The 72,089-nt window shown below is 37.9% G+C and overlaps 3 protein-coding genes across 7 annotated transcripts; 1 reads left to right on the top strand and 2 right to left on the bottom strand.

Moving 5' to 3' along the window:
* Nucleotides 1–29,528: 29,528 nt before the first annotated feature.
* On the bottom strand, nt 29,529–42,858 carry LOC104086966 (ABC transporter B family member 25). Of its 5 annotated transcripts, XM_070192078.1 has the most exons (18): nt 42,650–42,856; nt 42,463–42,548; nt 35,111–35,182; nt 34,985–35,020; nt 34,815–34,889; nt 34,407–34,531; nt 33,650–33,749; nt 33,304–33,475; nt 33,103–33,221; nt 32,904–33,014; nt 32,665–32,809; nt 31,896–32,028; nt 31,677–31,752; nt 31,299–31,364; nt 31,103–31,210; nt 30,789–30,896; nt 30,494–30,691; nt 29,529–30,093 (listed from the first exon to the last, which is right to left on the bottom strand). In XM_070192078.1, the coding sequence occupies exons 2-18, from the start codon at nt 42,544–42,546 to the stop codon at nt 29,896–29,898; spliced, it is 1,926 nt and encodes a 641-aa protein (XP_070048179.1). In that variant the 5' UTR covers nt 42,547–42,548; nt 42,650–42,856; the 3' UTR covers nt 29,529–29,895. The 5 variants fall into 5 exon arrangements, 4 of the variants coding, with proteins under 4 accessions (XP_070048179.1, XP_070048178.1, XP_070048180.1 ...); XM_070192077.1 differs by having other exon boundaries at nt 42,463–42,856; XR_011412989.1 differs by having other exon boundaries at nt 29,959–30,093; nt 30,494–30,663; nt 42,463–42,858.
* An 8,106-nt stretch (nt 42,859–50,964) lies between these two features.
* On the top strand, nt 50,965–51,387 carry LOC138903070 (uncharacterized). Its single transcript, XM_070190984.1, has one exon. It carries the CDS (start codon nt 50,965–50,967, stop codon nt 51,385–51,387), a length of 423 nt encoding a protein of 140 aa, XP_070047085.1.
* Nucleotides 51,388–55,169: 3,782 nt separating this feature from the next.
* On the bottom strand, nt 55,170–57,670 carry LOC104091913 (subtilisin-like protease SBT3). Its single transcript, XM_009597354.4, has one exon. It carries the CDS (start codon nt 57,532–57,534, stop codon nt 55,243–55,245), a length of 2,292 nt encoding a protein of 763 aa, XP_009595649.1. The 5' UTR covers nt 57,535–57,670; the 3' UTR covers nt 55,170–55,242.
* Nucleotides 57,671–72,089: the final 14,419 nt, after the last annotated feature.

Below are 72,089 nucleotides of genomic sequence, written 5' to 3'. Positions count from 1 at the left end.
TCCGGATCCATGATAACGTTGAAGTCACCAACTATACACCATGGACCACTGATGATTGAATACGTATCTTCAAGAGTACTGCATAACTCTTTCCTCTCCAGAGTTGTACATTTAGCATAGACCATTGTTATGTTGAGCTCCATATCCAGTAAATCATGATTTAGTTTAATCGTAATTTGTTGTTCCTCATTGGCAAGGATAACTGTTTTATAATTCTATTTCCACAAATACCAAATTTTCCCATTGGTGTTAGCTTGACAGTGCTGAAAGCCCAAGTACCTCATGTATCCTTCAATCTTATTCTTGTTAATAAACGGTTCCATGATGGATACAAAGTCTTTGTTGTTGATATGACAAAGATTTTTCAATCTAGGCAAGGCCTTCTTAGACCTCACTCCCCTTATATTCCATATTATTGCACTAATCATGGAATATGTGAGAGAGTGGATCAACTTTGACTCCTTCCCCTGGAGGAAGAATGCATTTTTTCTTTAGTTTTTCTAATTTTTCTATTTCTACTTCTGCCTCTTTTAATAAGAGAGATTCCCTGTTTGTTGGATATCTCTTTTAAGTGAGCTTCAGCCGGGTCATCAGGTTGTTTGTTAAAAGTTTCTGCACTGTTGATTGAAAGAGACATACTAGCATTCACAACTTCTTCCTCAACAGTCTTGCTATTGTCTTGCATTCTCTTCTCATCAAGGTTGTATCCGCCAAGGTCCACCACAACTTGAATTCCAGGATGCTTTTTGATTTCTGATGGAAATGACTCTGACTGTGTATTAGATACCCCTTGATTGATATTATTCTTTGGATCCCTCATGTTGACACTCCCCGAGTCTTGACTAGAAACCATAGTGTTGGTTCCAACCTTTTCTTCTTCAAGTTGTTGATCTCCTTATTTCTTGTTGTAATTGATATCCTCAGCTTCATTAGAATTGCTTTCATCCACCTTCTCTATGGTATCAAAACTGACCTTAGAGGCCGTTTTCTGATTATTCTCAATATTTATCCTTTTGTTGTTCCCAATCACCCCTAATTCCTTAAGACCATCTTCAATGACAGTATTTAAAGCAATTGGTTTACCTCCAGTAACAGTCTTGGACATGTTCTTCTTGTTCTTTTTCAACAAGGCTTGAACATCACAGAGCTTTTCTCTTTTGGCATCATTTTCTTCTTTTTCTTTATATCATTTTTCTTAGTCTTATCAGGTACACGGTCTTCTTTTTCCTTCTGATCACCAATGTTGTTTGGAGCTTGTGTCTTGTTGTTTTCATGTGAACAATCCTTCCTCATCTCATCCTTTTGTCCATTATCCTCTTTGTTTACAATCATCTTTCCTTCTATAATTTTGTTCTGTTTCTTTTTTCTATTTCTTTTTGTGTTTGGAACTTGTCAATTCTCCTTTTCATTGACTTCATCTTTTTTGAATTCCAGCTTGTTGTTGATCTCCTCACTTTGTTTCCCTTTACTTGATTCCCCTGTTTCATTATTTTTTCCTTGCTCTCCTCTTGTTTCATTTTTTCAACTACCCAGCACTTAATAATGGAATGTCCTAATTTTCTGCAGTGTTTATAGTATTTAGGGACATTTTCTCATTCAATCTTTTGAACATAACCAATTAGTGGAATGCTCTCATCTTCAGCTCCCATATAGACCGAAGTATGTAGTGGTTTAAGCAGATTGACTTCCACTCGAACCTTGGCCATACTTGGTCTTGTTTTGGTTCTTGTAGCAATATCCAACTCCAAAGGTGTTCCTGCCGGTCCAATGACTTGTTTGTCATAGTGCCAAGTATGCATGTGGAATGGAAGTTCAGGTAACAGTTCCCAAACAGTAGCAATCGGCAAATCCTCATCTGGTTTAAAATCCGAAGTCCATTTTTGTATCCACATTTGAGTGCCTCCGATTTCCAGCACCCTCTTGAACCTTATCAAATAGAAATCTTCATCATTTGTAAAATCCAAGAATACATTGTAGTTGCCATAGACCCCAATTTTGACTGTACCTTTTAGAGCAATTTTCTCAGAGAATTGAGCCCTAATTTTATCAATTTGGAGACTGATTTTCAGAAATCTTCCAACCAGAGTTCGTTTGCATTCTTCCGCCATCATACCATAGTAGTCTTTTGCTTTGAAATTTACAGCTAGTATCCCAATGTGGGTGGTTCTTCTTGCAATTACCGCTTCTTGTTCTAGTCGACTTGGGGTCGGAGTAGAGTTTTTTGTTGTTGCCACAGTGGCTGCGTATAGCTTTTTTGTTTGTACTGTTCCATGGGTGAGTTTCGCCGTATTAGGAGGATCATGTTGATGATCCAGACACGTCGAATGGCCACCGCCTGGGGCCTCCATGGGGTGGCGCGTGCCGTTCAAAGGTTCTGTGAAAATATATCCGTTGGGAGTGTTTACTTTTGCTAAGAGAGAGACTAGGGCCTTTAGAGTTTTGGTATAATGTAGGAGTTCTAAATTGTTCTTGGCTCATTGTTTTCCTTATCACTACAGATTAAGATGGCGACATCTAACGGTAATATATGGAATGGGAGTACGTGTTTTTATAACCTAAGAAGGAGACCTATCAGAAAATGTCAAATGCTGATTAATTTATTATCTGAACGACAAAACTCAATTCATATAATAACTATAGCTTGAAACAGAAATTAAAGCTATATTAACAAAGAGTTACAACTCTAGTCTATGAACTTTGCCGCTGTACTTGAACATTCAATTTGGGTGTTTTTAAAGTTTTGTATATTTATGCAACGAGTTTCAGTTTTATATACTAGTAATAGTGTACGAAATTGTTACACAACTAATGTAGTACTTTAAGCGGTTGTAGTAGGTTATATACCATAATTTTTAAAATTTTGTGATTTACATTAACAATTACTAGTATTTATATGTGGTTAACTTTTAAATAACTTTTATATTGATTTGGAACATCTTCCCCCTCCACACTCCCTCAAACCCATCATATCTCTCTTTTGTTATCACTTTTCTCTCTCCAACTCCAAGCACTAAAAATGTAAGTATAAAATATTAATACTAAAATTTATCTAAAACGACATGAATAAAGAGACATGTTCTCTGCAAGAAACGGTTCGATTGGATTGGATAAAAAGATACCAGGATAGAAAGATTTTTTGTTGGGTTGATCTCTTCAGAAATTTTACTTTGCATTATCACAGTTGCACCACCTTATCTTATCTCCCCGACAAACTATTTTTAAGACTCCCTTATTCTATAAAAAAAAAGTATTTATTATACATGCGTTCCATTATATAGGATATTTGAAATTGAAAATAATTTCCACATTTTCTACCATTTTCTTGACCCTTCTTTTATTCTTGGGTCTCGCTCTAAAAAATATTTTATGCTAGTAATATAATTTTTGAAAAAGGGCTAAAACTATCCCTGAATTATCAGAATTGGTACAAAATTGTCCTCCATCCACCCATTGAGCCAAATTTGCCCCTACTAATAAATTTTTGGCTCAAACCTACCCTTAAAACTAATAGTCCAAAACTAATTTAAAAATATTATAATTTTAATGACGTGTCTCATTCTTATTGGACGAATTTAAACCCCATTCCAAATCTATCAAACCCACCCTTATTGTCACGACCCAAAACCACGTGACCGACACACTACCTGACCCTAGCGAACCAAACCATATGATGCACCCAAACCATATGCATGAAAACCAATTTAATTGTGGAAGCTCTTTGAAAATCATGTATATTTTCAAGTTAAATGATAAAATATTTTTCCAATTCAAAATCACACATGACGCCTTTCATGATAATAATGAGATCAAACGTAACAAAAATCTTTTTATATATGTTGTGTATTATACCGTCACTACAACTTATCACAACTATCTATGGAGCCTCTATACCAAGAATAGAACTCAATATTTGGGCCAATGCCCGACTAACATAAAATAAAAAGACAACATGATAGCTACCGCGAAATAGAAGTGGGTCCTCACCATATACTTTGGGAAGAGAGTCATCCTAGCCATGTCTACATGCCACATATATATCATACCCCTCATCCTGAAACATGCAAAGTAAGCGGAGCCCTAAAGAGGGGCCCTTGAGGGCTGAGTACACCCCCATGGTACTCAATAAGTGTCATAGACTCTCTCTAACTCAAGTTCTTGGGACAAGATTTTACAAAAACTATGCAACTAATATTTAATATAAAGTGATAAAAAATTATATAAATCATGCTTTTTATCATTTCAAATGAAAAGATAAGTGAAGTATAAACCATGATATAAATTCTTCGAACTTTTATATCAATCCAAGATTTTTAATAAAATCATACAAAATCATTTCAATTTCATTAAGTCATCGAAATCACTTTCGGCTTCTTGGGCCTAAACATAAAAATAAAAAATAATAAAAATAAAAAGTCCTCTTTGAGCCCGTTTAAATTGGCTGAACTTTTTAATGCTAGAGCTAATTTTATAAATAAGCATTTAGTGTTTGAATAGAAGTGATGGAGCTGAAAAAATGCAGTTGAGATGTTTGATAAAAAAGTAGTTGAAAAGTAATTTTTCTATTAAAATGACTAAAATATCCTTAAAACTGTTAGTTACTACAGAGGAATTGATTATTCCAAGATTTCTAATTCGCATTTATTCATATACAAAATAACTTACTCTATATTCAATTTACATTCAGTTCTATGTCGATTGCAAGAATTTTTTTTTACCAATAAATATGAATTATTTATTTGAAGTGAATATGTTCTAGCTGTTATTTGGTTTTAAAAATCTAACTAATTTTTAAACAAAGTTGCTCAGATTATTACGTGCTCTCTGCTATAAGTATGCATATGTGTTAATGCTAACTGATATTTCACATACACAACAGTGCACTAACTGGTGGCTTTCCAAAAAATTTTATTTCCCACCATGCCAACATATGGAAACCATATAAAATGATCTTACAAATGAGAGAATCTACATTCATTATAAATTTTTTACTAAAGTGGGTCATCTATTTACCTACGGAGCTTAATTATGCATACAAGCTGCTTGAGAATACTCATTTCGATTTCTTGAATTATTCAGCAACTCTGGATACTTCACGAAGTTCAAATCATGAGAAGAAAGTAATGTCATAAAAATTCCAAAAACAAAGACAGAGAAGTGATGTAGAGATTGAGGAAAGGAAAAGGAAAGAAGAGAGGAAACCAAATAGGAGTAGCAGAGAGGAATTAAAAAAGAATACGGACGAGTCTATGGATTGTGTTAGTAAGCGGTATTGTTGGAGCTAGGAGATATTATAAGGATAAAAAAGTAAATTTATTGATCAAAGTAAAATGGTTTTTAAACCAAAAAGCAATAAGTTGGGGTTACCCAACTTATTACTTTTGACTTGTTTTGGACCTTTTGGCTTAAAATCCAAGTGCTTTTAAGCACTTTTTTACTTTACTAAACACTCAAATAAGCTAAAAAGTGCTTAAAAACTAGTTTGACAAGCTTTTAAGTTAATACAAACACCCTCTTTATCTTTCACCAGGAGTACTATACCGGCACCGACATAATAAATAACTACTAGGTGATCGACCTAACAACAAGTATTTGACCCTACTTGTCTGGGCGACTTCCCGTATTATCGTACGAATTGACTTAACCTCATTACTTTAAGTAATGATCATTTGCCCTCTCAATGGGGGGCCTTATCCCACAAATCTCGGCTTAACCTTGAAATGTGTCCCTACGCCGACACGTGTATTTCCATGGTAACGAACTCAACGTTCGAACCAATCTCGGTGGTCTCTAGTAGTAACTCCCAAAATATTTGAATATCAAAAATATATTCATATCCTAATAGCCTCAAATGATTTATTTTAATCAAATCATAATTTTCATAGCCAATCCAAACTATTTGGACAAAATAAAATAAAGAACCTTTTTCATGTTAATTCCTTTAGCAATTTAACATTAAACTTTTAAAGAATATAACAAGTGTTACTCCATTGTTCAAATTTCAAAACATACACCTTTCATGAAGCCGTATCTTTAGTACTCAAATAGTTTATACTATTTTCAACACATAAGTTTTAATAAAACTTATAACGTTTTCCTTATAAGTGTCATCTCGCAAACAAGTTATGAGAACGGGCAACTTCTAAATAACCAATGTGATGCTCACTTTGCTTGAGTAACGAGGTTCTTCATCGGTGCTCCAACTCAAAATGCTTATAAGCATTTGAAGGACTTTGTGGATACATGTTCGGGGAGAAAGCAAATTAATATTTCCAAGGATGCATTGAGGCTAAAGTTTTTTCCCTTCTCTCTACGGGAGAAAGCTATAGATTGGTTGGAACTATTGCCGAACCATTCAATTCACACTTGGGATGAGTTGGCGGAAAAGTTTATTGCTAAGTTTTCTCTCCCGGGCACATGACTATACTTCGAGAAGAGATCTTGGCATTCAAGCAAGAGCCTAATGAACCACTACACGAAATATGGGAGCGTTATAGAACAATGGTTAAGGAATGTTCCAACAACTATATGATGGAAAACACGATTCAACAAACCTTCTATCGTGGGATTAACACAACCAACCAATGTGTAGTGAATCAACTAGCCGGTAAAAACTTTATGACTACTCCTTATGCGGAGGTATGTGAAATCTTGGATGAGATGGCGGAAACATCGTCGACTTGTCAATCCCAAGCCAATGTTCCACAAGGTGATTCGAATATGATCCACCTTCACAAAGAATTGCAAGACCATGGGCAAGCGATTGCTGAATTGACCACTACCATAACTCAACTAGAAAAGGCCCAACTAGATCAAGTGCAAGCTCCTAAGCAAGTCAATGCTATGGAGGGAGTGAACATGATGGTGAACAAGAGGAGGATCAAGGGTCCACAAGTACAAACTCGAGTGGAGAACTATGTGCAATATGATGGTGGTTTTGAGCAAGATGATTCCTATAATGAACAAAAGGAGGAAGTGCAATATGTGAAAATATTTCAGGGCAAAGAAACAGCTTCCAAGGCCCAAGCCAACAACAATGGCAACCACAAAACAATCATGGCAATTGGAGTTGGAATTGTCATAACAATAACAATAAAAAAAATTGGAATGGAAACAACCAAGGCAATTAGGGAGGCAACAATCAAGGTAGATGGAGTAACAATCAAGGCAACCGGGGTCGGGTTTTCAAAGGCCCCCGATGTACTAACAATCGAGCAACCCACCTCCTTATCCTTCCCATGGTTTAATTTCTTCAAACAATAAGATGCGGCATATTGAAAGTATGTTCAAGAAAATAATGGAAAAGAATGCCGATTTGGATGCTTAATTTTCCTCACACAACACATCAATCCGCAACCTAGAAGTTCAAATGGGAAAAATCTCTCAAGCTCTAAATTATCATCCTAAGGGGGCACTACCAAGTGACACGGTGATAAATTTAAATGATGGTAACAATACGGGGCATGACATGGCATTTATCACAAGAAGTGGAAAAGGCAGGAATGCTCCCACCTCAAGTGAAAGGCAACTTATTGATGATGATCAAGTGATGAAAGAAGAAGAGATCCCGAACAATGTTGTTCAACCTAATGAGGAACTTTGGATTGATATTGATGATAGTGTGGAAGAGACTCAAGAGGAGATGAACCCGTCCAGGGAATACATTATTGACATACCAGAGCCGGTAGTGCAAAAGGCTAAGGCATCATTAGCCAAACCTCCACCTCCATACCATCAAAGACTTGCCAAGAAAAATGGTGAGAATAAATTCAAGAAGTTCATTCAAATGATGAAGAGTCTTTCAATCAATTGGTCGAAGCTTTGGAAAAAATACCCGGTTATGCAAAGTTTATGAAGGATCTTGTGACAAAGAAGCGGTCAATGAGCTTTGAGACCATCAAAGTCACTCATCAAGTGAGTCCAATTATTCATTCAATGTCTCCTAAGTTGGAGGATCTCGGTGCTTTCACGATTCCTTGTACAATTGAAAGTGCCGAGTTTGCTAAAGCTCTTTGTGATCTTAGGGCAAGTATCAATTTAATGCCCTATTCTGTTTTCCAGACTTTGGGAACTGGGTAACCAAGACCCACCTCTATGAGATTGAAAATGGTCTATCGTACCATAAAAAGGCCTGTTGGGTGTGATTGAAGATGTTTTGGTTCGTGTTGATAAATTCATTCTTCCGGCAAATTTTGTCATTTTAGATTGTGAAGTTAATTATAAAGTGCCAATTATTCTTGAGAGACCTTTCCTTGCTACGGGTAAGGCTCTTTGTGGTGTTGAAGTCGGAGAACTCACTTTCCGGGTTGGTGATGAAAAAGTGGTACTGCATGTGTGTCAGTCCATGCGACAACCAAATAGCAATGAAGTGTGTTCTTTTGTAGATTTGGTGACCGATGTAATTGTTGATGATACAAGTGCTACAATCAATATTGGTGATATGTAGGAGGCCGTTTTTCTCAACTTTGATGATGACGAGATGGATGGCTTCATGGAATGTGTGAACTCTTTGCAAAGAATGGGATCGTACAACTATGCACCCCGAAAATTGTACTTGGATCTTGAAAATAGGACGACTCCTCATACAAAGCCTTCGATTGAATATCCACCTACCTTGGAGTTGAAGCCATTGCCTCCATATCTTCAGTATGAATTTCTTGGGTCTTGTTCTACTTTATCGATTATTCTTTCCTCTTGTTTGACTAACGTGCAAGTAGATTCCACATTGGCGATGCTACAAAAGAGGAAGAAGGCTATTGGGTGGATCTTGGAGGATATTCTGAGTATAAGCCCCGCCTTTTGCATACATAAGATCAAGTTGGAGGATGGCGCAAAACCATCTATTGAACATCAAAGGAGACTTAGTGAGGTTATGCAAGAAGTTGTCAAGAAGGAGATTATCAAGTGGTTGGATGTCGGGGTTGTCTACCCCATCTTCGATAGTTCATGGACTTCTCCGGTTCAATGTGTCCCAATGAAGGGGGCATGATGGTGATCACCAATGACAAGAATGAGTTGATTCCTACAAGAAGGGTGACTGGTTGGAGAGTGTGTATGGATTATCGCAAGCTCGACAAAGTCATAAGAAGGATCACTTTTCACTTTCTTTCTTAGATCAAATGCTCAATAGATTGGCCAGTCGTGCTTTCTATTCTTTTCTTGATGGGTACTCGGGCTACAACCAAATTCTCATTGCTCCGGAAGATCAGGACAAAACAACCTTCATATGTCCCTATGGTACTTTTGCCCTTAAGAAGATGCCATTTGGTTTGTGCAATGCACTGACGGCTTTTCAAATGTGTATGATGGCTATTTCACGGGCACGGTGGGGGACTACCTTGAAGTTTTCATGGATGACTTCTCAGTGGTTGGAGATTTCTTTTGATGATTGTCTTGCAAATTTGGACAAAGTGTAGGCTAGATGTGAATTAACCAATTTGGTGCTCAATTGGGAGAAATGTCATTTCATGGTCGAGGAAGGTATTGTATTTGGCCACAAAATCGCAAGGAATGGAATTGAAGTTAACAAGGCAAAGATTGAGGTAATTTCTAAGCTTCCACCCCTAACCTCGGTGAAGGGTGTGCAGAGTTTCTTAGGCCATGCGGGTTTTTACCGGCACTTCATCAAAGATTTCTCTAATGTGGTGAACCCGTTGTGCAAGCTTCTTGAGAAGGATGCCAAATTTAATTTCAATGATGATTGCATGAGAGCTTTTGAATTGTTGAAGTTCAAGTTGACAACTACTCTCATCATCACCGCTCCAAATTGGAGTGTGCCTTCTGAACTCATGTGTGATGCAAGTGACGTAGTGGTTAGGGCTGTTTTGGAGAAACGTATCAACAATATTTTCCATCTGTTTTACTATGCTAGCAAGACCATGAATACTGCCCAAGTCAACTGCACCGTTAGGGAGAAAGAGCTCCTTGCTATTGTATTTGCAATTGAGAAGTTTTTCCTGTACTTGATGGGTGCAAAATTTATTATCCATACGGATCATGATGTACTTAGTTATCTTATGAGAAAAAAGGACTCCAAAGATCTTTTGATGAGATGGGTGCTCTTGTTACAAGAATTTGATATTGACATCCAAGATAAGAAAGGTAGTGAAAACCAAATGGCGGACCACTTGTCTCCTTTGGAGGAGGAGGAGAGGCAGCATGATGGCCTTGAAATCAATGACTCCTTCCCCGATGAGCATCTCCTAGCAATTTCAATGAAAGAGGTGCCATGGTTCATGGACTTAGCAAATTTTCTTGTGTGTGGAATCATTCTGGATGAGTTCTCTTCAAGCCAAAGGAAGAAGCTCAAAAGGTGGTTGTCAAGATTATTATTGGGATGAACCATACCTTTTTCGGATTTATATGGATGGGGTGATTAGGAGATGTGTACCGGAAGAAGATAAAGGTGATATTCTTGGGGCTTGTCATTCTTCACCATATGGTGGTCATCATGGTGGAGCGAGAACGGCGACCAAAGTGCTTAGTTGTGGTTTATGTTGGCCTAATCTTTACAAATATGCTAGTGAGTTAGTGAAAAGATATGATGAATGTCAACGAGCCAGTAGAATCTGACGAGCGCAAAACACACACTTAAATTAAGGTCGCTAATCAAAGATAGTATAGTATAATATCATATCCACAGGGTTTGTATTTAAATAGTATTCTCAGAGTTTTTATCTTGATTGCTATCTAGGTGGATCAACAGTTGAGATTTATATGATTAATAATTAAAATTAACTAAGAATCTAAAGCTATTGACTAGTGATTATCGAGACAAGAAATAAGAAAATAAGGTTATCAGTGGGAGAAGGTAGGGTTTTGATAGGATAGGTGCATGATAATTGTTCGAGATCTAATGCTAAATAATTAACTTATAATGTTCGAGTGAGCTCGATTTCACTAAATTATTGGTTCAAACATTCAGCAGAAACTCCTCTCTCGATTAAGGCTTAACCTTACGAGACGAACTAAATTAAGCACTGTGAAGATATGCAAGAATGCGTAGTGGATTGGTCTTTAGGAAAACCTCTTTTGATTATTCTCCTAACTAGGTTTAATCAATGATTCAACTAGCCTCTTTCAATTACTTAGAAGAATCTATGAACTCAACCAACAATATAATGCAAAGATATCAGAAGTTATGCCTCTCTCGATTACATGAACTGGTGAATATAGATGCAACAATTAAATATTGCAAAATGATTCAATACATAAAACTAGATTATAATCCATAAACAATCATCAATATACCAAATCCATCAAACCCTAAAGGGAACTACTTAATAGACATGGAGAAATTTATCACAAATATAATTAAAGTATAGAAAAATATAGATTCGATCCAAACTTGGGTCTTGAGTGAGGAAGGAATGATGAAATCATTGTGTTTGTATTATTCCAACTCCTCCTTATCTTCCTTAGGTCGAATGTATGTCAAAAGTCCTCTCAAAAACGTGTTTCTAGTGTATTTATACCAAGTAGGAATGAACTCGGACGAAACTACCCTCTTTGAGCCGAAGTGGGAAAACCTACAAACTTTTAATATGCTACGCAGGGTGCATAGCATTAGTGCAATTTGCTCAGTTGTAAACTCTCTGAACTTATCTTGTTTGACAAAATTTTGTACTGATGCTACACACTATGCCACGCACAATGCCTAGCATTAGTGTATTTTTCTATCAGACCCAAAAACTCCAAGTCTCTGAACTTCCCAAACTTCTGACGAAATTTTGTACTAAAGAGATGCTTAATGTCACCCCTTATGCGACACACTAGTACTCTTTTGCTCTAGCCCTTGCTCTTTCTTCCAACTTTCGTATGCAACGCCGGTCCACGAGCCCCAGATGCGATCCCGGTTTAAATTCCTTGGGCTTCTACTCACACTTCAAAGCTCTAACTATTAGATTTAGCTCCAGAACATCTTCTTAACTCGGCGTCATCTCCTACAAAGCATAAAGCACACAATCGGTGCAAAATACTACCAATTAAAGCTCAAACATAAGTAAAGTGCAGTGAATTAGAGTGCAATAAGCGACTAAAATACGGGATTATCCCATACCATCAACACCCCACACTTAAACCATTGCTCGTCCTCGAGCAATCAACTACACTTCACGTTGACACGACTTTTTTACACAACTCTCCTAAATCATCATACCAAGAATATTTAGAACAGACTAAGCACCCTAACATAACATCCTTTCCTCAAGAGTTGACTCAAAAGCACCACGTATTTTTCCTAACCTACTCACTTACTCTAACACAGAGGTCAACGATATTACCTTTCCTTCGTGAATCAAGAAAACACACAATCAGTACAAAATACTAACAATTAAAGCTCAAATGCAATTAAAGTACAGTGAATTAGAGTGCAATAAGCGGCTAAAATAGGGGATTATCCCTTATCATCAAAATCTCAAAGAAAAATGAAATGCCTCTCATAACCATTTTGGAGATTGATATTTTCGATGTGTGGGGCAATAAATTCATGGGCCCTTTTGTGAGTTCTTGTGAAAACACCTACATCTTGGTCTTGGTGGATTATGTGTCCTAATGGGTTGAGGCCGTCGCTTTACCCAACAATAAGGCGAGAAGTGTAGTGACTTTCTTGAAGAAGAATATTTTCATAAGGTTTGGTACTCCACGTGCAATTATAAGCAATGGGGGCTAACATTTTTGCAACAGGGCTTTGGACACTTTACTTGGCAAGTATGGTATTTCTCACAAATTCACGACTCCATATCACCCACAAGCTAGTAAGGAAGTGGAAGTCTCCAACTGGGAAATAAAGAGTATCTTGTCCAAAACGGTGAATGCTAATCGAACGGATTGGTCCAAGAAGCTTGATGATGGATTATGGGCTTATCATACGGCTTATAAAACACCTATCGGAATATCACAATACCGATTGGTGTTCAGAAAAGCTTGTCATCTTTCGGTGGAACTAGAGTACAAGGCAATGTGGGCTCTAAAGAAGTTGAATCTTGAATGGGATATAGCCGCTAACTTGAGGGTTGCACAGTTTAATGAATTGGATGAGTTCTGGTACCATGCTTATGCGAGTTCATCCTTGTACAAAGAAAAGATGAAATATCTTCATGACAAATACATTTGGAACAAATAGTTCAAGGTAGGCGATCTTGTTTTGTTGTTCAACTCAAGGTTGAGGATGTTTTTCGGGAAGCTAAAATCCAAGTAGAGTGGTCCTTTTGAAATTGTGGGTGTGATACCTTTTGGTGCATTCGACTTGAAGAAAAAAACAATGAAGTATTCCGAGTCAATGGTCACCGGGTGAAGCACTACTTGGAAAACTTTGGAGATAGCCACGTGGTAGCAGTCATTCACTTCATTTGAGGGTTTTCTGCGTCGTGCCGTGACGTTAAATCAGGCACTTCTTGGGAGGCTACCCATGTTTCTTTTCCTTTTTCTTTTGTAGTTAGGTGTTATTTATATTCTAACTTGATTTGAAGTGTGCTATAGGGGATGAGTGTGACTTACAAGAAAGGTGGACAAACATATGGCTGAGTGTTCAAAATTGTGCGGACTGCACAATTTTATGTGCCATAGTAGAAGAGCATTGTAGACACACATTTTTTTTGCGGACCGCACATTTGAAATGTCAAAAATATCAACTCTATGAAGTTTAAGCTTATCAATGCGGAGGTCGATCTGCGACCGCACCTGAAAATGTGCAGACCGCAGATGGAGTTCTGAGATAAGGCCCCAGGTGAAAGAGTGTGTAGCGCACATGAAACTGTGTGGCCTCACTCACCTCTTTTCCCTTCTCAAAGTAGTTGGTATAAATAGAACAGTAGGGCTCACTGAACATTTTTCCCTCTCTGAACAAAACATTATTTCTCTGTTGAATGTTTTGGAGATTTTTCACTGTCCTCACATACAACCACCTTGATTATTAACCCATTGCACTCACTCTATCTGGTATGCTTCAATTTCATGTTAAGTTTTGTTTTAGTTAAATTTTTAGATTTTTAGTTCTTTTTTAGGCCATTTGTTGTTAGATTTCAATTATGTGTCCATGTGGGGTAGATCTGAACTGGGTAAACTTGATACATGCTCTAATGGAGTTGGGTTAGTGTAATTTCATATTTTTACTATGTTGGCATGACTAGTTGTGCACTAAATTAAAAAACCTAAGTAGACAAATATAGGTTTGTTCGTAACTTTTTAAAATTTGCGGCCGCACTTGAAATTATGTGGTCCGCAGATCAACAAAATTGGCAACTTAGTGATGAAGGGATCTGCGGCCGCAAGTTAAATTATGTTAATCATAGATTTTCCTTTGCGGCCGTAGATTGGCCATTTCTTTATCATCAGAGAGTTAACATTTTTGGTACTCAAAAGTGTGACCGCAAGCTAAAATCTGCGGACCGCAAGTTCCTTCTGCGGCCACACAATAAGAATCTGCGAACCGCAGACCCCTTCTCCTACAGACATGTATTAACTTCATAACCCTACTATGTCCAAGTGTTTCTCCCTTACCTATATAAGTGCTGAATGTGTTGAACAATGAATTACAACTAACAATCTTCTCTGCTTTGATACAGATAATGGTTCGATCAAGGGGCCAAGGCAGCACTTCAAAGGGTAGAGTTGAATCTTCTTGGAGTCTAGGTAGAGGTACCTTGCCCCTTGGCCAGCCTAAGACAATCAGGAAGTAAGCCACTGCCGGTAGAGGGAGAGGTGTAGACCTCTCCGAGTCTAGTTCCTATGTCTCGTCTAGGGAGATGTTAGAGGGAAACTCCGCCTCTGTTCAGGAGGAGTAGACAGCCACAGAGTCGAGGCCATAGGGGAGATACCAGCTCATAGATGAGCCTTCTTCATCTCACAGCACCTCCGAGGGGTCGGAGAGTGCTAGCCAGGCTTCTGAGCCATCAGCTACACCAGTCCCTAAGGCACAGGTTATGCATGATATCCCCGATGATGGTAGAGGGGGAGATTCTACAACTACAGGTATGGAGATCTACTTGTCAGCTTGGCCACCTTCACTAGTTTCGTATATAGTAGCCAGTGAGGTCATCGACTCTTGAGCGCCAGTTCTTATTGAAAGATTTGGTGACATACAACCCCACAATATTGAGACACTTCAGGGAACCAAAGGGTTGGATGTGGTTCACTAAGAGAGTGGAGGACGCCAAAGAATACCTCGTCCTAGAGTTCTATGCCAATGTTGCTCATATAAAGAAAGGGACGAAGGTGACCAAAGTGCGCAACCTCAAGGTGAGGTTTGATCAGCATGCGCTAAATACGTACTTGGGCTTCGAGGATGTTGAGCCAAAGAGTATCTGGAGAACTGCGCACTGAAGGACGAAGTCCGACCTTAGCTGGCTTAGATTTTAGCACCACCAAGGCCATCGCCACCATGGATTACCGTTAGGGTTCTCATTCAGTGAAGCACTTTGAATTTTGAGGCAAAGGGGTGGCATACATTTATTTGTAGCAGATTAGATCCATGCAACGACGAGACTCACCTTCCTATTCCTCGGGCAGTTCTTGTGGATTCATCATGGTCGGGTTCCAAATCAATGTGGGTTCTGTGATGTCGGCTAATATTTTAGTGATTGCATGGAAGGATAGATCAGCCTACCCTTATACCAACACTATGATAGAGTACCTTACCAATGCAAAGGTAGAGCCTAGAGATTTTGATACCAAGGTGAAGCCGAAGAAGCCATTCGACTGGTATTCACTAATGGATGCGAGAAACCCTATGATGATCTGATAGGTAATCTTGTGTTTTAACCTAATTATGTGCTTTGAAGCCTTAAATACCTCATTTTAGCTTCCTCGATTTGTGTGCACAGTTCGGGAATTTTTCCAAAAAACTTTTATGTTAAAAAATTGAGAAAATATGAAAATTTTGCCTTAAAATCTATTTGAGTTGATTTCGATCAACATTTTGAGAAAACAGATTCGGATTCATGTTTTGACGGTCTCTGTGGGACTGTATCATGATTTGAGACTTGGGTGTATGCCCGGAATCAAATTCAGAAGTCCCTAGCCCGAGTTATCGCACTTTGTTAGAATTTGAAAGTTAAAAGATTAATGACTTTGAAATGTTTGACCAATATTTGACTTTTTGGATATCGGATCTATATTTTGGTTCCGAAACTTGGTATAGGTCCAATACTATATTTATGGCTTATGTGTCAAATTTGGTGAGAAACGGAGTTGGTTTGACATGATTCGGACGTCCGGTTATGAAAATAGAAGTTTCAAAGTTTTCTTGAAAATTTTATTTGATTTGGTGTTCAATTCGTAGTTCTAGGTATTAGTTTGGCAATTTGATCATGCGAGAAAGTTCGTATGATGATTTTAGACTTGTGTGCATGTTTGGTTTGGAGCCCCGAGGGCTCGGGTGAGTTTCGGATAGGCTACGGAGTAGATTGGACTTAGAAAATACAGCTGGTTTTGCAATTTCTGGTGACTGGTGTCTGATCTCACAATTGCGAGATCAGTGTTCGCATTTGCGAACATTCCCCAATCCTGATAGGCTCGTATTTGCGAGCAAATTCTTCGCATTTGCGAAGAGTGCCTAGGTCAGCATGAGTTCGCATTTGCGATCAAGAGGTCGCAATTGCGGGGAGGCCAGAGTTCGCATTTGCGAAGTGGGGGCTGGGGCAGGCTTGGTCGCATTTGCGATCAATTTGGTCGCAAATGCAGAAGATCAATGTTCGCAATTGCGAATAAGTCATCGTAATTGCGATGAAAGCATAGATGTTAAGGTCTTTGTATTTGCGATTGTTTCTTCGCATTTGCGGGGGTTCGCAATTGCAAACCCCAGGTCGCAAATGCGACATCTGCAACTGATCAAAATGGGACTTAGACAGGATTTTGGTTCATTCTCTCAAATTTTCAAAACAAGAAACCCTAGAGGCGATTTTGCAAACAACTTTTCTTCCCCAAATCATTGGTAAGTGATTCTAAACTAGTTTCTTTTGATCTTTCACTACATTTCCTAAGATTACAACCACAAATCTTGTGTTTTCATGGTGGAAGTTGGGGGTTTTGGGTAGAATTAGGGATTTTTGTAAAATGGGAATTTATACCTCAAATTGAGGTCGGATTCCAAAACAAATTAAATAACCGGGCTCGTGAGTGAATGGGTGTTCAAATTGAGGCTTTTTGGGGCGATTTTCCAATTTCTTGCTTTAGGTTTGATTTCATTAATTAGATTAGTTTCTTATAGTTGTATTTATGGTATGTAATTGATTTTGGCTAGATTTGGGCCATTCAGAGTCGGATATTCGTGGAAAAGGCATTGTTACCGATTGATTGAGCTTAGTTTGAGATAAGTGGCTTGCCTAACCTTGTGTGGGAGAAATCCTCTTAGGATTTGGTACTGATGTGATATGTGAGTGTCGTGTACGTGAGGTGACGAGTACGTGCACAGGCTATTTATTGTAAAACCCGATTTATTTTACTGAGTAGCAACCTGTTTTTTTCCTTTAATTTGAGTCATACCATTTAAATGAGTATTTTCATTCTAAATTGAGTTATTTCAATATGTGTAGTTATCCTGTTTAGTCTAATATCGCATGTCTATGTGCTTTAACTACTTATTTGAACTTTGTGAAGCATGCCTAGTTGATTTCTTGCTTTTCCTTATTCTTTATCAGTATAACTGTAGAAATCTTGCCGTTAATTATTGTATTTATCGGTTTGAGCTGTGTGTTTTACTTTTGAAACTACGAGGTGGCTCCTAGGGAGTTCCCCCTGAACATTTTCTTTTGAGACTACGAGGCGGTTCCTCGGGAGTTCTCCCTGCACATTTATTTTTGAGACTACGAGGCGGTACCTCGAGAGTTTTCCCTGCATATTAACTTTTGAGACTACGAGGCGGTACCTCGAGAGTTCTCCCTGTATATTTACTTTTGAGACTACGAGGCGGTACCTCGGGAGTTCTCCCTGTATATTTATTTTGGGACTGCGAGACGGTATCTCGGGAGATCCCTTACTGCTTAACCCTGTGTGTTGTACTGTTGCCTTGCTGTGTTTCCTTTTGTTAAACTCTAGTCTCTTATTATACTGTATATTCTCCTGCCTTATTTATTATTTACCAGTGGGCCTGACCTGACCTCGTCACTACTCGACCGAGGTTAGGCTTGGCACTTACTGGGTACCGTTGTGGTATACTCATGCTACTCTTCTGCACATATTTTCGTGTGCAGATCCAGGTTCATCATACCAGCCTCACTATTAGTTGTGCATTTGCTGTTGTTCCGGAGACTTCAAGGTACATATGCTTGCGTCCGCAGACCTCGGAGTCCCCCCCTTTTTCCCCCTATGTCATTTACCTTCCACACTTCTTTTATTGGACTCTGGTGTATAGAGATACTAGTTTCCTTCTGTAGCTTATGTCTTATGATGTTCCGATTTTTGGGAAGACTGTGTATTTGTAGAGTATTGGTTATTGTACATGCCAAGTGGCATTGTTACTAGTTATCCAGTTATCCACTACTGTTAGTTGCCAAGTTTTACTTTCATTTTGTTATTTTCCGCAATTTGTTAGGATTACCTAGTCGTAGAGACTAGGTGCCGTCACGACATTATACGGAGGCAGTTTGGGTCGTGACAAACCCAAAGAAGAAAGTCCAGCATTCTACCACCACAGGCCAGTCTGATGAGCCAATAGTGGTAGCTTCTAAGGCAGCTGATCTTCCAACCACCTCTATTGAGCCTTCTACCAGTGCCGCTGTTATGCCTCCGCCATCATCCTCATCTCCTACTACAGTCCCTAGAGTTGCTCTAAAGCCAGTGTTCGTGCCCACAGTTCCCCTATCTACTATATGAGTCTCCCAGACATTGGCGAGTCTCAACAACTAGATGCAGATAGCTACTTCTAAGATGTCTGACTTGGCTAATACTGTTGTAGTGCAGTCCACTTCTCAGGCACCACAGGCTCCTTCTTACATTGATGAGATGTTGAAGAAGATTTTGGAGAACCAGAAGACGGTCATGGACACTTTGGTACAACACGGGTCAGTTATTGAGGAGCTAGGAAAGGAAGTAAAGAAGATGAGGAAGTCCCAGGTAAGCAAGAATTCAGTGGACAAGATCCGGAGGGAGGTGACTAGACTTGCTATAGCTGTAGACCTTCCTTTTTATATGTTGTTTGACCCACACCAATCCGTCTCAAATCCTTTAGCAATATCTACACAGGTAGAACCAGCTGGCCAGTCTGACGAGCCAAACCTTACTGCTAACACTGCTGAGACAGTGCGTGCGATGTTTGACAACCCAGCCACGCCTAGATTTGATGATGATGAGATACAACTGGCTGACCCTAAGGGAGATGATATTGTTGGGGACACTGAGATGTCCAAGGATCCTTAGGGAGATTTCTTCACCCTCTCTTCTTTTAATCTTATTTTGCTAAGCATTGAGGAAAATGCTTACTTTTATTCGGGATGGGGTGGAGTTTGTTTGATACATTGGTACACTTTGGATATATTTGGTCTGTAATAATTTGATGATACTCTTTCTTTTCTTATTTGTATTTATCTATCTTCTCTCTCTTGTCTTATGTATATTTATCTATCTTTAGTAGTTATTGCTATTAGCTTCTTTATTTTTTCCATATTAGTTCTTTAAGTAGCTTCTTTTTATGCTTTAGTAGATAACAAGCCTTTGGTTATCTTAACACCATGATTCTTTTCAAAGGTAGTTTTTGTGTGAATCGGGTGACTCGTCCCAACGATGGATGGCATGGCAACCTTCTTAAGGGAATGAGTCTGTTTTTGTGTTTAGGTTATAATAGTAATAGTAATAATGAATAAAAAGACCTAATCAAGTCATTCTTGAAGAGTTAATCATGTTTCATTTGGTACCAACACACTTAACTACATGCTTATGGTTAGAGACAAGGTCTTTGAAAGAAATAGCTCTAGTTAGTGAATTTTTGACTCTTGAGTTGACTTTGCTGATCATAGAGTGGTTTATCTGACCATAGTGATCTTTAAACTTGAATGTGGTTGTTGTAGGCTCTTGACTCTATCCTCTTTTACAATCTAGTTGCATGAGCGGTAAGATGAATTGTTGCTACTCCAAGAATCTATGCGAATGGTCTAGAACTTGCCACGAATGTGTTTCAAGGCGAAATCCTAAGTTTTGCTTGGTTTGAGAAGTGATTGTAGGCTTTCCTTAGCCCGTTTGAGCTTTCTATTGCCAACCAATTTCGTTATCTCTAGTCAACCCCATTTGAGCCTTCAGCCTTTCTCATTGGATAACCATGTTATAAGCCTTTACCCATTTTTTCATGACCCTCTCTTGGCACCCAGACTTTCCTTAACTCTCTTCTGAAATAAGTGGCTTAAAGCATAAATTCGGGGGAGATATGAAGAATTTGAAAAAGGTATCAAGGCACAGAAAGAGAAAAGAAATTATCTCTATGAAAAGAGAAGGTAAGATAAGAAAAGGACAAAAAGAAAAATACAAAAGAAAAAGTGAATAAGTGGAAGGGTTGATGGATTCAAAAAGCGGTAATGATCCCTAACATGAAAAATCAAAAAGGGAGAAAAAGAATTAAGTGAACAAGAAGGAGTGATGTCAAGTCTCTCTAGCCCTCAATGAAAAGAAAATGCCTCTAAGAATCGGTAATTGTGAGCCGAGAAATGAAAATGTGGAGTGCTTAAGGAAAGGTGTAACCACTTACCCATATGGTATCCTACCCTAATCCAAAAGCCTTCATTACAACCCGAAAGAAGTCCTACTTGATTTCGAACTGAGTGAGCTTACATTAGTGGTGATCTACATGAGGGGCAAGCCTATGGTACTTGAAGCCGCACTTGTGACATTCTCTTGTGAGAGATGAGTGAACCTTTCATGAATCTTAAGATTGAGTGCTAACCTTTTAAGTGAGCTTGGCAAATGGAAAGTAGAGGAGGAAGAGATTGGAGTCCACCATTACCTACATGATATAACAAGAGTCGTTGATGAGTAAAGACAATTCTTGAAGCTCAAATGTCACATTAGAACTATATGTGCATGAATATTTGACTTGTCACCTTGTTGATAATGCATACATGAGTAGTGTGGGTACTTGTTGGCTCCAACTGATGTAAGAATGGCTCACCATTGACTCTCTGAAATAACCTTTAACTCTGAGGAGGTGGAAACTAATTTATTTGCTTGAGGACAAGCAAAGACTTAAGTTTGGGAGAGTTGATAAGTGTGGATTTTGACCACTTATTAACACCGTTTTGCTTTTGTTTTAGTCCAAAAGTATTGATTTATGTTCCCAAAACTAATGAAAGTGTGCAAATTGTAGGAATGTTGGAAGTTTGGGCTCTCATGATGAAATTCGGCTCAAAAAGGAGTGTTCCGACTCACAAGGCAAGAAGGGGCGCAGAACTTAAGAAGTGCGGTCCGCAGAAGGATTTCTGCGACCGCAGAACAAGTGAAGAAGCCCAGTAGAGTTTTAGCCGATGTGCGTACCGCACATGATTTGGGCGGCAGCAGAATAAGGTTTGCAACGATAAAGAATTCAAAGTTCAGAGAGTATGCAAATGACCAAAACTTGAAGCCTTGCCTGAAGTGCGGACCGCACAAGAATTGTTCGGCCGCAAAAGTTGCATTGCAGGAACAGACCAAATTGTGCGTCTGCAGAATTTAATTCCTTGCAAGCTTGAGCAATCTGCGGACCGCACATAGAATTGTGAGGCCGCAGAACCTCCCAAGGGGCATTTTTGTCAGCAAATTTTGGGGCACTATAAATAGACGAGAATCACATTTTAGGTCAAGTTTCGAAGTTTGAGTTGTTGTAACAGTTGTATTTTGGTATGTTAGGAAGTTTGTGACTATTTTAGGATTTAAACATCATATTTTATCATTTTAATCTTAGATTATGAGTTTAATTAGTGTTTCTTCTTTGTTTCTTCATTTCTCACTATGAGTAGCTAGATTCTTACTAGGGTTGTGACCCAACCCTAGTGTGTAAACCTTATGGGTATTTAATTTATTGCTTGTTTATGATTCAGTGTTGACTATTTAGCCTAGTTTATGCTTTAATTTTAGAATTAATGGTTGCAAACTTTGATTCATGCCTATTTGACTTGGTCTTTGCTTAAGAAAGAGGGAACTAGTTTAGGATAACTTGGCTAGCTAGGAATTGGTCTAATTAAGGGATTGATTAGCCTAATTAAAGGATTCAAACTACAGATAGTGAGAACCCGACTTAAGCTCATATCAACTATTTAGCTTGATACCTATTTGGGCTTGAGAAATTCAAATTGGGCAAAATTACTCTATGACCGAGAGGTATTGAATGGGTAAGGTAGAGTTGAGAGCTATAATACACCCCAATCAACAAAATAAGTATTAACATATTTAACCCATTAGGCGAACACCTAGATTAAGGTCACATCCCTTGGCTTTTTAACTATTTAGAAAAATACTAAAAACAATCATTCGCTTTATAGTTTCTTCACTTAGCTTATAATTGTTAGAGTAAAATTAGAATTAGAAATCAAAATAATTTGTTTGGAAGTGCAATCTAGTTGTTCTATTTGCATTCGTCAACTGTATACCCCTAACACCCATACTAAACTCTGTGTGGAAATCGACCCGACTCTTATTGGGTATTATTCTTCCAATGACCGTTTTCACTCACTATTAAGTACGGATTGAACATGGATCAACTACGCAGGTTGCGTAGTCTGTTGCATAGCCTACGTAGGTTGCATAGCCTGTTTCGTAGTTGCACTACCACCTTATGGTAAAAAGTCCATAACTCATTGCACAAATATCCAAATGACAAACGGTTTGAATCATTAGAAATCAGGCACATAGAACTTTCATTTGATAAGTTATACACCATATAATTCTTTATATCTTAAGATTTATGTTCTTTTGAAGTTAAGTCTTGTGCCAACTCACTTGAAACTTTACTCCATCATATAATTTCCAACTTGGCTTAGCCTTAGGGCATCTTAGACCATAAACCATTCTTAATGCACTCCATACATATATTATCATGATCAATTGATATCCTTCATATTATTAGTCCTGTTCATACATGAATTAATATAATTAGCACCCGTCAATCTTTTTAATACTCTTAAAACACTTCGAGATTTTTCAGGGTGTTACACCTATAACCTGACCTGTTAGATCAACCCGACCCAAAACTGGTGTAGCTAATTATTGGTTTCATCTTGCTAATTGGTTTTAGATTCCATGTCTATTTGTAGGAAACCTGCTGCGTCAACCTTCAATTTCATGATATTTTACTTCTTTGCTTATTTGTTACTTTGTTTATCTGTTTTACTTTGTTGAAACGTAGGAAATGAATCTAGTTTAATTAAATTTTGTTAGGTACTCAAACAGAGCATAATTGTTGCAAACTCAAATAGGTTACTTTATTTGGTGTCTTAATTAAACCTTCATTCCCTGGCACGACACAAACGAGAGGTTGAGCTTACTGGCTTAATTGTCACTCTTTAGCAAATAAGTTCAATGAGGCGGTGAAGATGTTCATTCATACTCATCAGATGGTTGAGGTTTGCTATATCTTGGCTTGGCAGCTTACGACGGTCTAATGAGATATGGGAGCTATTTAGATTTATGAGTCTCACAAAGGCTTCTTAAGCTGATGACCGAGAAAAGGCTAATTTGTGCTTCCCATATATCTGTTTGCGAAACAGAAAAGAAGCAGAAGAAGAAGAAGATTCAGACATTTGAAGCTAAAAGTAGATGGAGGAAATCTAAGAACTATAATTTTTCGAGTTGGGAGAGGGAAGAATATGAAGAACTCTAATTAATAAAGGAAGAAGATGAAGCAGCAGCGTTGTATTTTAAGATGAGAGCGCGAGTTATGTTTTAGGGTCGCATTGATCCAATGGGTCAGGTTATACGGGATAGATTTAGAGTGGGGTTTTAATTCGTCCAATAAGAATGAGACATGTCATTAAAATTTATAACATTTTTAAATTAGTTTTTAGGGTGTTAGTTTTAAGGATAGGTTTACAAATTTGGCTCAATAGGTGAACGGAGAATAATTTTTTACCAATTCCGATAGTTTTGATCCTTTTCCGTCTAGTTCATGATAGTTTTGATCCTTTTCCGTATAAGTTAACGTGTTGTAACAAATTATTTATCTTTCTTTTCAAGTTAGTTGTTCCATGTATTTAGTTGCAATTATCTTAAGAGTATTTAATAGTGTAAATATATGCTTTCAAAAGTCAGAAGTGGTCCTACTGTCTTTCTTTTCCACATGATTTTCATCGGTACAATTGATGAGCTGGGGATTGCATCATTGACAAATTGAGCAATCAAACAATCACAAGCATCATGCCAATTGTTTGCCTCCTAACCCTTTCTGCTCTTACTTTCACAAACTACATTTTCTTGGAAAACTCTTGTTCTGTTTGGAGCTAGCTGCTGGTGCAAGGCGTAAATGCGTAATGTGAACATAATTTTTCACCAACTGGACTTTCTTTGCATGGAAGTTTCTGAAGCCCAAGCAAAGCTCGTGGTTTCCTTTTTTTAGTCCATGCACCTACTTTTCAATTTCCTTTGTGGCCCATGAAGTGTACCACTGTCACAAACTCTTTTTTTATTTCTCGCCTTGTGTTCGGTATTTGTGCGTAGAGCTCCAACTAATTTGGATTTATTTTTAAATCCAACGACTTGGGCCTTCACCTCCCGCTTTGGTGGGATTTTGGCATTGACCCCTAACTTGTTTATTATAAAACTAAGTAAATGTACAATAGGAGGGGGACATAAAACCAAAACCTTGCGATAAATTACATAATTGGAAATCTACAAATAAGATATATCTAGTACATATAGAAGATCCAACAATGGAGCCAACAACAACAACAACCCAGTAAAATCTCATTAATGGGGTCTGAAGAGGGTAGTGTGTACGCAGACCTTACCCCTACCCCGAAGGAGTAGAGAGGTTGTTTCCGAAAGACCCTCGGCTCAATAAAATAAAAAGACAAAATGACAAAAAGGATACAATATTAATATCACAACAACAATCATATGATAAATAGGAACACCATGAAATCCAGAAGAAAGATGCAAAGCAAAGGGAGACAATATTAGTAAATATTAGTATCACCACAACAATCATAAGAAAAATAGGAACACCACAAAATCTAGAAGAAAGATGCAAAGCAAAAGCAATAGCTAGTAAATAGGACATGTACTGAAAAGCGTAATAGTAAGCCACAATATTGCCACTAGTTATCTTAGACAAAAATCCTACATGGCTAGTCCCACAATGGTACGAAGTAAGGTACAACTCAACTACCTCCTAACCTATAACCCTAATACTCGACCTCCACATCTTCCTATCAAGTGTCATGTCCTCAGAAATCTGGAGCCTCGTCATATCCTACCTGATCACCTCTCCCCAATACTTCTTAGGCCGCCATCTACCTCTTCTCGTGCCATCCACAACCAGCTGCTCACACCTCCATACCGGAGCATCTGGGCTTCTCCTCTGAACATGTCCGAGCCATCTAAGCCTCGCTTCCCGCATCTTGTCATCAATGGAAGCCACATGCACCTTCTCCCGGATATCATCATTCCTAATCTTATCTATCCTAGTGTGCCCGCACATCCACCGCAACATCCTCATTTCTGCTACTTTCATCTTCTGAATATGTGAGTTCTTAACGGGCCAACACTCAGCCCTATACATCATGGCCGGTCTAACCACCGCTTTATAAAACTTACCTTTGAGTATCGGTGGCACTCTCTTGTCACACAGGACTCCAGATTCTAACCTCCACTTCATCCATCCTACCCCAATACGGTGTGTGACATCCTCATCGATCTCCCCTCCCCCCTGGATAACCGAACCAAGGTACTTGAAGCTGCCTCTGCTCGGAATGACCTGCGAATCAAGCCTCACATCCACGCCCTCTTCCCCTAGCTCAACGCTGAACTTACACTCCAAGTATTCCGTCTTCGTCCTGCTCAGCTTGAAACCCTTAGACTCAAGAGCCTGTCTCCAAACCTCCAGCCTCTCGTTAACACCGGCTCGCGACTCATCAATCAGAACTATGTCATCGACGAATAGCATGTACCATAGCACATCCTCTTGAATATGGTGTGTTAACGCATCCATCACCAGGGCGAATAAGAACGGACTGAGCGCAGAACCTTGGTGTAACCCCATTACAACCGAAAAATGCTCAGAGTCACCTCCTACTGTCCTAACCCGAGTCTTAGCCCCATCATACATGTCCTTAATCGCTATAATGTAGGGAACCGACACACCTTTTGCCTCCAGGCATCTCCAGAGAATTTCTCTAGGAACCTTGTCATACGCTTTCTCTAGGTTAATAAACACCATGTGCAGATCTTTCTTCCTCTCTCTGTATAGTTCCACCAACCTTCTAACAAGGTGTATAGCTTCTGTAGTCGAATGACCCGGCATGAACTCGAACTGGTTGTCGGATACAGACACTGTCATCCTCACCTCGCTTCAACCACCCTCTCCCACACTTTCATGGTATGACTCAGTAATTTGATACCCCTATAATTGTTACAACTCTGGATATCATATTTGTTCTTATACAATGGAACCACCGTACTCTACCTCCACTGATCCGGCATCCTCTTTCACTTAAAAATAATATTAAACAATCTAGTCAACCACTCCAAACCTGCTCTCCCCACACACTTCCAAAATTTCACCGGAATCTCGTCTGGTCCGGTCGCTCTGCCCCTACTCATCTTACGCATAGCTCCCACGACCTCCTCAACCTCGATACGCCTGCAGTACCCAAAGTCACGGTGACTCTCGGAATGCTCCCATTCGCCTAGCACAATATCCCGATCCCCTTCTTCATTCAGAACTTTATGAAAGTAAATCTGCCATCTCCTCTTAATCTGGGCATCTTCCATCAATACTCTATCATCTTCGTCCTTGATGCATCTCACTTGGTCCAAATCCCGATCCTTCCTCTCTCTCAACTTGGCCAGCCGGAATAACTTCTTCTCCCCACCTTTTTTTCCCAATTCCTCGTACATATGACCATAAGCCATATGACCATAAGCCATAGGTCAATGGAGCCATATGACCATATATCCGTTATATGTGCTTATATGTCCAAAAAGAAAATAAAACTCTATTCGCCTTATTGAGGACAAAAAAGCACTTTAAAAGCATACAAATATAGTTAGCTACCTTACAGCAAAAAGTATACTATCATCTCGCAACAAAATGGTTCTTGACAACTTTATGTCTTAGATTAGACAATTGTATCATGTCTAGTTTATAATATCCGAAGGCCTGCTTAGGGGGATTAATGTCATTGAAGATCATAGTCTCATGTATCTCATGGCTCCATTTAGCGAGTATGTCTGCCACACATTATTAGATTCTCTGTAGCAATGCCTGATAATAATATTGTGAGTTTGTATGAGATGTTGTGCCTCTTTTATGATACCGTCGATATGCCAGGGTGGTTTCAAAGTATTGTTCAACACATCGATAACAAATTTGGAGTCACATTCAAGCATAATTCTATCATATCCATTTGAGTGGCATCATTACAGACCTAACAAAGCAACCTTAGCTTCTGCCATATTACTAGTACCACGCCCTAAACTTTGTGAGAAGGCCATAATCATATTGTCTCTATGAACTCTTAATATATCTCCAGCACCAACTAATTTGGATTCACGCCACGTGTAAGACCTATTAATAGAGAAGAGTTCACGACTATGATTTTTTTCTATTTCTAAAGCTCAAACTCGAGAACTTTTATAAAGGTGGAGGAACCTTATCTATTACACCACTACCCTTGATGGTGGTTGTCACAAACTTTATTATAAGGACATGTACTATATAAAGGATAGGATCCTCATAGGCAGATTCGGGGATTTTACGTTAATGTGTAAAAAATCAACTGTTTTTATTTTTTTTATTGCTAAGAACAAGCATCCATAAGCTAACAGATTATTAAGCTATAAAGTTATAAACAATCATAAGTGTAATGACTAGTTTAAATCTCATACACTTTTTCACAACAACTTCCACTAGTTTTCATGCCTCACAAAAATCTTAAAGTAGCAAGACACTAGTATATAAGCAAACTTAAATCACTTAGAGCCCGTTTGGATGAGATGATTGTAAATAGTTGTTGATAAGCTTGAAGTGCTGATAAGCATTTTAGGTGCTGAAACTGATTTTTTAAATAAGCATTTACGTGTTTGGATGTGTGCTGAAACTGATAATAAGTAATTAATGTGTTTGGTAGAAAAGTACTGATAAGTTGTTCTTTTGTTAAAATGACAAAATATCCTTAAAAACGTTAGAAAAGATTATAAATTAAAAAGATTCTTTGTAAAGAAAAGGATGAACATTGAATATGGAATGAAAAGAAAGTTAGAAAATTTATTTTGGGAAAAATATTTTGTGAATTAAAAAATATTATTAAGGATAAACTAGTAAAAATCTTGGTCAAACTAAAAGTGCTTATAAGTTGAAAAGCCATAAGTTGGGAGTGACCAACTTATGACTTATGATTGATTTTAACTTATAAGCACTTGACTTATAAGCACTTTGGGTATTTACCAAACGCGCAGATAAGCCAAAAGGTGCTTATAAGCCAATTTGACCCGCTTATAAGTTTAGCCAAACACCCTCTTAGATATATCCTTGATGTTTTATGAAGTTAAAACATTACCCTCATTCTACAACTACTCAATGACTTATGCCTTACTCCCAAAGTTTAGGAAGAATAATTATAAACATCGCTAGCATGTTTTTTTATGTACAATTAAATATAATTTAATTATTGTGGTTATGGGTACAGTTAGCGTGTCATAACTATGACACATAAATCCAAATTCAAACGTGCGTTTACGCGACTTAACTAATTAACTTCAAATAATAATAAAGTGTCATTAATCATGGGTACGTCTGTGTGGCATGATTTTTGACACAAACATAACAAGGGTACATTAGTGTGACTTCTTCAAGATAAATTTCATAATTCCTTAAATAAGCAAATAAAAGCAGTTTTAAAAGCAAACATGCATAAAATCCTTAAAACATACAATATTCAAATTAATTAAGCTACTTGTAAATTGTTAAGTGATCATGTTAAAACCGGAGAATTCGGATAGTGCCTTGCACCTTCTCCCCAGTTAACATAATTCCTTACTCGGTCTTATGTATTTGCACACTATAATTGGAGTCAAAACTTTCTTTGATTAGAAATTAAATAAGTGGTTACTTGGAACACCAAAATCGAATAATTCCAAGTAGCGACTCCTAAGTTAATAAAATCAATCATTTTCAAATAATGTTACTTTAACTGGAAAAAATTCATATCCACAATCCCCACCGGGAAAAAAGGTGTAACATTATGAACAATTATATGTAATTGACTTTTAAATAAGTGTGTAAAGTACTTTTACATTATAAAGGCTCTTGATCGCTTATCTTCTAGAGTCAAAATGTTATCAAGGCTACGAGAAGGGAATTAATAGTCGATCTCAAACGCTGATCAGAAGTATAGGGTGAAAATGTCGTCTCTTTCCAAAAATTGAGCTTCCAAAATTTACTCTTTCTTCCTTCTTCTATTGTCATGTGTGTTTCTTCAGCATTGGCCAGCTTAACTATTCTCAAGCTTCGCCTTAATTAGCTATTACTGCTAACTATTAGTTACAACAGTATATATCACATTCAATGATCTCTCAAATGAGAAACGAATAAAAGGGTAACTGATTTTATATGTTTAGATGTACACTCATCCCAACAATTTTAAGGTATACTCTTATAGGCAAAACGACATGAACACACAATCCAAATAGCCTGTAGATCTTGAATTTGCCAGACGTGTGCACGATTTATTCATATGTTGTGTTTTCTCTGATCCCTATTGTAGTTCTACTAACGAGGCGAAGTAAACTTCAGCTTGTTGGTGCTTGTAATTGGCGCCGAACAAGAGCAGTGTAAATTCCATCCATGACCAGAAGCTGGTGATGGCTTCCACTTTCCACAATCTGACCATCAGAAACAACTGCTACTATGTCTGCACTTTTCACAGTAGAAAGCCTATGTGCTATTACAAGCACTGTCCTGCCTCTCATAAGAGAATCCATAGCATCCTATTAGCATTGACACATCAAATTAACAGAGATTTTCTATAAAGTGGAAAGTAAGAAAATCAACCAGCATACTTGGAAGCTTAATCCCTCTATCTTAGTTTGACTGCGCGCACGAAGTTTTAAGAAGGTAAGGAAGACTCATGTATCTTGTGGTGTTAAACTAAGGAATTTATAACATTCCAAAAAAACCCTTTTAATTCTGTAGTCTTAAGCATGCCATGTCGTTCCTATAATGGAGTGTCATTAACGGAAAAATGGGAAGGCATGACTAGAAACTTACTAAATATAGAAAAATGTCACTCTTCTGTAAATAGAGTAAAAAGGAAAGTAAGACTCCATATATTGAAACGGAGGGATATAATATGGAAATATGAGCATATATAAGGTCGAAAGTTCATACTTGTACAAGGTATTCGCTCTCAGCATCTAGAGCACTAGTGGCTTCATCAAGAAGTAGAACTCTAGGGTCCATCAACAGGGCCCTGGCAATTGCAATTCTCTGCTTCTGCCCTCCTGATAACCTTAGTCCACGCTCTCCGACAACAGTTTGATATTTATCCGGAAAGGATTCTACAAAGTCATGAGCATTAGCCATTTTCTGCACCATTCATATTTGACAAAGAATTACGTTTTTGGGTAAAAAGGAGAGTGAAAATGTAAAAAGTCTTGAATCTTGGGACACAGATTGAATTTACCGCCACATTTTCTATGTCAGCACTGCTTGCTTTGCCATCAAACCCATATGCAATGTTCTCTTGTATTGAACAGTTGAAAAGAACAGGTTCCTGGCTCACTATACTAATCTAAATTAACGTAAAAGTTAGGATTTGGATATTTTAGAAATTTGGAGAACACTTCAAATGGTTAGTTAGTAGTAATATTGTTGAAACAGTGAAGCCTTTTGACAGAAAGCTCATATATGGTATGCACAACACCATTTGAATTGTTAAATGAGAGCCTTCTAAAAGATATGGAGATGCTTAATCATAGATGATGGATCATATTTTACCTTTTTGTGTAGATGTTCATGTGATATTTCCACCAAAGGAACCCCATTGAGCAGTATATTCCCCTTAAGTGGATCATAGAACCTCTCTATCAAGTTAGCAGTTGTTGTCTGCAACCAATTCATGAGAGCATTAGCATAAAAGTTTATCACAAACCTCATAAGATCACATTAGTAGGTGCTGGTATACGAAGTTTACCTTTCCTCCACCGCTCGGACCAACAAGGGCAACTTTTGATCCTTGTCTCAATTTAAGTGATATACCCTGTTAATCCAATGAAAAGAAATCATAGATGCTCTGTGCATCAGAACAAAATGTGCTTTTTTTGGTATCTGCATAAGAGTGGTAAATTTTTAATTCCCCCAACAAGCTTTAATAACTTCAAATGCCATCCTTTTTAGATACGCCAAGAATAGCTAATTTTACAGTCAATATTGACAGCATTAAGACTCTAGGCGCATTTCAAAGTTTAAAAGAAAACACTTAAGAGTATCAGGTCAGATACTATGCTTGGCTGCATCGAATTATGAAATAGGACAAATAATTGTCTCTGATATCTATAGATCAAAAATTTACCTTGAGTACCATATGACTTGGGCGAGATGGGTAAGCAAACCATACATCATCCAGTTCAACGTCTCCATCAGGGTCACTGCACCAAAAGCCAAAATGTTAATAAGAAGTATCTCTATGGGTCTTCGTTTTAACAAAATATGTAATCCCCAGTAAAATAAGAGTTTTTTACCACCAGCACCCTGTTGGAGGATGTTTGTGGGTGAAGAAGCATGGACTAACCTTATAGGGCACTTGTCTCCTGATGTAGGCATGCTTGAGACACGGTCTAGAAGTTGAAAAACTCTTCTACTTGCTCCTGCAGCTTTCATCGCTGTTGTATATAAGCCTGATAGAGACGATATCGAGGATCCAACTGCAAGGAATTCAGTGTGAATGAGGCCTTATAATTCAAACATCGCTCTCTTTTCTGTAATAAATCAAAATGCAACTGAACGTGCATTTCGATTTAGAATTAGACTACTGAACGCAGGAAATGTGCATTCTAGGTTTGATGATTAATTTCAACCTTCCATTACATGATAAAGACACATACGGGGAAGCATTGTGGATATGCATGCCACAGAAACATAGGTAGACATACAGCCACATAATTTTTCTAGTGTATGCTTTATAATATCAAGACAACAAGGTCATTCTGAGAATGAATGCTGAGAATATTCAGAAGCTACATCTAATCAAGTGGTTATGTTCACTGTAAAATATGATAGAGCAAAATCCGGAGAAATCCTCAGCACCGGATATAATATCTGAGTAACAGATATTTTATAAAGCTTCTTTTATGCATTCCATCTATTGAAATATTATTAAGGTAGCTGCTAGGATTGTCCTCAAGTAAATATTTAGCTAGTTACTTTTGTAGGTGAAAGAAAAGTATCGAATGGCTTCTCTGGATTCCATTTCAAAGATATCCCATTTATAATAAGATTCCCTCTCTTTGCCAACTCAATTTCCAACATAAAAGAAAAGGAAAACTCATGGCATTTTTTACCTGTGAGGCTATAAAGAATGAAGGATGTAAGAGACCCTGCAGTCATGGAGCCTGTTATAGCCAAATAAGCTCCATAAATCACCACAACAATAACCGACAAAGTTGATCCTGCACTTAGCCCTCCGGAAAATAGACCAACCACTTTCTGTACCCGAAACATGGTGACAAACAAAACTCACTAATTAAGTTAACCTCCATAATCTTGTAAGTGAAAGAAACCAATTCATGAGTATCCTCACCGCTTGTCGTAATCCTAGCTTTAGGGTCTCATCAACCTTCTCTGAGTAACCTGATATTGCATATTTTTCTTTTGCAAATGATCTCACTGTTCTGATGGCCCCAAAAGATTCCTACATTTTTAATAATTTAAGAGAAGCATGGTCTCGAAAAGGCAAATAGAGGCATGCGATAGTAAAATCACCCGAAGTGAATGCCAACCTCAGCAATGGAGGCAGCTACTGCAGCAGCTGCTTGAGTTTCATGTGACAGCTCCTTCATATAGCGCCCGAATTTACGAACACCAATGGAAATGATAGGCACAACAACCAGAGACAGCACTAACCAAGTGAAAGGTCACTAATGAGTAGCAGTATGTGAGGGCAGTTAGTGAGTGGGAGTCTTGATTATAGAGATACTCACATGTCAACTTCCAGGAAGATGAGAACATGAATCCAATCCCAATGAGTGCAGTTGTTAGGTTTCTTAGAGCTTCTGATAGGTTGGTGGTTGCAGCATTTTTAATGATTTGGGTGTCTTCTGATAGCCTGCTTAACAGTTCCCCCGTCCGAGTCACATCAAAGAAGGCTATTTCCTATAAGAACTATAATTTGTCAAGCAGAAACTAAGTTCCCAATTTCTCAACTCCGAACCAAGGTATTTTGCTGTCTCCATGGCCTTACTCATGTAAAAGTATTTCCAAAGATTGTGTGTAATCATTTAGAAGAACAAATAGAATCATGAAAAGAGGGATAAGAAGAGGATTTACTTGCTGGATAAGGTGACTAAACAAATTTTTTCTCAGACGAGCAACAACCCTTTCACTGACGGAAGAAAACAACCATGACCGTAATGCAGTGGACAGAGAGCTGAAAAGAATATTTTTCAAGACATGAACACTTGGAAAAATACAAGCTAAAGTATGCAGAATGCAGCAACCATGTTAAGCTATCTTGTAATGAGAATCAAAGTTCACGACAAAAAATTTCTTCAAGGCATATTTCTTATTTAGGGGTTTCCAAACCACACATCATATTTGAAATTTGCATATTTTGCAGAAACACTTTTCCATGTCTTGTGTCTCCTACAACATTAATGCCTCAGGGGGTACTTCCACAAAACATCAGTAGGTCTCATTGAGATGAGGAATTGATAAGGATTCATCATTGGCAGATCACATCCAGGTTCTTGACAGTGTTGAAACTCAGGGCCTTATTTTATATTTCACTCTTTTAAAACGAAAAAAACAGTGAACTTCACACAGTAAAAAACTAGCCTAAACTTGTGCGAAGTTCTTCAAAAAACTATCTGAAGGTTGAGTTAGAACTTAGATGGAAGGTCTTCCTAAATCCTATCAGGTCTAAAATAGTGGAGTTCGGTTCTAGGAAATGTATCACCTCTTCAAGATTTCATATCCAGCAAGGAAAGAGTAATAATCTCACAGAGACATGAACCGAGGATTTTAATAGGTACTTGACAGATGACAAGTTAAATGATAGAATTTAAAAAGGCAGAGATTTCCATACCCAGTAACAACTATTAAGATAATAGCCAATATCGTGTTTTTCACGGCTTCTAATGCTTCAGCTTGCTGTTGAGGGGTTTGTATGTCTCTTGATACAATGTCAATTACCATGCCACCAAATTTCGGCTGCAATGGGTATAGTACAGCATCATCAGTAGATCCAAGAAGACTGGCAAAGGGGCGGATGTCCACAAGTGAGTTTTAGTAGAATTCTTACTGTTGGCCTTGATATAACAACATGCTTTATGTGATCTCTTATCTCTCCTTAATATTGGTTTAAGTTCCAGGTACAGTAATAAAAAGGTGTGAAACTCAATTACTAAATATAAACCAACACTCAGCATTTTCAAAACTCTAATGCGACGACATGTTAAGAGAATGTAACAAAAGTGGAATGAGAGTGCTATACTATAAGAAGGTTTGTTGTTGATGCTATCAGCAATGCAATTGTAGCAAAAATTAGCTTTCCGGCATCTGGCTTTGCCTGAAATTAGGCGGAAAAAGAACCCAAAAATCAAACACTGTTAGCAGTATTGATGAAAACCAGAATACGTGACATTCAAATTTTGTAGTACTCACCAGAAGAAATACTCTACAAAATCCAACATTGGCAGCCTGAATTCAAGCACAATAAGTCAAGAGCTACACAAGGGAGCTGCTTTAAATGAGGGAAAAAGCGAACGAGCCAGCAGAAAAAGCAATCACCTCTGCTTCTCCATGCTCAAGATCAGTCCCAGGACCACTAGAAGTGCCTTCTTCATTTGTCTTCACCCGAGCCTAAAAGTGTTGCACTCAGCAAATGTCAGCAACTACTTCTACTCATTTTATGACCAATTCAAACCTTAAAAAGTGTATATTTTATGTTTGTGTATCTACATATATAAGAATTTTTACTGAGCTCAGCATTCGGTACAGTTCATTATTTCCTTCTCCATACAGAAAACTATTTACTAAGCGCTGCTCAGGTTATCAGCATATATAAAGTAGCAGAAGCTTTAAAAAAAGAGTCCCTTTCTAAATTAAAAGGGAACACATAAGGGGGAACCAAATATCATATGAACTATTGAACCCTACAGTAAAATTCCATAATGTAGGAAGCAAGTCTCATACCTTAAAATTAAGATCAGAACTTTGTGCTTAATGCTTCAGGTAACACATAACACACGGCTATTGATGTTAGGCCAAAATGCTATACTTTTAGCACATTACTCGCCCTATATTTTGTTGGTTTAGTGAGTTATTGTGAGACAATTGCGCTAAATTGTGTTGTTTTATGTGTAGGAACATCGGAATGAATCATTGAATGAAAGTTGCACAAAACGTAGACAAAAAACGCAAGAAAAGAGCCAAAAGTATCAAGTAGACTAGGCTTCGCGAGTTCTATAGCCAGGTCGACCGTGTTGCGGAAGCCAAATGTATATAGTGTGAATGAGTCACAACTACTATACCAAAAATTATGACAACCACTAAATAATAAACAAGACAATAAGACAACAATAAAAGAACACCAGAATTTACGAGGTTCGGCCAATTTTGCCTACTTCCTCGGACACAATCAATATTTTATTCCACTCCAAAATTACAAGTGAAATAATACTAAAGAGAGAAGATACAAATGCCTTAAGAAGATAAAAGGCAAATGAGAGGTGTGTTTAAATCCTAAACATTAGGCCTCCTTTTATAGGGTGAAATTCTCATTCAAAATTGTCATCCACCGATGTGGTACTTTTGCCAATTTCAACAAATCTCCACCTTGGCAAAATTTCACATCTTCAATTTTCTCTCAATAACAAATTTTGGTTGTGTCTTCATCTTCAATCTTTAGTGTTCAACAATGTTGATCAAATCCAAACAATGTTGAAACTTGACCGCAGTCACCACTTTTGTCAGCATATCAGCAGGGTTCTCCGTAGTATGAATTTTCTTCACCGTGACTCCACCTTCTTCTATGATTTCTCGTACGAAATGATACCGAACATCAATGTGCTTCGTCCTTGCATGATAAACTTGGTTCTTCGCTAATTGAATAGCACTTTGACTATCACAAAAAATTGTAATATTTTTTTGTTCAATACCAAGCTCCTTTAGCAACCCCTGAAGCCAAATTGCCTCCTTCACAGCCTCCGTAATAGCCATGTACTCTGCCTCTGTTGTAGACAAAGCAACTGTTGACTGCAAAGTAGACTTCCAACTAACTGGTGCCTTTGCAAAAGTAAACACATAACCAGTAGTTGACCTTCGTTTGTCCAGATCACCCGCAAAATCTGAGTCACAATATCCAACTACAGACCGATTGCCTTCCTGCTCAAAAACTAACCCAACATCTACAGTACTATGAATATACCGTAGAATCCATTTCACAGCTTGCCAATGCTCCTTTCCTGGATTATGCATATATCTGCTAATAACTCCAACGGCTTGTGAAATGTCAGGTCTCGTACAAACCATTGCATACATCAAGCTACCAACAACATTTGCGTATGGTACCCTTGACATATACTCCTGTTCAGTTTCATCCTTTGGCGACATAGTAGTACTTAGCTTAAAATGGGGAGCAAGTGGCGTACTAATTGGCTTAGTCTTCTTATCTATGCCAAAACGCTTTAGTACTCTCTTCAAATATTCTTTCTGAGATAAACAGAGTTTCTTTGTACGTCTATCTCTTATTATCTCCATGCCAAGAATTTTCTTTGCCTCACCCAGATCCTTCATCTCGAACTCCTCCTTCAGTTGAATCTTCAACTTATCAATTTCTTCCGAATTCTTGGAAGTTATCAACATATCATCAACATATAGGAGAAGATATACAAAGGAACCATCATTAAGTTTGCGCAAATACACACAATGATCGTATTTGCTTCTCTTGTACCCTTGCCGCAACATAAACTTGTCAAATCGCTTGTACCATTGTCTAGAAGATTGTTTCAATCCGTACAACGATTTTTCAAGTTTGCATACTATATTTTCTTTTCCAGCAACTTTGAATCCTTCTGGCTGAGTCATGTAGATTTCCTCCTCCAAGTTTCCATGTAAAAACGCAGTTTTTACATCCATCTGAACTAGTTCCAAATCCAACTGTGCTACCAAAGCCAACATAATTCTAATGGAGGAATGTTTTACAACTGGAGAAAATACTTCATTGTAATCAATTCCCTCCTTTTGAGCATATCCTTTGGCCACCAATCTTGCTTTGTAGCGAACATCTTCTTGGTTAGGAAATCCTTCTTTCTTTGCAAATACCCATTTGCACCCAATTGCTTTCTTTCCCTTCGGGAGATTGGCCAATTTCCATGTATGATTCTGATGAAGGGACTGCATTTCTTCATTCATGGCAATCCTCCACTTATCTTCTTCTGAACTTTGGATTGCGTCTTTATAAGTGGTAGGAACACCATCAGCTACAATTGAGGTTGCACAAGCAACCGTCTCTATAAGACGAACAGGTTTCGTTATTGTCCTTTTTGGCCTGCTGGTTGCTATTGATTCAAGTTGTTGTCGAGGTTCCTGAGTTGGAATCTCCCTTTCTACTGGCTCTTCTTCCAGAGGGTAATCTTCATGAGTTTCCTCCTCTGCTTCTTGTGTAGGAAAAATAAATTTTCCCTCAAACTCCACCTGCTTTGATGCACCACCAGTTTGTTTGACATCTTCAACTGTCACCTTATTTGTTATGGTAGATTCATCAAAGGTAACATCTCTGCTGAATATAATATTCCTTGTCTCTGGACACCATAAGCGGTATCCTTTGACTCCAGAAGTAATCCCCATAAATATAGCCTTCTTTGCTCTCGGATCCAATTTTGACTCTTTCACATGATAGTATGCAATTGAGCCAAACACGTGCAAAGAGTCATAATCTACAGCAGGTTTTCCATACCATTTTTCAAATGGTGTCTTGCCATCAATAGCAGCAGATGGTAGACGATTAATGAGGTGGCATGCATATGTAATTGCCTCAGCCCAAAATTCTTTGCCCAAGCCAGCATTGGACAACATACACCGTACCTTCTCCAGTAAAGTCCGGTTCATACGTTCTGCCACTCCATTCTGTTGTGGTGTATTTCTGACAGTGAAGTGTCGGACGATGCCATCATTTTCACAGACCTTATTGAAATGATCATTTTTGTATTCACCTCCATTGTCTGTGCGAATACACTTGATCCTCCTGCCTGTTTGATTCTCCACCATCGTTTTCCATTTGAGAAAAATTCCCAACACTTCATCTTTCCTCTTCATTGTATACACCCACACTCTTCGGGAAAAATCATCAACAAAGGTTACAAAATAGTGCTTCCCACCCAATGAAGGTGTTTTGGAAGCACCCCAAACATCAGAGTGTACATAATCCAAAATGCCTTTAGTATTATGGATCGCTATACCAAATTTAACCCTTGTCTGTTTCCCTTTGACACAATGCTCGCAAAACTCCAAGTTGCAAGTCTTTACGCCTTTTAACAATCCTTGATTAGATAAAGCTTTCAAGGATTTTCCTCCAGCATGTCCCAAGCGCATGTGCCATAGCCTGGTTGCTTCTGCCTCTTTGTCATCACTGGATGTCACTGTTGCTGTCCCAATAACTGTGCTACCACGATAGCAGTACATGTTATTGTTCTTCCGATTGGCCTTCATTACCACTAGTGCACCGGAGCATATTCTCATCACTCCATTTTCTGCAATGATTTTGAACCCTTTTGATTCTAGGGCTCCCACAGAGATGAGATTCTTCTTCAAACCCGGTACATATCGAACATCTGTTAATGTTCTGATCATTCCATCATGGCTCCTTAATCTTATTGAACCAATGCCATATGAGGTAAGAGGGCTGTTATCCGCTGTGTGGATGACTCCATATTCTCCTTCTTGAAAATTCACGAACCAGTCCTTGTTGGGACACATATGGTAGCTACAAGCCGAGTCCATCAACCATATGTCTGATGATGTTGATAACTCTGTTGTAACTAATGAGAAGTCTGAATCATCACAATCAGCTACATTTGAATCCATAATGGCCTTTCCATTGTTATGTCTGGCCTTATTCTTCAACTTCGGACAGTCTTTCTTCCAGTGCCCCTTTTCTCGACAAAAGGCACATTCATCTTTGCTGGGTCTAGATCTCGACTTGGATCTTCCCTTCTTAGTCCTCGTTTGATTTTGAGGACGACCCCTCACAATTAGTGCTTCTTCTTCTCCGCCCTTCTGTTTTTCTCCCTTTCTTTGTTCATAGCTGTACAAAGCCGAACAAACTTCTCTGAGAGAAATTTTGTCATTTCCATGGAGTAGAGTAGTTTCAAGGTGCTCGTACTCATTAGGAAGTGACCCCAATAACATCAAGGCCAAGTCACCATCATCAAAAGTTGCATCCATATTTTGCAAATCTGTGACCAACTTATTGAAACTGGTGATATGTTCATTCATTGTGGTACCAGGAACATAGGTGAAGCGAAACAGTCTCTTCTTCATGTACAATTTATTTTGACTGTTTTTCTTCAAAAATTTATCCTCCAGTGCTTTCCATAATTTACTTGCAGAAGTTTCCTTTGTGTATGGATATTTCTGCTCTCTAGCAAGGTAGGATCGAATGGTACCGCAAGCAACACGATTGATAATTTTCCAATCTTCTTCTCCAATAACATCTGGCTTCTTTTCTTCAATGGCAAGATCTAGCCCTTGTTGAAAAAGAACATCTAGAACCTCGCCTTGCCACATCCCAAAATGTCCTGACCCGTCAAAAATTTCTACCGCAAATTTCGCATTTGACACAATTCTTGTCATAAGCGAAGATGCCAACGATGACGTATTATTGACACTTGATGTAGATTCTTCTTGTTTACTGTCTCCCATTTTGACACAAATATTATTTAGTAGCTGACGACACAAATCAAGATTATTTCCTTTCTGGTGTGGAAGATCAGACTAAGCTGCAACCACAGAGCATACTCAGATAGAACCTTGACTCAGTTACCAAGATAGATCTTTTCTGATGTGGAAGATCAGACTATGCTGCAACCACAGAGCATACTTAGACAGTACCTTGGCTCTGATACCAATTGTTGCGGAAGCCAAATGTATATAGTGTGAATGAGTCACAACTACTATACCAAAAATTATGACAACCACTAAATAATAAACAAGACAATAAGACAACAATAAAAGAACACCAGAATTTACGAGGTTCGGCCAATTTTGCCTACTTCCTCGGACACAATCAATATTTTATTCCACTCCAAAATTACAAGTGAAATAATACTAAAGAGAGAAGATACAAATGCCTTAAGAAGATAAAAGGCAAATGAGAGGTGTGTTTAAATCCTAAACATTAGGCCTCCTTTTATAGGGTGAAATTTTCATTCAAAATTATCATCCACCGATGTGGTACTTTTGCCAATTTCAACAGACCGCACTATAGACCAGGATTCGCGAGGTCTATAGCCAGGTTAACCGCGCTATAGACCAGGCTTCGCGAGGTCTATAGACTGGTCGACCGCGCTGTAAACCAGGCTTCGCGATGTCTATAGCCAGGTCGACCGCACTACAAACTAGGCTTCACGAGGTCTATACCACGGTAGTTAAAAGACCCAAACCCGAATTTGGACCGGGGAATTGATATAAATACTTTCCAAACGAGTTATTCTAGGGTTGGACACGATTTTGGAGAAGAAAAAGGCTGCCAGGCACAGGAGGAGCCGTTTTAAGGGTAGATTCAACCAAAGGGGGCGTTTTTGGAGATGGGATTTCGATCTAAGGAGGCAAGAACACACTAGGAGCAAGACAAAGATTTCTTCTATGAGTTTTTCACTTCCTTCTTCCTATTTTCATTATTGGTTATGAATTCTAGTATTGTAGTTTTGAATACTTTTATGAATAGCTAATTTGTTATCTAGAGTTTTGATAGAATCTTTTGTAGGATAAATTCTTGTTATGTTTTTATATAATTGAGCCTTTGATTTTTCTCTACTTGTTCAACTATATTTTCATTGTTGTTAATTGAAGAGCTCTCAATTAACTGGGCATATATAGTGTGTATATTGCTTGAGAGAGAGTACACATTTAGGTAGTTGTTGAACAACACCACTCCTAACGTAGTTGAGAGATCGATACAGAGGGTTTAAAGGTGGGATTAGAGATACGGAAACCTTGGTGCGATCGTAGTGAGCAGTGAATTAGTGCCAGCCAGCGTAGTTCGAGAGAATACGGCTAGTAAATTGTGGTAGTTGCTCGAGAGAGAGCTACGACAATCAAAGTACTCACGATTGGTAGAGAATACTTAGGCGAAATTATAGAAGGCGTAGCGGGAAGGATTCCGACAATTGGGGAAATCATAATACTAGACCTCGTTAGGTTTGTCTCCAATTTCATCCTTGTTAGTTGATAATTTTACTGCTTTATAATATTTGTTAGTTAATTAGTAAAAATAAAAATCAAATTTTTATAACTAGGAAATTGTTTGGACTTGTGTTTCTTAGCAATATTGAACAACTGGTAAACCAGATTATATTTGCAAATTCGAACCTAATTAAATTTTGTCACCTAAGATGGCCTAAAGATACTCTTAACATGGTGTGATATTGTCCGCTTTAAGCTAGCACAGTTTTTCCCAAAAAGCCTCACACCATTGAGATATCTCTACACCTTATATGTAGGTTCCAAATCTTTCAGCTACTAATGTGATACTTTATTCGCACACCCAACATCACATTTACCTCCAGAAGCTTTCCTTACGTAAAGGGATTCAATAGCATATACTCATAGTATATATATATATATAAACACAAAAAGAAATTACACGTATACTAAAACATCTATAATTTCCAGCATACAGAATTTGTCTTCTTTATCTTTGCAACTAAAAAATAAATGATCTATCAAAACATAATCATGGTCTCTTGTTACTAAACAAGCATCTTGGACAAAAGGATTTCAACATGCAAAAATTCCAGCACCAAAGAGAAAACAAAAACAAGAAGAAAAAAGAAAAGAACAAAATTCAAGAGAAAGCCTTCATTTTTGTTACTACTCCATAAGTTTTATTTAATCAGTAAGCAAAAAAAGAGAAAGCTTACATCTTTTTTTAACAGGGAGACTCTTTCGCTTCCCGTAGACATTATAGATCGTGCAGTCCAATCTAAAAGTTTTTTCTTGCCCATTTCTACCTTCCAAAATAGAATTAATGTTACAAACAAGAAAATCTGTATCACTCTACTGAAAAAGAAAAAGGTTGGTTGAAAGTTGGCTTAGAATGAACGCTACACTTTGAAGCAAACAAGGGGCACTCAGAATTTCAAAGCTTCTTCTAAAGTAGAAACAAGTGAGAAGAGCAAGTCAAAGATCATGAGACACAAAAATAAAGTGGACATTTTATGTGTGTGTCTATGGAAGATTGAAAAGTGGATGCATTGCGACTTGCGACCTGACTTAATCATCACTTATCGGTTAATGTCGCCACCTTTTAAGAACGTGAGTGTACTATGAATGTACCATTTGCAAAGCGGCTATAAAAAGGAACAAAAAAGTATGATTAGGACCATAGGAGTGTAAAAACATAATGCGGAATTTACACTATACTATGAATTATAATTAAGCGAAATTAAAGTTTTAAGGTGAGACTGTGTATTAATTAACTATTCTTTCTTTCTCACTTTATGTGATTATGTGATGTAGTTATTACTTGGAGAATCAAAAGAAGTTTCTCTTTCACCATAATTATTTTATATGTCTTTTAGATATTTTGAATTATTTATTATTGTGACTTATAGTATTTTTTATATAGTTTTAAATATGTAAACTTTAAACAATTTGACCCTCCTATATGATTTGGTGATAGTTGTGTATGTGAAGAAATGTGTCATTTATTCATTAAGTTGACTTAAATATTGGTGTATGTAAATTTACCGGTTATAGTTGACATATTCTTGTACTCCCTCCCTCTCATTGTATGTGAAGTGATTGATTGAAAACGAAATTTTAGAAATAAATAAAGATTTTAAACACATAAGCCTACGAAGTTCAAAAAATAAAGAAAAACTTTTGACATATATAAGCTTAATAAATGCAAAATATCAATAAATGAATGAAAGTGAGATCTACGAAGTTCTACGCATCTTTTCAAGGAAAGTAATCTCCCTTTTTAAATAAATAAAAGAAAACAGTATAAACAGAGTAGTAATATTTAAGTATCTGTTTGCATGTAATTAATCTTGTTGGACTTGGTTTTTAATGGAATATATTTAAAACTAATGTGATATTATCATAGACAAATCTTATACTATAGGAATTGCACTAACTTCTTGCTGCGTCTTTTTCTACTTCCAATTCGCGGCCACACGGATTTCTAAATTTCAGACAGAGAATTTTTTGGGGTAATTTTGTTTTTCCTAGCATATTTTTATTCCTGTTGTTTTGTCTGTGTTTCTCTAATATTCGTTTTTTCTTTCTTTACTGGAGTACAACTAGCAAGGTTCTTGCCGCAATCAACTGGGTCCAATATCCGCAATCGTGCAATGTTTTTCACGGATTATACTATTATATATATTATATATGACATATATTACACATTCGTCAACTACTTGAACACTTCTGCTAATTAAAACAAATTATCCAAAAGCAAACAAACGATCTCTGATAGATGTGGCCTATCAAAAAATATTTATACGAGCCACACAGTGCAAGGTAAGCTCTTCCGAATCAACTTTTATTTCCTGCAGTGTTTTTGTAAATAGTGGAATTAGTATAGGAGAATCTAAATGTGCCTCTGGGTATTATGATTTGTTATTGAATTTAATTATCTTCTGAAGTTTTGTCAGAAGGTCATTCTCCTAATTTTTGTGTTAAGATTAATCATCAGTTATTTACTTGAATTGTCTTCCAGAGTTGCCACAACCAGGGGAAGAGGCACTGGGTCAGTGGCGAATTCAGGAATTTCTCTAAGGGTGTTCAAAGTTGAACAAAGTGAAAAAATAATTCGACAAAGGATGTTCAATATATGGTATATACCTCTAAAACTTAATATTTTAACTATATATACGGTGTAATTTTTCAACAAAGGATGGTCAATTAACCATTCTTAAGGGAATGTAGTGTTACACCCTATGCGTCCCAAGGTGACGTATAATGAATATGAGACTTGTTAATCATGATTTAAATGAGTTTAAAGTCATAATATGACTATATATGATCTTTGGATAAAACATATAAAGTTTGAAAAAAATCGGATTAAAGTTGCGGAAAAACCAACTAAGGATTTGCCCTGTAACAGAGTTTTTTGAGAAATATATTTCATGTGCTATATAAGGTCTTTTTGGGACATATTATATATCAAATTGAAGGTCTTGGATTGTAGTTTCCAACGCTCTTAACCATTCGTTCATACGATATCCGGATAAAACGATATAAATATCGGAAGATGGGCGAATCACAGGGTACAAAGCTAGCATCTTTTGACTTTTCAAAATTTGTTATATTGCTTTAACTCGTCTCTCTCTCTCTCTTTATTTTTACACATAATCTGACCAGAGAACTCCATAAAAAACGGTCCTTGAGTTCTCTAATTGTGCTTCAAATAATACTAACATCTCGGATACGAAATCAAGAAGCGATAACATTAGAACGATCCCTACGACGTAAGTATCGCTATATCGCCTCTCTTTTTCTTTGTAGTTTGAGTTTTAGAATGTATTTAATAGTTAATAAAAAATTTTAATTTCTGTATTTAATCTTTAAAATATCAAGAAAAGTTGATAAATTCATTTCCTAATAGTTAGACCTCACGGGACGATGATCGGAAGTCGTGAGTTCGAGTTATATGACTAGTAGTGGACTGTTTTGTGGGTTGTTTCGTGTTTTTTTAGGCTTTCTGTTATACTGCTGATTTATGGAGTTTGGAAGTATAAAAAGGGCGTGGAGAAATGCCACATGTGGTAGGGTAGAAGGTTGGTCGCTCGTCGTTGTAGTTACATGCTAATTGATAACTTGTTGATTGAGTGTATAATGGTATATATTTGGGGGTTATGTTGTATTGAAGGTCCCGAATTGTAATTAGTTTGGTTTTGACTTGTTGATTATATTATGTTTGTATCTCGCCTATAGTAGGCTTGAGGGAGCAGTAAACTCAGGGGAAATACTGGCCGTTTTATTTTAGAATCGAGTTATCGTTTGAGATACGTAATCTACTACCGCCATCTAAATTGTACACGTATATCTTTGTTATAGGGTTGGCGCGCTAGTTGTCATAAGCTTGTTGTTGAGTTGTATTGACGACTTGAGGTATGTTAAGGCTATCCCTTCTTTCTTTTTGGCATGATCCAAATGATACAAACGAAACGAGCAAAATACGCAACTTTCATAAATGACTCTATTCATAGAAATACTAGGGGTGTCTACATTCTTGATTCCCCATGTAAATTATTATTATATCCTCTATTCATGGGTCTCAGAAAAATACGTATTTTATAAAGTTTGTCCGAAAGGCATATTGATTTTATGATATTCGAGAAATCCTATTAACGTATTTCTTATGCATTTCATGCATTTATACATGTACATTGACCCATGACCAGAAGGCATTATATACACGTATATTATATGTATATGGGATATGAAAAAAGGTTACGGTGTTATATACGCACCAACACCTGATCAGCTGGTATATGTTGATAATTTTGCCCACAGTGGACGAGATGATACGATGGGATGCCCTTAGAGGCTTGATGATATTATGTACACTTATACCTATGCATGATACGACATTTACATGCACGTGCATGACATTATAAATGTTTCAGGATTTACAAAGTTATTTAGACTCATATGTGAAATATTTACCCCATGTTTCATCTATGTCTTTTATGTACTGATTTTCATGCTTTACATACTCAATACATTATTCGTACAGACGTCCCTTTTTGCCTGGGGATGCTGCGTTTCATGCCCGCAGGTACAGATAGACAGGCTGACGGTCCCCCTTCTTAGGATCCTTGATCAGCGATAGTTGGTGTGCTCCATTTGATCCGGAGCTGTTTTGAGTTATGGTACGATGTGTTTGCATATATATATATATATGGGTACGACGGGGCCCAGTCCCGTCCTTTATACAGTTGTACACTCTAATAGAGGTCTGTAGACAGTCAGGTATAGTTAGATAGTATGTGGCCTTGTCGGCTCACCCTACCGTATTCTATATATATATATATATATATATATATATATATATATATATATATATATATATATATATGTCTTTTGGGCATGTTTTCCCACATAGGTTGTTCATATGAATTAATAGTTTATTTCCAAACGTTATGCATGACCTACACTTATTTTATGTTTATATCTTAGACGAATGCTTAGGAGTGTTCGATAAGTAGAATTCGGGCACTCGTCACGGCCTATCGGTTTGGATCATGACAAAAGTGGTATCAGAGCAGTTCTGTCCTAGGGTTGTCTATAGACCGTGTCTAGTAAAGTCTTATTTATGGGTGTGTTGTGCACTACACTTATAGATATGAGGCTACAAGATATTTAGGATGGTTACTTTTCTTTCTTATCTTAGATCGTGCGATATAAGAATTCATTTTCCTAACGACATGTTATGTTTTTAGCGATGCCCAAGAAGGCTACAGCCGCCCAGAAGGGCAAGTCCGTGGATGATGAGACTACAAGTAGAGCGCCACGAGTTACCAGGTCTTGAGGAGAGTTGCATAGTGAGACTCCATCTCAGACTTCACATACCCTGCGCTCTCCAGAGGAGATCCGAGGGGTACCAGCTCCAACACCCGCTCCAGTACCCCCAGCTCCTCATCCAGATGCACCGGGTCAGGAGATGAGAGATGTTATTAAGCTATTGACTCGATTAGTGGCCGCACAAGCTCGACGCCAGGAGGTTGGTATTGGTCTTGCAGATAGGACCATTAGTGTGAGGGTTCGTGATTTTATTAATTTGGACCCTCCGATATTCACTGGAGCAGATCCAAACAAGGACTCTCATGTATTTATCGATAGGATGCAGAGGACTTTGAGGGTAATGAAGGCCACTGCGACTGAGTCAATTGAGCTAGCTTCCTATAGACTTTGGGATATTGCAATTACTTGGTACGAGTCTTGGGAGTTGTCCAGAGGTAAGGATGCCCTTCCAGCAGTATGGCAGGATTTTACAGAGGCTTTTCTTCGTCATTATTTGCCACCAGAGCTTAGACGGGCCAGAGTTGATAGGTTCTTGACTCTTCGACAGGGTAATATGAGTGTTCGGGAGTACAGCCTTCAGTTTGATTCTTTGGCTAGGTATGCTCCCACTATTGTAGCTAAGATGGAGGATCGGGTTCACCGGTTCGTGATGGGGTTGTCCGACGATAGGTGGTGCAGGTATAGTTCAGCCAGCGGGATCTATAGATGGTTCGTCATTATTAGTATGCCCCCTGGGCAAGGATCACATGCACCAGCCGACCGTGGTAGAGGCACAAGTGGAGCATCTAGCTCGAGCGGTCCTCAAAACTGCATTTATACATTAATTGGTCCACAGGATCAGGAGTCGTCACCTGACGTTATTATAGGTATATTATCAGTCTTCTCATATGATGTATATGCATTGATTGATCCAGGTTCCACCTTATCGTATGTCACTCCATTGGTTTCTAGCAAGTTTGGGATAGAACCTGAGTTGATTAAACCTTTTGAGGTGTCTACACATATTGGGGATCCAGTGATATCTAGACGGGTATATAGAGATTGTATAGTAGTAGTTCTTAGTCGTTCTACAGTAGCAGACCTGATTGAGCTAGATATGGTAGAATTCGATGTTATAATGGGTATGGATTGGTTGGCTTCTTGTTATGCTAACGTTGATTGTAGATCAAAGATGGTTCGGTTCCAGTTTCCAGGGGAGCCAGTTCTAGAGTGGAAAGGTAATACTGCATCGCCGAGAGGTAGGTTTATTTCCTATCTCAAGGCAAGGAAGATGATCAAAAAGGGCTATATTTATCACTTAGTTCGGGTACAGGATGTGAAAGCAGAGTCACCGACCCTTCAATCTATTCCGGTGGTTAATGAGTTTCCCGATATTTTTCCCGATGAGCTTCCAGGCCTTCCGCCAGAGTAGGAGATTGAGTTTGCTATTAATACATTACTAGATACTCAGCTGATATCTATTCCTCCTTATAGAATGGCACCTGTAGAGCTGAGAGAGTTGAAAGAACAACTGAGGGATTTGCTTGAAAAAGGCTTTATCAGACCCAGTACATCACCGTGGGGAGTACCTGTGTTATTTGTAAGAAAGAAATATGGTTCCTTACGGATGTGTATTGATTACAGACGGTTGAATAAGGCGACGATCAAGAATAAGTACTCACTCCCGAGGATTGATGATTTATTTGATCAGTTGTAGGGTGCCAGGTGTTTCTCAAAGATAGACTTGAGGTCGGTACTACATAGACTTGAGGTCGGGGTACTATCAGGTAAGGGTTAGAGAGAAGGATATTCCGAAGACAACATTCAGGACTAGATATGGGCACTTTGAGTTTCGTGTTATGTCGTTCGGTTTGACCAATGCCCCAGCGGTATTCATGGACTTGATGAACCGTGCGTTCAGGCCCTTTCTAGATCTGTTCGTGATTGTATTTATAGATGATATTTTGGTTTATTCTCGTTCAAAGGTTGAGCATGCAGATTATTTGCGTACTGTGCTCAGAGATCTACAAGAAAGGAAGTTGTATGCAAAATTCTCTAAATGTGAATTCTAGTTGAATTCTGTAGCCTTCCTTGGTCATATTATTTCGGGTGAGGGTATCCGGGTCGATACACAGAAGATTGAGGCAGTGAAGACTTGGCCTAGACCCACGACACTGACATAGGTTCGTAGCTTCCTGGGTTTGGCAGGTTATTATAGGAGATTTGTAGAAGGGTTTTCTTCCATTTCAGCACCATTGACAAAGTTGACTCAGAAGGCAACCAAGTTTCAGTGGACTGATGTTTGTGAGCGGAGTTTCCAAGCATTGAAGAACAGATTGACTTCAGCACCGGTTCTGATACTTCCAAAAGGGACCGATGGTTATGCTATCTATTGTGACGCTTCGGGCATTGGATTGGGCTGTGTATTGATGCAACATGGTAAAGTTATCGCTTATGCTTCTAGACAACTAAGAAACCACGAGAAAATTTACCCGACCCATGATTTAGAGCTAGCCGCGGTGATTCATGCACTAAAGATATGGAGGCACTATTTGTATGGCATTCATGTTGATATCTATACGGACCATAAGAGCCTTCAGTATATATTCAAGCAAAAGGAATTGAATTTACATCAGAAGCAATGGTTGGAGCTACTAAAAGACTATGATGTTGATATTTTATACCATCCAGGAAAGGCAAATGTAGTAGCTGACGCCCTCAGCCGTAGATCTATGGGTAGCTTATCATATTTACAGCCAGAGAAGAGTGATATAGCTTGTGAGATTCATCAGCTAGCTAATCTTGGAGTTCGATTATTAGATTTAGGTGGTACCGGAGTTACTATTCAGGATACGGCAACATCCTCTCTAGTAACTGATGTGAATAAACGCCAGTATGAAGATCCTATGCTAGCTCACTACACAGATACAAACCCTTAAAAGGAGAAGACACCATTGGACATTACAGGAGATGGAGTCCTCAGATATCGAGGTCGATTATGTGTTCCTAATGTAGCAGGGTTGCGCCAACATATTATAGGAGAAGCTCACTATTCTCGTTATTCAATTCATCCAGGAGCGACGAAGATGTATCATGATATCAGGGGAATATACTGGTGGGATGGAATGAAGAAGGATATAGCAGAGTTTGTTGCTCAGTGCCCTAATTGTCAGCAGGTTAAGTTTGAGCATCAGAAACCCGGTGGATTATTGCAAGCTATAGAGATTTTGACTTGGAAATGGGAAGTGATTAACATGGATTTCATCATAGGCTTACCTCGTACCCAGCGTAAGTTCGATTCTATATGGGTTATTATTGATAGACTTACAAAATCAGCCTATTTTCTGCCTGTCAGGACTACGTATTCAACAGAGGATTATGCAAGGATTTACATTAAGGAGATAGTACAACTTCATGGTGTCCCTATATCTATTATCTCAGATAGAGGTGCTCAGTTTACAGCTAATTTTTGGAGGTCCTTCCAAAAAGGATTGGGGACTCAGGTGAGTCTTAGTACAATATTTCATCCCCGGACAGACGGTCAGGCTGAGCGTACTATTCAGACACTAGAAGATATGCTACGGGCTTGTGTGATAGACTTCAGGGGTAACTGGGATGATCATCTTCCACTTATTGAGTTCGTATATAATAATAGTTATCATTCCAGCATTTAGATGGCTCCATACGAAGCTCTTTATGGAAGGAAGTGTAGGTCACCTATCGGATGGTTCGAAATTAGGGAAACTACATTAGTAGGACCAAAGTTGGTACAACAGGTAGTTGACAAGATTAAGCTTATACAGGAAAGGCTATTAGCAGCTCAGAGTCGTCAGAAGTCATATGCAAATAATCGATGACGAGACTTGGAGTTTCAGGTAAATGACTGGGTATTACTAAATGTATCACCGATGAAAGGCGTTATGAGATTCGGTAAGAAAGGAAATCTTAGCCCTCGATATATTGGACCTTATAAGATCATACGCAGAGTAGGCCAGGTAGCATATGAGGTAGATTTGCCTTCCAACTTGGAGTCAGTACATCCAGTTTTTCACGTGTCTATGCTCCGCAAGTGTATTGGAGATATTTCTAGAGTTGTTCCAGTTGACAATGTTCAGGTCACAGAGCATCTATCATATGAGGAAACTCCCATTGCTATACTAGATAGACAAGTTCGGGGATTGAGAACTAAGGACGTAGCTTCAGTTAAAGTACTTTGGAGGAATAATAATATGGAGGAGATGACTTGGGAAGCTGAAGAAGATATGAAGTCTAGGTATCCTCACTTGTTTCTGCTTCCGAAGGAGGATCGGACTGAGACATCACAGCCTTAGGTACGTATATGGTACTTGATTCTTATGTTAGTTAATGTCATTAGTCGTGTGAGACCATTGGTGTTATTGTTGATTGTGGCCCTGTGTGGCTTTGTATTGTTGGGTTTTCTGTCTGACAGGTTGATAGTGGCACCATTACAGAAGAGACTCTGCCAAAAAATTCTATAAATATCTGGGAGTTTAACATTCGAGGACGAATATTTCCAAGGGGGGAAGATTATTACACCTTGTGCGTCCCAAGGTGACGTATAATGAATATGAGACTTGTTAATCATGATTTAAATAAGTTTAAAGTCATAATATGAATATATATGATATTTGGATAAAACATATAAAGTTTGGAAAAAATCGGATTAAAGTTGCGGAAAAACCAACTAAGGATTTGCCTTGTAACAGAGCTTTTTGAGAAATATATTTCATATGCTATATGAGGTATTTTTGGGACATATTATATACCAAATTGAAGGTCTTAGAATGTAGTTTCTAACGCTCTTAACCGTTTGTTCATACGATATTCGAATAAAAAGATATAAGCATCGGAAGATGGGCGAATTAGAGGGTGCCAAGCTAGCACCTTTTGACTTTTCAAAAGTTGTTATATTGCTTTAACTCGTCTCTCTCTCTCTCTCTCTTCATTTTTACACATAATCTGACCAGATAACTCCATAAAAATGGTCCTTGAGTTCTCTAATAGTGCTTCAAATAATACTAACATCTCGGGTACGAAATCGAGAGGCGATAACATCAGAACGATCCCTACGACGTAAGTATCGCTATATCGTCTCTCTTTTTCTTTGTAGTTTGAGTTTTGGAATATATTTAATAGTTAATAAAAAATTTTAATTTCTGTATTTAAGCTTTAAAATATCAAAAAAAAGTTGATAAATTTATTTCCTAATAGTTAGACCTCACGGGATGGTGATCGGAAGCCATGAGTTCGAGTTATATGACTTGTAGTGGACTGTTTTGTGGGTTGTTTCGTATTGCTTTTGGGCTGTCTATTGTGCTGCTGATTTATGAAGTTTGGAAAGATAAAAAAGGCGTGGAGAAACACCACATGTGGTAGGGTAGTAGGTTGGTCGCTCGTCGTTGTAGTTACATGCTAATTGATAACTTGTTGATTGGGTGTATTATGGTATATTTGGGGGTTATATTATATTGAAGGTCCCAGATTGTAATTAGGTTGGTTTTGAGTTGCTGATTATATTATGTTTGTATCTCGCCTATAGTAGGCTTGAGGGAGCAGTAAACTCAGGGGAAATGCTGGCCGTTTTATTTTAGAATCGAGTTATCGTTTGAGATACGTAATTTACTATCGCCATCTAAACTGTACACGTATATCTTTGTTATAGGGTTGGCGCGCTAGTTGTCATAAGCTTGTTGTTGAGTTGTATTGACGACTTGAGGTATGTTAAGGCTATCCCTTCTTTCTTTTTGGCATGATCCAAATGATACAAACGAAACGAGCAAAATACGCAACTTTCATAAATGACTCTATTCATAAAAATACTAGGGGTGTTTATATTCTTGATTCCCCATGTGAATTATTATTATATCCTCTATTCATGGGTCTCAGAAAAATACGTATTATATAAAGTTTGTCCGAAAGGCATATTGATTTTATGATATTCGAGAAATCTTATTAACGTATTTCTTATGCATTTCATGCATTTATACATGTACATTGACCCATGACCAGAAGGCGTTATATACGCGTATATTATATGTATATGGGATATGGAAAAATGTTACGGCGTTATATACGTACTACCACCTGATCAGCTGGTATATGTTGATGATTTTGCCCACAGTGGCCGAGATGATACGATGGGATGCCCTCAGAGGCTTGATGATGTTATGTACACCTATACCTATGCATGATACGATATTTACACGCACGTGCATGACATTATAAATGTATCAGGATTCACAAAGTTATTTAGACTCACAGGTGGAATATTTGCCCCATGTTTCATCTATGTCTTTTATGTACTGATTTTCATGCTTTACATACTCAGTACATTATTCGTACTGACGTCTCTTTTTGCCTGGGGACGCTGCTTTTTATGCCCGCAGGTGCAGGTAGACAGGCTGACGGTCCCCCTTCTTAGGATCCTTAATTAGCGAGAGTTGGTGTGCTGCATTTGATCTGGAGCTGTTTTGAGTTTTGGTACGATGTGTTTGCATATATATATGGGTACGACGGGGTCCAGTCCCGTCCTTTATACAATTGTACACTCTAATAGAGGTCTGTAGATAGTCAGGTATAGTTAGATAGTATGTGGCCTTGTCGGCTCGCCCTACTGTATTCCATATATATATATATATATATATATATATATATATATATATATATATATATATATCTTTTTGGCATGTTTTCCCACGTAGGTTGTTCATATGAATTAATAGTTTATTTCCAGACGTTATGCATGACCTACACTTATTTCATGTTTATATCTTAGACGAATACTTAGGAGTGTTCGATAAGTAGAATTCGGGCACTCGTCACGGCCTATCGGTTTGGGTCATGACATGTAGCTTCATCCCTATATATCATAGTATAATAGTTTTTCGACAAAGGGTGTTCAACTGACCACCCTTTCTCGACTGTTGCTCCGCCCCTAACTGGGATGCAAGGTGAACCCCCTTCACCTTGTTGAATCCTTTTGGCATAAGAAAATTTCTTTTTTGAATCGCCTTGTTTGAATTTCGGGCTTCGCTATCATTCTCCTAAGAGATGTGTTAAGATTAATCTACAGACAATTCAAATAAGTTACACAGTAAGTGTAATTTAACTTGTTCTAATATGTTATATGTGACTGACTTTAAATAACTAAGCTTATTTTCTAGTTGCTGTAATGATCAAAGGATTTGGCTTAATAATCAGGGCATTTTGGTTGGTGATATTAGGTTATGTAGTTGATTACTTATATGTTGTAGGCCACCTTAACGGATAGTGTAAAAGAATACAATGTCGTCAGTGCACAGAAATTAAACAAATGATCAAATTAGTGAGGTATACAGACAACGAAAAGTCTTAATGAGGATCTATTTGTCTTTGTTAGGCATTGAGATAAATATTTCTTTAACACTATCCTCCTAACTTTTACTGACAGTTAGTAGTTCAACTGTAGGTTGAACTCCAGTCCTATTCTAAACATTTTCATGTCACAGACCAAAACACTGTTTATTCATGTTTGGAAGGATCTGAAAATAAGTTCAAGACATGTTGTACTGAACAAATAATATAATATCTTGAATACAGTATGGTCCATATATGATATATCCTTATATTTGAGTTTTGTGTAAGCGAACATTAACCAGTTTAGGAAGTGACAAATATCTTGACAACAAAAAAGAGCCTTGTCTTGTAATCCGTATTGTTTTATTGTGATTGAAACACACATGCATTCCGTCCTGATGCGCGCCTGAATTTCTGTGTTCTTGATCATCAGAAAATAGAAGAGTGTCTTTTTTAATGTCTGATTAGTTTCTGTAGAGGATGAAAAGACGTTCTCTATTATTTCTTGTAGAATGCATGATTAATTTATCATTTCCTTCTTAACAACAGATATGTGAATTATTTCCAAGCTGTCTTGTCTTGGATAAAGATTGCCCCCCTAATAATTCAATTTTATCTGTTCTGAGTTCAAAAATAATCTTTGAGAAAAGAGTTCAAAATTATTCCATTTTTATTATGACATTGAGAAAAATAATCATTTGAATTTTTTTATGCATCAATCAGCAAGTTAGTTTTTACTAACTGAAAAGAAAATATATTTAATTTTACTTCACAATTATTCATTACTGTATCACATTTTCAGAATACAGGACTTATAATCAGTTCTGTCCTCACAGAGGATCCACTCCTATGGTAGTGGCGACAATGGGACTTTTTACTACATATTTACCGCTAGTTTCCACCCAGCTCAAAGAACCATAAACAAGATAATTATCTACTAGCAATGGACCTTCTATCCTTAGCTTGTAGCTTTGCTTTTCATACTTCTCTTTGAAAACCAACTTGTCAGGTGCAACACTAACTTTATATTCATCCATTGAGGTCAATTTGGCTGTATATACAGACATACCATCTCCTACATTAGTCACTGTCCTCTGGAATTCTTGTATCCTTTTAGGATCTGACTTACTGCTGTTATAATTGAAATAGCCTATGAATGATGGATAGTTTAAGTCCAATGATGGGTTGGAACAAGAATAAGCAGAGGACCTTGTAATGGCTTTTATCTGTTGAGATGTAAAATTTAGAGCACAGAGGAGATTGATATAGTCCTGTGATGTAATGTCATAGATAAGTCCAGGGTCTAGTGCCTTATTTGGATTGATATGGCCAGCTCCCATGGCTAGGGGAATAGCAGCATTATTGTTGCGACCGATGTCTCGGATGGGCCTTTGCGTGTTGTCCAATGCGTCGGCTGTGGTCATCATGGCCGACCGGATGGCAGCAGGGCTCCATTTGGGGTGTGCTCCTTTCAAAAGTGAAGCTACACCAGCAGCATGAGGGCATGACATTGACGTACCGGATATGATGTTGAATTTACTGAAAAGCTCTCCCGAGTTAATTTTAGTTGCGGGTGATTTTTGAGGCCATGAAGCTAATATTAAGGCTCCAGGAGCCATCAGGTCAGGTTTGAGGATAAAGGGGCAGCTTTGTGATGGTCCCCTTGAGCTATAGCTAGCAACTTTTGGTGCTGGTTTAGTACCAAGATGTGTCACTTGAAATTCAAGTCTTGCTTTAGGTGAATGACTATTCTTGATGTACTCCAAAACTTTATCACCATCTTCAAACTTCAAAAACACAGCTGGGAATTCGCTTTGGAGGTAGAATTCCAAGTCTGTGTAATTTGTTATGAAGACACCACCAGCAACTTTTGAGTTTCTTACATTGTACAGTTGGTCACTTATTGATCCATTCGTGTCATAGCAGATGGCGATTTTGTTTGCATTTTTCTCCAGTTCCTTCTCCTCTAGGCATGTCTTGAGAAAAACGATGGAACTTTCGCTTGAACTTGAATTCCCGGGGTAGAGAGATAAACCAGTGACTGAAACTCCATTACCTAGAGTTAGTGTCCCGATAAATTCGCGATCAACTGTGCCAGCAGCAACAGTGAGAACCCAAGGTGTTCCGTTGTGCAAAGTCTGACCGTCAGGCCCTTCATTTCCTGCTGAAGTGGAAACAAATATACCTTTCTCCATTGCTGCAAATGTGGCAATAGCTACCGGATCATCATATAGCGCACGACCATCTATGCCTAGTGACAAGGATAATATATCCACTCCATCCTCAATTGCCTGATCAATTGCAGCCAGAATGTCAGATAACATTGTACCCTCATCCCACAAAGCCTTGTACATTGCCACATGAGCCTTTGGTGCCATCCCTGTAGCAGCACCAGGGGCATAACCAAAATAAGATACAGATTCTACATGACTTCCTGCAGCTGTAGAAGATGTGTGAGTTCCATGCCCGTCTGTGTCACGAGCTGAATTCATCAAGATGGTAATATTCGGATTGGTAGCAATTAGGCCTTTGTTGAAGTAACGCGCACCAATGAGTTTCTTGTTGCATAAAGAGGAATTAAATTGAGTGCCACTTTCGCATTCTCCTTTCCATCTTGATGGAACTTCAGTCATCCCATTATCAGTATAGCTTTTACTCTCTGGCCAAATCCCTGTGTCAACTAATCCAACTATAACATCTTTGCCATAGTCTGACTTTGGCCATACACCAGAATTGGAATTTAGGCCAAGGAATTGAGACGTGTGTGTCGTGTCACTTTTAACTGTCATGTCCTTAGTTGAAGAAAGATAGCCTGGAGAATTTTTGATAACTTCTAGCTCAGAAGAAGAAAGACTTGCACTAAAACCATGAATGGCATTAGTGTAAGCATAAACTATTTTTGATGAGGAAAGGGAATTTCTATTACTTGCAGTTCCAAGACTTGAACTATCTGATACAGAAGCAAGAGTGGTCAAGTACCAATTTTGATGGCTAGAGAAAGCTGTTGGCATGGCTGACAAGTCCATATGGATGATATAAGTTTCTGACTGAGCCATAATAAATGGATTTAGAGTAAGTAAGATAGCAAGGAACAAGAAATATAAGGTAATACAATTGGCCATATTGTTTAGCAATGAATGGAAAAAGGAATAATTTCTTGAACATAAGCTAGTTTACTTATATAGGTAAGTGAGAGGAATGAGAAGCCAAAAGTATTCCCTGTCTTCCAACTTCTCCATTGTCCATATTTTCTATATACTTAACTGGCAAGTTAAAAGAAACTTTGCAATTATTCCAATTCTGCTTCACTTTAAAGGAGCTGTCTTTGCCATTGCCCCATCTATCATGTCATAGTTGCTTTAGTTGTAATAAGTTTTAATTATTCAGCATAATTAATCAGAATGGTTAACAATTTGTCTACTATTTGAGTAAGATTTTACACTATCAAGTTACCTAAATGATAATTATAGGTAAACCATCCCTAATAAGCGGAAATATGGCATGGTACCTGTTACTACGTGTTAAAATACGCTAACAGTGTAAACACTAATACTATATCAGTAGTAATAAACTTGTTGCCCTCAATCATGGGACCAAAGATGAAAGATGCAGACAGGAGTGTGTCCATCATATGTAAAGCCTTAGCCACTAAAACTGACTACTAAATCAATAGATAAAAAGTAGCAGCCCAGTATATTCAGTGGTCCACATACACTTAAGCTGACGATCTAGATGACAAAGGAGAGGAGGACCAACCAAAATGGATTGTCAATGTTGTCATCTAAGTCTCCGGACAGTGGACATACATATATTTTATATTATATGCTTTTAAGTCTCGACATATACACTTATATTTCATGCTCAGCTCCAGCACTTAAAAATTGATTTCAGCACTCTGTGCTTAAAACTACTTTATTCAGCTGAGACAAACAATCTTCAGTCCTTTAGCCAAATTAACAATGTCTTATTCCTTTTTATATCGCATTCTTCCTTTGATGATTCTTTTCACATTTGGAGAGTGACATCGGGATTCTTGCAAATGGAAAAAAGAAAAAGAGAATGAACGGGGAATTATGGCTCTCATTGCCTTAATAGGAGCGTTAATCATGAGAAACATTGCATACATGCTAATAATTTTTTATAATTAGAAACCACCCAATGTGTTGGCTAAATAGAAGTCAGAGTCACTTTTTACGGGTAAAAAAACACTTGGTACAATCAGACTTTTATCTTGCAAAAAGTTTCCACAAGTAACATTGAGTTTCTGATATTTAAGAAGACTTCAACTCAAGCTGTCATAAAAGCAGTAAACAAGAAAACTTCAACTTTAAAGAAAATTCTTGTAAGAAAAGGGGGGTTTAATTTAAACATGATAAGGGAATTTTTTTTATGGTCATGAGTCATTTTCTATCTATCAATATGGGAAGAAGAAAAACTTGCAATAAGTTTTTAACTGTACCATAGAATTTTGATATGTAAGAAGACCTGAAGTCAAGCATGTCCATAAATGCAGAAAAGCAAGGAAAGCTTCAACTTTTTCTTGTGTTTATTTCTTGAGTCAAGCATTACTCATTTTTGTTTCAATTGCCAAATTCAATCTCTTTCGAAAAGTACTTTTTGCTTGTTAACCAAACACGAGAAAACGTTTTTCGTAAAATGAATTATCCTCCCAAAAATATTTTACAGAAAATGTTTTACATCGTAGCGAACTCTCCTAAGAAAAATAAAGGACGCTATGTTTGGGCGAAACATGTGAGCCTCGTCCCATCATATTAATCAATGGGAATTATTAAAAGAAAGTGTGGTATAATGTGTCTTCTTTTTCAAGACAAAAAATCATCAGTCGCTTTCACAGTTTGTGCCAGTGGTGAATATTGACACAATCTTGTATTATCTCCAAATACTTTTCCTCGCTTCCCTAATCAAAGTCGTTTCATTTAATAATCAGGACTAGTAATTTGCTGCATCAAGCTCACCGATAAAAGATTCATATAACAAGACCTCAATTAATTTGAAATTGACGTGTTGTTGGTTGAAATTGAAACTTACCAACCTTGGTGAATAGTTCAATCTGCCTAATAAGTGAAGGAAAATTTCTCTATCTTCACTTTTAATTGTTAAGCTCCCTTTAAGAAAAAATAAATAAAATATGTATTTTACAATTTTACCCGTAACAATGATAGCATTCCCAAAAGTCTTGGGGAATGAGTAGTTAATAATAAGGGTAAAACAGAACAAAAATAAAAAGATTGTCTTTCTCTTGATTTAGTAAAGTAGACAAGTAAAAATGAAAATGTATTTTTAGTATAGTGAACAATTAAAAGTGAACGGATGGAGTAATAAACTGCAAACGCATTTAAGGATGTGGCCTAGTAGTCAATGAATTGAGTTAAGATCAACTAATCTCATCTTCAAATTCCAATACGTGGGAGGTGACACTAGCAGGTACCCGTGAAATTAATCAAGATGTGCCAAGCTGGCTCGAACACCATAATTATAAATAAATAAATAAATAAATAAATAATACAAATTCACCTCTCTAATTTATCAAAATGATGTATACTTCAACTTATTATTGGAGAAGTCATTTTGGATAGGTAGTTGTTCATCATTACAAGGGATCAATCCTTATATGTCAATTAAATAACTAGGGAAGTAACTAACTAGACTCTTTTTGTCCTTTAGTTTGTAGAAAATATAATAAAACAAGTAAGAAATAAGAAATGAATTATGAAAAAAGGAGGGGAATCCTAGCCCATGCGGGTATTATAATAATGTAAATTTTACTTCCTATAGCAAAGCTTTATATCATATTTATTATAAATAAAAATTCTTTTAAAATATTATTTTCTATAGCTACATTTTAATTTTTATAGCAAAATATGTATTTATGGTCACTTCCTACCGTAAAGCCATTAAATACGCTGTCTAATATTTTTTTCTCTCATTCTTTCAGTTTATTCTGTCCCAAAAATCATCGAATCTTATTTCTCTATACACGATCTCACTCTCACAGCGCCATTGTCTTCCCCATTGTTGAACCACGATTCTCCTTTATTTGTAGGTTCTCTCTCTAAATTGTTCTCAAATCCTAGATCTCGATTTGCTGGATTTCATCTCTGTTAGCATGAGTTTCAAAATATCTTGATCAAAGTTTCTGATATGAGTTGTATTTTTTCCCAAAGTGGAGCGGACATGGTCTGTTCATAGCTGAATTGATTTTGAATGTTGACATGGAAGAGGAAAGGACATAGGAGAGGGTGGCAACGGCAAATGAGATTAGGATTAGGTTTGGGGAAATGGATTAAACCATTCACATATAACCATGGAATTGTATTTGCAGGTTCATCAGCAACTATTGAAGCCGAAAGGAGAACAAAAATATACAATGACCTTAATTGTAGAATTGTAGATGTATTTATATGTATTCGGGTCCGAATACATTGATTTTTAGTTTGTATAATGAGTTTCTCTTCTTGTATTTAGATGTATTTATATGTATTCGATAAGGCATACACTGATTTTTATTTTGTACAGTGATTTTTGACTGTTGTATTTAGATGTATTTATATGTATTTGAGTTCATACAACAATATTTTTAAATACATTATTAGTTATATCATTTTGATGTTATTCATCAATTAGTTATGCATTCAATCTAATTGTATTCATCTGTATTTTCAACCTAACTATATCCATATGTATTTAAACGGAAAAGGGCCAAAAAATGTCCTTGAACTATTTGAAATAGCTCAAAAATATCCTCCGTTTGTTTTTGGTACCAAAAATATTCATGTCGTCTATATTTTGGACCACAAATGCCCTTAAACAGTTAGTCTTGCCATGTCACCTTCAATGACAAGACTAACTGTTTAAGGGCATTTGTGGTCCAAAATATAGACGACAGGATATTTTTAGTACCAAAAATAAAATGAGGGCATTTTTGAGCTATTTCAAATAGTTCAAGGGCATTTTTGGCCTTTTTTGATATTTAAAACAACAATACAATGAAATACAGTAAAATACTCACAATACAATTAGAAAATCAATGAATACAACCAATGAAATATACTCAATAAAGCAGTAATACCATGTATTAGGAATAAATAAAATATTGTGAATACAAAAATAAATTTGAATACATTGAACACAACTGTTAGATACAACAGAATACAAGAATTAGGTTTATTATGAAATATGCAGGCAGTAGGTTACTATTACAGGTTATATCCGGCATAAATACATGATGTATTCATATACAGAAAATTGAATTTTAAAGTATTTCTGTAGATACTTGTATCAATCCCGAGCAGAACCTCGAACAATGTCAGAGAAAAAAAAGAAAAAAAAAACTCGAACTGCATGAGAAAAAAAAAATGAGGGATTGAAACTCTAAAGAATGCTCTATTTTTTGGTGTTTAGCGTCTGATAAATCTTCTCATTAATTGGATTGATAATGTTGTGTGTTATAATTGATTTAGGTGAGTTACATTAGGAGTGTATCCCGTTAAATTAGCAGCTTTCCGTTATTGACTCATACAGGGCAGTCCAGCTGTCAGCCGCTATTTGTATATGGTAGCTGTCAGCCGCTGTTTTCGTTTTAGCCGATTTTTGCTATTGTATTCATGAATACAGTAGCTCGAATACACCAAATACATTACCATAACAACTGAAAAGTAACTACGGAAAGTAATTATGTATATGGTAGTTATAGAAAATAAATAGTCACTAAACAATAGTCATCTCTAAAAATTCCTCATAATATACACATAACGATAAATTTTTCTCTCGGATAGCTTTTGTTTAACGCCTATTCGTCTTTAGGTTGATTTGTTTTCTTTAATTTCTTATTTTACTAATTGTAATTTGTAAAGAATCTCAAAATTCAGATGGCCCGGTGAGTAATTATCGACACAGTACATTATAGTATTAATTTGACAAAATATCTTTAGCTCACCAGTTACTGTTGTTTGGCACACACTGTTATTCTTGCTGGATTTCATATTTTCGTACTAAATGTACACTTTCCATACATGAAAATAGAAATGAGCACCAGGTAGTGGTCTATACCGAGTGTAACTTAGCTTCTCATACTTGTTTGTAAATGACAATCTCGAACAATAGATAGTACTAATTTATTTGATTATGCACATTTCCAGTGATATGTTGTCACAGCCCACACGAACATACTGTATGAGTAATCGTGCCATTTGTGTACAAAGCAATTAGGATGGGCAGTTCGGATCAGAAGATGCGTTTTGGCAACAAACGAGAGTAGTTTTTTTTATAATCTGGTATCCGAGTCAGCTTGCGCACCTCGACTAATTCCACGGATTTAACGACCCGGCCAGTTATTCCTAAAGTTATAGCCTTGTTTCCCCATTTCTGCTTCTTTATGTGTTGTTCAGCTGTGTTGAGTTGTATCGAGTTGGTAGGTTTGGGTTCTGGGTAGTTTTGGAGTGAAATGAACACTTAGTCTCTTAGTTAGAAAGCTAAGTTAGAAAAGTCAATCGAAAGTTGACTTATGAGTTAACGAATTCGGATTTGAATTTTTATGATTTGATTAGTTTCGTTGGGTGATTTTAGACTTAAGAGTGTGTCCGAAATATAATTTGGAGATCCGTGGTAGAATTAGGCTTGAATTGGCGAAAGTTGAAAGTTTAGAAGTTCTTAGGCTTGAATCCGAGGTTGATTTGGTGTTTTGGTGTTGTTTTGGGTGTTCCGAAGGTTCGACTAAGTTCGGGTAGTGATATATGACTTATTGGAATTATTGGTTGAGCTCCCGAGGGCCTCGGGTGAGTTTCGGATAGGTTTGGGGTGTGTTGCGCTCGTTTTTCTTATGTTTCGACGCCGTTTCTTCAAGCATAAATGATATTATATTGAACAAATGAGCTCCGATTTCTTTTTTGATTGAAGTATTCGATCCGTATCGTAATTACGGACCTGTAACAAAAAGAATCGTCGAATTTGGACATCGTATGAGAATTTTATGGTCATTTTACTAAGAATTAGGTTGCTAGATTTTTCAGATTAATTACGAAATTGCCACTGACGGCGTATTTAAAATTTTGCACTATTTGCAAATATTAAAACCTACATATCTCCTTCATTATAAGATCAAATTGAGTGATTCAAAAGCCTAACTTGACTAAACTTTCACAAAAAATCCATTAGATGCATAAAACCGAGTTTCGGGATCGTTTGGCATGAGAAATGAGGCAGAATAACTAGCAGAAAAATATATAAAATAAGGGTTTCTTCATTCGGTCATATTTTGAGTTGGGGAGCTCGGATAGGGGCGATTTTTACCATAGTGATTGGGGTAAGTGTTTTCTACTCGGATTTGGTTATATTTCATGAATCCATCTTCGTTTTTGGGATTTGATTGATGATTTCAAAGTGAAATTGAGAGAGTTAGGGCTTGAGTTTTGGAGAGTTTTAGATACGGATTTGAAAGACCAAATGGAGTCCGATTTTGATAAATTTTATATGGTTAGACTCGGGAGAGGACGAGGGTTTTGATTCTGCTATTGTTGACTGGTTCCGAGACATGGGTTCGGGGGCCGAATTTTGGCCGGTTTCGAATTTTTTGCATATTTTATAGTTTTTATTGTGGAATTCGATTCGTTAGCCTATGTTGATGGTACTAATATGATTATGGTTAGATTTGGAGCTTTTGGAGACCGAGTCTAGAGATGAGGGTATCCCGAAATAGGATTTTACGCTGTTAAGGTAAGTAATAGTTTTAACTCTGGCTTTGAGGGTATAAACCCGGAGAATTTGATATCGTGTGACTGTTTAGAGGTGATACCCATGCTAGGTGACGGGCGTGTGGGTGTATACCTCGAGGGATTGAGACTTGGTCCGTCCCGTGAGGCCTCATGGCCATCATCTTTGTTTACGTAATTACTTGTTGTTGAACTTGTCTGCCTTCATGTTAGAGATCATGCTTAGGCTTTATTCATGCTCACATTATTTGTACTCAGTCATAGAAATTATTGTACATATTTACCTCAATCTCTATTATTTGCTAATATACTGTGATAATTGATGTGGATTGTGTTCCCTTATTTGTTTATGATGGTGAGGCTAGTGAGGTACATGATTGAGTGAGATCGAGGGCCTGGTTGTGAGGATATTAATTTCATAGCGCGTGAGTTGTCCGCGTAGCACGTGAGTTGACCGTGCGGGTCCAGGTATTGATACCATAGCACGTGAGTTATCCGCGTAGCATGTGAGTTGACCGTGGGGATCCACGTATTGATATGATGGCACTTGAGTTGTCCGTACTTAGCGCTTGGGCTTTGGGAGCCCCTCCGGAGTCTGTACATACCCCCAGTGAGCGCAGAGTGTTGAGTGTTTTAAGTGTTGAGTGCGAGTAATGAGTGATGGAGTGACACTGCTGTGAGGTTGTATTTATTTGTGTTGTTGCTGCATTTATCTGTTAAACTTCTTTGTGGCATTTACTGAGTTTTAGAATTTACCTGTTTATTTTTTAATTGTGAAAATAAATAATTGGACTGTTTTACTTAGCTCGTCACTACTGCTCAGTTCCTAAGTTATTTCTATAACTTGCTGAGGTGGTTGTACTCATACTACACCCTGCACTTTATGTGCAGATCCAAGTAAGTTAGAGCGCGACGATCGTTGAGTTCAGGCCGGCTATCTGTGGAGATTGCAAGGTAGTTGCTAGTGTCCGCAGAACCTTGTTACTCCTTTTGTCATTTCTTCTTTTGGACAGTTAGACAGTTTATATATCTTAGTTTATAGTTTTAGACGCTCATGACTTAGTTACACCTCGATGTTTGGGGCTCGTTTTCGTATTTTTGTATATTATAGTTAGAGTTGATTTAGTTTATGAAAAATTTAAAAGTTGAAATATTTTATTAAATTCTTATAATCGGTTTAGTAGTAATATTTTAGGAAGTAGGCTTGCCTTGTAACACGATAGGCGCCATCACGACCATGGTTAGATTTTGGGCCGTGACAAGTTGGTATCAGAGCTTAGGTTACATAGGTCTCACGAGTCATGAGCAGGTTTAGTAGAGTCTTGCGGATCGGTACGGAGACGTCTGTACTTATCTTCGAGAGGCTGCAGAATCCTTAGGAAATTTCACATTCTTGGATTCTTATCGTGCGGTATTAATTCAACTTGAAGTGTAACTCTTTGAATTCCTTGCACGCATTCGTATGCGCACATGAGCGCTCAGTATCAGTTGTGCCTCGACGGCTTGTGATTCCCTGGATGAGGTGCGATATGTGATTTCTATGTGTTGATGTTGGGCCAGTCTGGAGGACTCGAGGTTGGGGTTTGACTATAGCTTGAGCACTGAGGTATTGATTGTGTGAGCGCGTGTTTGTGGCACTTTTGGGGATATTTAAGAGAGTATTCAGCGGCTTATGAGCCTTAGTGCGGTGTGGTTTTATGCTTGGGTCTCCTGTGGTGAGTTTGGGTTGAGGATTATGGTGTTATGGCGGGGAGAAGTATCAATTAGAAGGTAATTCAGAAGTAACTCTAATAGATAGGACATCTTGGTAGCAGGTTGGATCGGCATAGTAATGGGTATGATTAGTTCTTTGGGTGTGTATGAGGTAATGAGTTCTACAGGTGTTTTATGGCAATGTCCTTGGGTTTTTGGTGGTCTACGTAGCTTGGTTGAGTTAGAAAGATTCAGTCTTGACGGATTGGTTTTGTGCCATTGGGGTTCGGAGAGAGTTCTTGATGGTTTTGAGAACAACACTTGGCACGTTCGAGGATGAATGTTTGTTTAAGAGGGGGAGGATGTAACGACCCGGTCAGTCATTCCGAGAGTTATAGCTCTGTTTTCCTATTTTTGCTTCTTTATGTGTTGTTCAGTTGTGTTGAGTTACATCGAGTTGGTAGGTTTGGGTTCGGAGTAGTTTTGGAGTGAAATGAACACTTAGTCTCTTAGTTAGAAAGCTAAGTTAGAAAAGTCAACCGAAAGTTGACTTATGAGTAAACGAATTCGGATTTGGAGTTTTATGATTCGATTAGATTCGTTTGGTGATTTTAGACTTAGGAGTGTGTCCGGAATATAATTTGGAGGTCCGTGGTAGAATTAGGCTTGAATTGGCAAAAGTTGAAAGTTTAGAAGTTCTTAGGCTTGAATCTGAGGTTGATTTGGTGTTTTGGTGTTGTTTTGGGTGTTCCGAAGGTTCGACTAAGTTTGAGCAGTGATATATGACTTATTAAAATTATTGGTTGAGCTCCTGAGGGCCTCGGGTGAGTTTCGGATAGGTTTGGGTTGTGTTGCGCTCGTTTTTCTTATGTTTCGACGTTATTTCTTCAAGCATAAATGATATCATATTAAACAAATGAGCTCCGATTTCTTTTTTGATTGATGCATTAGATCCGTATCGTAATTATGAACCCGTAGCAAAAAGAATTGTCGAATTTGGACATCATATGAGAATTTTATGGTCATTTTACTAAGACTTAGGTTGCTAGATTTTTCAGATTAATTACGAAATTGCCACTGACGGCGTATTTTAAAATCTGCATTATTTACAAATACTAAAACCTACATATCTCCTTCATTATAGTGTCAAATTGAGTGATTCAAAAGCGTAACTTGACTAAAATTTTACAAAGAATCCATTGGAGGCATAAAAAGTGAGTTTCAGGATCGTTTAGAATGAGAAACGGGGCAGAATAGCTGGCAGAAAAATATATAAAACGAGGGTTTGTTTATTCGGTCATATTTTGAGTTGCGGAGCTCGAATTGGGACGATTTTGGAGGCGATTTTCACCATAGGGATTGGGGTAAGTGTTCTCTGTTCGGTTTTGCTTATATTTCATGAATCCATCTTCGTTTTTGGGATTTGATTGATGATTTCAAAGTGAAATTGAGGGAGTTAGGGAGAGTTTTAGGTAGGGATTTGATGGACCAAACAGAGTCCGATTTTGATAAATTTTATATTGTTAGATTCGAGATAGGACGAGAGTTTTGATTCTGCCATTGTTGATTGGTTCCAAGATATGGGATCAGGGGCCGGGTTTTGGCCGGTTTCGGATTTTTGGCATATTTTGTAGTTTTTATTGTGGAATTCGATTCGTTAGCCTATGTTGATGGTATTAATATGATTATGGTTGGATTTGGAGCTTTTGGAGACCGAGTCCAGAGATGAGGGCATCCCGGAGTAAGATTTTACATTGTTAAGGTAAGTAACAGTTTTTACTCTGGCTTTGAGGTTATAAACCCAGAGAATTTGATGTCGTGTGACTGTTTGGAGGTGATACCCACTCTAGGTGACGGGCGTGTGGGTGTATACCTCGAGGGATTGAGACTTGGTCCGTCCCGTGAGGCCTCATGGCCATCATTTGTGTTTATGTAGTTACTTGTTGTTGAACTTGTCTGCCTTCATGTTAGAGATCATGCTTAGTCTTTATTCATGCTCACATTATTTGTACTCAGTTATAGAAATTATTGTACATGTTTACCTTAGTCTCTATTATTTGCTAATATACTGTGATAATTGATGTGGGTTGTGTTCCCTTATTTGTTGAAGATGGTTAGGCTAGTGAGGTACATGATTGAGTGAGGCCGAGAGCCTGGTTGTGAGGATATTAATACCATAGTGCGTGAGTTATCCGCGTAGCACATGAGTTGATCGTGCGGGTCCAAGTATTGATACCATAGCGTATGAGTTGTCTATGTAGCACGTGAGTTGACCGTGCGGATTCAGGTATTGATATTATGGCACGTAAGTTATCCGTGCTTAGCGTTTGGGCTTTGGGAGCCCCTCCGGAGTCTGTAAACACCCCCAGTGAGCGTAGAGTGTTGAGTGTTTTGAGTGTTGAGTGCTGAGTGCGAGTGATAAGTGATGGAGTGACACTGCTGTGAGGTTGTATTTATTTGTGTTGTTGCTGCATTTATCTGTTAAACTTCTTTGTGGCATTTACTGAGTTATGGAATTTACCTGTTTATTTTTAAATTGTGAAAATAAATAATTGGATTGTTTTACTTAGCTCGTCACTACTGCTCAGTTTCTAAGTTATTTCTGTTACTTGCTGAGGTGATTGTACTCATACTACACCCTGCACTTTATGTGCAGATCCAGGTGAGTTGAGCACGGCGATCGTTGAGTGCAGGCTGGCTATCTGTGGAGATTGCAAGGTAGCTGCTAGTATCCGCAGGACCTTGTTACTCCTTTTGTCATTTATTCTTTTAGACAGTTAGACAGTTTATATATCTTAGTTTATAGTTTTAGTCGCTTATGACTTAGTGACACCTTGATGTTTGGGGCTCGTTTCCGTATTTTTGTATATTATAGTTAGAGTTTGTTAGTTTATAGATATGTATAGTGTAGTCTTGTCCCACATTGGAAGAGGAGTAATATCTCCTTGTAGTGTATAGCTATAAATAGGGACCTCTTGTATTGTATTTATCATCCAATATCAATAACATATTTTCTCCCGTGCCTTCTCACATGGTATCAGAGCATTAGTGAGAAAAGATCGTTGTGCGTTATTCCAACATTAACCGGGAAGAAAGAACTTAGTCATCGTGTAATTTTTCTGGTGACCTAAGGCCTAAGTGAAAGTCACTTTCTGTCGGTGTTGTGCTAAAACCAACACCACCACGAGGTAGATCACCCTCCGACTACCAACCCTGAAATTTTATCCGGTAGAAAAGCCGCCACGCTCCTCCATGCGCCGGCAACAACTTTTTCGGCGAGGGTTTCGGCCACTTTCTGGCCATTTTTTTGCGAAGCTTCTTCAGGACAGTGTGCTCTCCTCAAACTTTCGAGCCTAACCATCTAATTCAAATCAAATTCCGGCCATTTTTATATTTTTCCGGCGTGAACAGTGACCTTTCTGGCCATTTTTTAAAATATTTCTTCAGGACAGCTTGCTCGCAAAGGAATTCCGAGTCTATCCATCCTGGTTACAACAAATTCCGACAACTTTGAAATTTTCCTGCGAGCTACAGTGTTTCCGACATGAACAGTGTTTCCAGCACAGAACAATGTTCTGTTTTCCTGCTGTAAACAGTGTTTTCAAGCTATTTCTTCAGTTTTCTCACAGGAGTTACTTATTTCCACTATTTCAAGTTAACCCTACTACTACAAATTGTAGCGACATGGGAACCGATACTTTGAATAGTCGGATGGTTTCTTTAGCAGAGTATATTGAGTTCTTTCAGTATAAAGCATGTAAGAAGGCATCTTCTGAGATAGCTTCTATTGTTCAAACAGGTAATAACGTGACTTGTTTCTCCCAATCTTCATCCTCTGAGTCTTGGGTTATTGATTCAGGTGCATTAGATTATATTTCTGGTAACAAATCTCTTTTCACTACTATTTCGTATTCTCAATCTCTTCCAAAACTCACAATGGCCAATGGGTTTCAAACCATGGCAACTGCAATAGGTCAAGCAAGCCCACTTCCTTCCTTACCTTTAGATTCGGTCCTTTATGTTCCCAATAGTCCTTTTAATCTCATAGCTGTTAGTCGCTTAGCCAAATCACTTAAATGCGCTGTTTTATTTCTTGATGACCATGTTTTTATACAGGAACGCAGTACGGGGCGGATCATTGGTACCGGGCGTGAATCAAACGGACTTTATTACCTTATCCTTGCTAAATCACATGGACTCACATCTTATCTTCCTTTTACATCTTGTCCTGTTATTGATTCACTAGATTTATTACATAAATGGTTGGGACATCCCAATTTGTCAAAACTTCAGAAAATAGTATCTGGTTTATCTCACTTGTTAGCTCTAGAGTGTGAGTCATGTCAGCTCGGTAAGCATACCCGCTCCCATTTCCCCCGGCGTCTTGATAATCGAGCAGAGTCACCTCTTACTTTAGTCCATTCAGATGTTTGGGGTCCTAGTCGGGTCAGTTCCACCTTAGGATTCTGCTACTTTGTCAGTTTCATTGATGATTATTCCAGGTGCACTTGGATATTTTTGATAAAAATTCGATCTGAGCTGTTTTCTATTTTCCAGACCTTCCACGCTGAAATTCAAAATCAATTTGGGGTTTCTATTCGCACATTTCGTAGTGATAATGCCCGAGAGTATTTGTCTTCCCCATTTCAGCAGTTTATGAAATCTCATGAGATTATTCATCAAACATCTTGCCCGTACACATCTCAACAAAATGGGGTAGCTGAAAGGAAGAATAGACATCTTATTGAAACTGCTCGTACCCTACTCATACAATCTCATGCTCCGTTGCGTTTTTGGGGGGATGTCGTTCTTACATCTTGCTATCTTATTAATCGTATGCCATCTTCAGCTATCCAGAACCAAGTTCCATTCTCTGTCATGTTTCCCCATTTACCTTTGTTCTCTCTTCCACCCCGTATCTTTGGAAGCACTTGTTTTGTCCATAACCTTACTCCAGGAACAGATAAGTTAGCTCCTCGTGCTCTTAACTGCGTATTTCTAGGTTTCTCGAGAACACAAAAGGGGTATCGATGCTACTCTCCTGACCTCCAGCGGTACCTTATGTCCGCTGATGTTACCTTCTTTGAAACCCAATCATACTTCACAGGTTCGGGTCATCACTTAGATATTTATGAGGTACTACCAGTTTCATCTTTTGGAGATTCAGTCACTCCAGCTCCACCACCTACAGCTCCAGTTGTAGCTCCATCACCTATAGCTTCAGTTGTAGCTCTACCACCTATAGCTCCAGTTCCACCACCTACAGCTCCGGTTGTAGCTCCACCACCTATAGCTCCAGTTCCTCCACATAATCCAGTTCAACCTTCTGCAGCTCCACCACTCTTGACTTATCATCGTCGTCCACATCCAGCATCAGGCCCAGGTGATTCACGTCCCGCATCAGATTCTGCACCTACTGCGGACTTGTCTCCTCTTAGTCAACCAATTGCACTCCGCAAAGGTGTACGATCCACACTTAATCCTAATCCCTACTATGTCGGTTTAAGTTATCATCGTCTGTCGTCACCACATTATGCTTTTATATCTTCTTTATCCATTGTTTCTATCCCTAAGTATACAGGTGAGGCACTATCTCATCCAGGATGGCGACATGCTATAATTGACGAGATGTCTGCTTTACATACGAGTGACACTTGGGAGTTTGTTCCTCTTCCTGCAAGTAAGTCTATTGTTGGTTGTCGTTGGGTCTATGCAGTCAAAGTCGGCCCGGATGGCCAGGTTGATCGGCTTAAGGCTCGTCTTATTGCAAAAGAATATACTCAGATCTTTGGGCTTGATTATAGTGATAATTTCTCTCCTGTGGCTAAAGTAGCATATGTTCGTCTCTTTTTGTCCATAGCTGTTGTACGTCATTGGCCTCTTTATCAATTAGACATTAAGAATATTTTTCTCCATGGTGATCTTGAGGAAGAAGTTTATATGGAGCAACCACCTGGTTTTATTGCTCATGGGGAGTTTAATGGTTGTGTGTGCAGATTGCGCAAGTCACTATATGGTTTGAAACAGTCCCCTCGAGCTTGGTTTGGTAAGTTCAACACAATTATTCAGGAGTTCGGCATGACTCGTAGTGAGGCTGATCACTCTGTGTTTTATCGGCATTCTGCTCCTGATCTGTGTATTTATCTAGTGGTTTATATTGATGATATTGTTATTACTGGTAATGATCAGAATGGTATTACTAATTTGAAGCAACATCTCTTTCAGCACTTCCAGACTAAGGATCTGGGCAGATTGAA

This window comes from Nicotiana tomentosiformis, chromosome 12, assembly GCF_000390325.3.
Source record: "Nicotiana tomentosiformis chromosome 12, ASM39032v3, whole genome shotgun sequence".
Lineage (NCBI taxonomy): Eukaryota > Viridiplantae > Streptophyta > Magnoliopsida > Solanales > Solanaceae > Nicotiana > Nicotiana tomentosiformis.
The sequence above is the reverse complement of the archived record's forward strand: the minus strand, read 5'-3'. Positions and strand labels throughout refer to the sequence as shown.

What these genes read in the sequence shown, in the direction of transcription:
- LOC138903070 (XM_070190984.1), top strand. Translation starts at nt 50,965, where the DNA reads ATGAAAGGCGTTATGAGATTCGGTAAGAAAGGAAATCTTAGCCCTCGA.
- LOC104086966 (XM_070192077.1), bottom strand. Translation starts at nt 42,546, where the DNA reads ATGGGCAAGAAAAAACTTTTAGATTGGACTGCACGATCTATAATGTCT. An exon ending in ATCTTCCTGGAAGTTGACAT is followed by an intron (nt 33,222 to 33,303) that starts GTGAGTATCTCT and finishes TCACTTGGTTAG; the next exon opens with TGCTGTCTCTGGTTGTTGTG. An exon ending in CAAGTCATATGGTACTCAAG is followed by an intron (nt 31,365 to 31,676) that starts GTAAATTTTTGA and finishes TTGGATTAACAG; the next exon opens with GGTATATCACTTAAATTGAG.
- LOC104091913 (XM_009597354.4), bottom strand. Translation starts at nt 57,534, where the DNA reads ATGGCCAATTGTATTACCTTATATTTCTTGTTCCTTGCTATCTTACTT.